The following is a 60,779-nucleotide window of genomic DNA, read 5'->3' on the forward strand; positions in this document are numbered from 1 at the left end:
CGGCCTACATCCTAGGATTCTAAAAGAGGTGGCTGCAGAGATAGTGGATGCATTGGTCGTGATCTTCCAAAATTCCTGAGGTTCTAGAACAGTCACAGCGGATTGGAAGGTAGCAAATGTAACCCGCTATTCCAGAAAGGAGGGAGAGAGAAAACAGGGAACGACAGGCCAGTTAGCCTGACATCAGTTGTTCGGAAAATGCTGGAATGCATTATTAAGGAAGAGGTATCAGGGCACTTAGAAAATCATAACATGATTAGGCAGAGTCAACATGGAAAATTGTGTTTAATAAATTTATTAGTGTTTTTTGAGGAGTATCTGGCAGGGTCAATAAAGGGGAACCAGTGGATGTAGTATATTTGGATTTCCAAAAGGCATTCGATAAGGTGCCACATAATAGGTTGTTATGCAAAGTAAGGGCTCATGTGGTTGGGGTAATGTATTGGCATGCATAGCGAATTGGTTAATGGACAGAAATCAGGAGCAGGGATAAATGGGTCATTTTCAGGTAGGCTGGCTGTAATTAGGAAGGTGCCGCAAGGATCAATGTTGGGGCCTCAGCTATTCACAATTTATATTAATGACTTAAATGAAGGGACCGAGTGTAATGTATCCAAGTTTGCTGGTGATACAAAGCTAGGTGGGACAGTAAGCTGTGAGGAGAACACAGAGTCTGTAAAAGGACGTAAAGTGGGCAATGAGGTTCAGATGGAGTATAATGTGGGGGAATGTGAGGTTATTCACTTTGGTAGGAAGAATAGAAAAACAGAATTTATTTTTTTAAATGGTGAGTAACTATTAATTGTTGGTGTTCAGAGAGATTTGGGTGTCCTCGTGCAAGAAACACAGAAAGCTAGCTCGCAGGTGCAGCAAGCAATGAGGAAGGCAAATGGCATGTTGGCCTTTATTGCAAGGGGGTTGGAGTATAAGAGTAAGGAAGTCTCGCTCCAATTGTACAGGGCCTTGGTGAGACCACACCTGGAGTACTGTACACAGTTTTGGTCTCCTTATCTAAGGAAGGATATACCTGCCTTGAAGGCGGTGCAACGAAGGTTCACTAGATTGATTCCTGGGATGAGCGGGCTGTCCTATGATGATAGATTGTGTAGAATGGGCCGATACTCTCTGGAGTTTAGAAGAATGAGAGGTGATCTCATTGAAACATACAAGATTCTGAGGGGGATTGACAGGGTAGATGCTGAGAGGTTGTTTCCCCTGGCTGGAGAGTCTAGAACTAGGGGCCATAGTCTCAGGATAAGGGGTCGGCCTTTTAAGACTGAGATGAGGAGGAATTTCTTCACTCAGAGGGTTGTGAATCTTTGGAATTCTCTGCCCCAGAGCGCTGTGAATGCTGAAACATTGAGTATATTCAAGGCTGAAACGGAAAGATTTTTGGACTCTAGTGGAATCAAGGGATATAGGGATCGGGCGGGAATGTGGAGTTCAGGTCAAAAACCAGCCATTATCTCATTAAATGGGGGAGCAGGCTCGAGGGGCCGAATGGCCTACTCCTGCTACTAATTCTTATGTTATTTTATGTTCTTACACTGCGGGGGAGAAATCAGAAAAGCTGGAAAAGTTAGTGCCAGGCGCTAACCTCTTCCAGCCTCTCTGAAATTCCCATTTTTTGCTCCAAGAGGGAAGTGGAGCGGTAAACCAAGCTCTGCACATCCGCCTTGGAGCGCAAGAGGAGGGAAGTTCATGACCCGGGGCGATGTGCTCAGCAGCCCCACCAGTGGCAAAGCGTGGCGCTGCCGCCTTGCAGGGGCTCTTCCCTGAATTAAAGGGAAGGGCCCCATGCTGCGAACTCGGCAGATTTTCTTAAACTTACCTGGACCACCGAGGTGGGGTGTCGCGCGATCAGCCTGGCACTCGAACAGAGAGCTGGGCTGACCGATCGCGGCATGGACCCCGCATCCGGAGGCGCAAAAAAGAAGTTATTAAAAATGTGACTTTTTTTCAGGGCGGCCGGCCACCTGCTCATGTCCCCTGCAGCAGTCACTGCCATCGCCTGGCGCTGCTGCAGGGGGCGAAGGGCAATTTTTGTGCCGGGGCGATGCGTCCAGAGATGATGTCACGATCTCCCGGCGCACGAGATCGGTGCGCAACCCGGTAGCACCGCTGCTAACCTCCCACGGAATTTGGCCACGGGAGGCGCAAAGGAGGGGAATTTCTCCCCCCCATGTATTTAAAACAAAGCTGATTTATTTTGCATTGATCCAGAATATTAATCTCCAGCCCAGTTAGAGGGTCATTAACTGTCAGAATGAACAGGGTTCAGTCCTGGATGTGATTAACAGCAGCAATAACAGCAGAATCCAACTTCGGCAGTAACGTGTGAACTCGCCGATGTTTCAGCAGGTGGGATGACTGAGTGTACCCCTTCCCACACACGGAGCAGGTGAACGGCCTCTCCCTAGTGTGAACTCGCTGGTGGCTCAGTCGGTGGGATGAATCCGTGAATCCCTTCCCACACACAGAGCAGGTGAACGGCCTCTCCCCAGTGTGAACTTGCTGGTGTCTCAGCAGCTGGGATGATGTAACAAATCCTTTCTCACACACGGAGCAGGTGAACAGTTTCTCCCCAGTGTGAGTGCGTTGGTGTGTCCACAGATCATTGATTCTTTTAAAGGTTTTCTCACAGTCAGAACATTTAAAAGGTCTCTTGTCAGTGTGAACTCGCTGGTGTGTCAGCAGGGTGGATGACTAAGCGAATCTCTTCCCACACACGGAGCAGATGAATGGCCTCTCCCCGGTGTGAGTGAGTTGGTGTCTCTGGAGGCTGGATGACTGAGTGAATCTCTTCCCACACACTGAACAGGTGAATGGCCTCTCCCCGGTGTGAACAGGCCGGTGTTTCAAAAGGTGGGTAAACAAGTGAATCTCTTCCCACACATGGAGCAGATGAATTGCCTCTCACCAGTGTGAACTCGCTGGTGTATCAACAGGTGGGATGAACGAGGGAAACTCTTCCCACACACAGAGCAGGTGAACGGCCTCTCCCCAGTGTGTACTCGCTGGTGCGTAGTGAGGTTGCATGAACAAGTGAATCCCTTCCCACACAATGAGCAGGTGAACGGCCTCTCCCCAGTGTGAACTCGCTTGTGTGTCAAAAGTTGGACTGAACGAGTGAATCCCTTCCCACACACAGAGCAGTAGAAGGGCAAATCCCCAGTGTGAATGTCCTCATGTGTCAAAAGGTGGGCTAAACGAGTGAATCCCTTCCCACACATAAAGCAGTTGAATGGTCTCTCCTTGATGTGAACTCGCTGGTGTTCAGCGAGTTGCAATGACTGGCTGAACCTCTCCCCACAGTGAGAGCAACTGAATGGACTCTCATGAGTGTGAAGGAGCTGGTGTTCAGCCAGACGGAATGACTGCCAGAACCTCTTCCCACAGTGAGTGCAACAGAACGGTCTCTCGTCAGTGTGAACTCGCTCGTGTTCAATCAGCTCCTCAGAGGTTTTAAAGCTGTTCCCACAGTCAGAGCATTTAAAAGGTCTCTCATTAGCGTGATCAAGTTGGTGTGCAGTGAGGTGGGACGAACAAGTGAATCCCTTCCCACACACGGAGCAGGTGAATGGCTTCTCCCTATTGCGAGCTTGCTGGCGTGTCAGCATGCTAGACAATTGAGTAAATCCCTTCCAACAGAAGGAGCAGGTGAACAGCTTCTTCCCAGTTTCCAGCTGAGATGGTTAATTGAATCCCTTCCCACAGTCCCATGGTTTCTCTATGGTGCGGGTGTCCTTGTCTCTTGCCAGGTTGGATGATCAGTTGAAGCCTCGTCCACACACAGAACATGTGTACGGTTTCTCCCCGCTGTGAACGGTGTGATGTTTTTTCAGGCTGTGTAACTGGTTAAAGCTCTTTCTACAGTCAGTGCACTGGAACACTTTCACTCGGGTGTGTGTGTCTCGGTGCTTTACCAGTCACACTGATGTTTGAAATCTTTTCCCACAGACAGAACAGACAAACATTTCTCCTTCCATATTCAAAGGCCGATGATATTCAGGTCCTGTCAACTCTGTCAGATCTTGATGTGATTTTTGGTTTGAGTTTGCTGTGTGTAAATGCTGCCCTTCTCACAGCCTGTAAAAGGAGTTTACAAAAGCCATCACTGTGAGTCCAGGATAGAAATTGACAAGATTCTCTCCTCCTGGTTCCTGGCCAAGGGGGGCCGTGCATACGCCCTGCTGTCCCCTGAGCCTCTCATTGAATGGCGGAGCAGGCTCGAGGGGCCGAATGGCCTACTCCTGCTCCTATCTTCTATGTTTCTATGTTTCAAGATGGCAGCCGTTACCCCGGCCTTTCACCGGGAGAAAGCCCCACAACGGCCGCCCCGCTCGGGGCAAACGCCCGGCCCGGAGGCTTTTGTTCGGGGCCTGAGGCCCACCCCAGGTATTTATAAAGCTCCCCCGCGCTCCGCCACCTCCTCCCCGCTCTGGAATCTTCTCTCCGTCTTCCACCGCCATCACCCGACTGGCGGCACTGCGCACGCGTGGGACCCGTCCCGCACCGAGCTCTCCCCGCGCCTGCGCACACCAGCCCCCGGCAGCATTGATAGGGCCTATTCTGGTGCACAGAGTGTTCTGGGTAACAACCACCGCCATTTTAGTTAAAGAATGTGGAGGAAAAGTGAGTGGAATAGCTGAGGTCAGAGATACCTTTGGAGGAGGGACGAGGAGGAGGCTGAGCGGTGTGGCACAGAGCTGGAGAATCTACTAAACAGAGTGGCTTGCTAAACAGAGTGGTAAGGAGAATTTGGTGAGAATGGGAATTGGATGCTGAGGGGGAAGGAGGTACTCAGAGGCCCGACCAGTCCCCATCCACCACCACCCTCCTCCGCCTGGCTGAACTTGTTCTCACATTGAACAACTTCTCCTTTGACTCCACTCATTTCCTCCAAATCAAAGGTGTTACTATGGGTACCCGCATGGGTCCTAGCTATGCCTGCCTTTTCATGGGATATGTGGAACAATCTTTGTTCCAGTCCTACTCAGGTCCCCTCCCTCACCTCTTTTTCCGATACATTGATGACTGTATCGGTGCCATTTCCTGCTCTCGCCCCGAACTAGACAATTTCATTCACTTTGCCTCCAATTTCCACCCTTCCCTCACCTTCACATGGTCCATCTCTGACTCTTCCCTTCCCTTCCTCGACTTCTCCGTCTCCATCTCCGGGGATAGTTTATCGACCAATATTCACTACAAACCCACTGACTCCCATAGCTACCTGGACTACACTTCCTCCCACCTCGCCTTCTGTAAGGACTCTATTCCATTCTCCCAGTTTCTCCGTCTCCACCGTATCTGCTCCGACAATGCCACCTTCCACACCAGTGATTCAGACATGTCTTCCTTTTTCCGCAACCGAGGATTCCCCTCTACCGTGGTTGACACTGCCCTCGACCGTATCAGTTCTATCTCCTGCACTTCTGCCCTCACCCCTGCCCCTCCCTCCCGGAACCACGATAGGGTTCCCCCTGTCCTCACCTTTCACCCCACCAGCCTCCACACTCAACGGATCATCGTCCGGCATTTCCGCTACCTCCAAAGTGATCCCACTACCAAACGTATCTTCCCCTCCCCTCCCCTTTTAGCATTCTGTAGGGACCACTCCCTCCGAGACACCCTAGTCCACTCCTCTATCACCCCAAACAGCCCTTCCCCTTCGCCTGGCACCTTCCCGTGCAAGCGCAGGAGAAGTAACACCTGCCCCTATACCTCCCCCCTTCCCACTGTCCAGGGCCCCAAACACCCCTTCCAGGTGAAACAGCGATTTACTTGTACTTCTCGCAATCTAGTATACTGTATTCGCTGCTCACGATGCGGTCTCCTCTACACTGGGGAGACCAAACGCAGATTGGGTGATCGCTTTGCGGAACACCTCCGTTCAGTCCGTAAGGGTGACCCCGAGCTTCCGATCGCCTGTCATTTTAATTCACCGCCACATTCCCACTCGGACCTCACCGTCCTTGGCCTCTTGTATTGTTCCACGGAAGCTCAACGTAAACTCGAGGAACAGCACCTCATCTTCCGATTAGGCACTTTACAGCCTTCCGGAGTCAATATCGAGTTCAACAATTTCAGATCATAACCTCGGCCCCTATTACTTTTTGACCTGTAATTTTTCCACTCCTTTCCACCCCCCCCCCCGCTTTCCTTTTGTTTCTCTCTCACACCTGGCAGCTATCTCTTGCCCTGCCAGTACACTTCACACCTAATCTCAGCCTATTACCATCTCGTCTGGCTTCTAATACCTTTTTTTGTCTCTTTTACTGCTTTTGTTTCTTTCACTTCTTTTGTCCGATCGCAGCCCTACCTTCGATCTATTTTCTTTTCTTTTCAGTTTTGAAGAAGGGTTTGACCCGAAACGTCAACTCAAATTTCTCTCCACGGATGTTGCCTGACCTGCTGAGTTTTTCCAGCATTTTCTGTTGTTACTCAGTAATTTAAACCAAGGAGCAACAGTAAATAATAAATAATCGCACCAGAGGACACAGAAAAAAGTGATGTTATAATCAATACACAGCAGAGCAAATTAACATAAGTATGTCGGTAAGTGCATCGATATCCCTTTGTGTGTTTAGTCTCTTTAGTGGTTAGTGTTAAGCTTGACTTAGTAAAGATTTATTAGTGCAGTAAATGTAAGTCAAAGGAAAACGAGGTAAGTGATTAAATTCTAACTGCTTTTACAGACGCTCATAACTGATAAATAGCGAAGTAATTAATCACAGTTCAAGAAGTAAACTACAGATAACAAAAAATAAATTCATTCATTAATAATGTCCCTGATGTCTTTTTCTGTGAGAACTGTAGAGATGTGAATGGAGGGAAACAAATCAGGCTCCAGCCAAAAAGAATGTTCCTTGAATGAACAATTCATGAGGCTGTTTTGTGACTCGTCTGTGTGAGGTTAAAAAACATGAAATGAAAGAAGATGCGTCCAGTGACACTTGTGTTGTTAATAGTGGTTTCGAACCCTAATCACTAACTCCTAAGCCTAACCTTCAATTGACTACCCCAACCACTGACCCCAACCACTAACCCCAATCCTAACCAATAACCACGAGCCCCAACCACTAACCCCAATCCTAACCAATAACCACGAGCCCCAACCACTAACCCCAATCCTAACCGATAACCACTAGCCCCAACCACTAACCCCAATCCTAACCAATAACCACTTGCCCCAACCACTAACCCCAATCCTAACCAATAACCACGAGCCCCAACCACTAACCCCAATCCTAACCAATAACCACGAGCCCCAACCACTAACCCCAATCCTAACCAATAACCACGAGCCCCAACCACTAACCCCAATCCTAACCAATAACCACTGGCCCCAACCACTAACCCCAATCCTAACCAATAACCACTGGCCCCAACCACTAACCCCAATCCGAACCAATAACCACTGGCCCCAACCACTAACCTCAATCCTAACCAATAACCACTGGCCCCAACCACAAACCCCAATCCTAACCAATAACCACTAACCCCACCACTAACACCAATCCTAACCAATAATCACTAGCCCCAACCACTAACCCCAATCCTAACCAATAACCACTAGCCCCAACCACTAACCCCAATCCTAACCAATAACCACGAGCCCCAACCACTAACCCCAATCCTAACCAATAACCACTGGCCCCAACCACTAACTCCAATCCTAACCAATAACCACGAGCCCCAACCACTAACCCCAATCCTAACCAATAACCACAAGCCCCAACCACTAACCCCAATCCTAACCAATAACCACGAGCCCCAACCACTAACCCCAATCCTAACCAATAACCACTGGCCCCAACCACTAACTCCAATCCTAACCAATAACCACGAGCCCCAACCACTAACCCCAATCCTAACCAATAATCACTAGCCCCAACCACTAACCCCAATCCTAACCAATAACCACTAGCCCCAACCACTAACCCCAATCCTAACCAATAATCACTAGCCCCAACCACTAACCCCAATCCTAACCAATAACCACAAGCCCCAACCACTAACCCCAATCCTAACCAATAACCACGAGCCCCAACCACTAACCCCAATCCTAACCAATAACCACTGGCCCCAACCACTAACTCCAATCCTAACCAATAACCACGAGCCCCAACCACTAACCCCAATCCTAACCAATAATCACTAGCCCCAACCACTAACCCCAATCCTAACCAATAACCACTAGCCCCAACCACTAACCCCAATCCTAACCAATAATCACTAGCCCCAACCACTAACCCCAATCCTAACCAATAACCACTAACCCCAACCACTAACCCCAATCCTAACCAATAACCACTAGCCCCAACCACTAACCCCAATCCTAACCAATAACCACCAGCCCGAACCAATAACCCCAATCCTAACCAATAACCATGAGCCCCAACCACTAACCCCAATCCTAACCAATAACCACGAGCCCCAACCACTAACCCCAATCATAACCAATAACCACTAGCCCCAAACAATAACCCCAATCCTAACCAATAACCAAAAGCCAAAAACACTAACCCCTAAGCCCACACCCTAACCCCAGCCCCTAACAACGGATCATTGACAGGGATCAATGGAGGAGCTAAAGACCAGATAATGGAAATATTTTAAATAATTATCTCGATGAAAGAAATAGTGCAAGGTATGTTAGTAACAAGATATTAAATCAACTAGAGCATCAAGCTCAGAAATTACGATTACAAAGATCAGAACCTTTCAAAGATTATCACGTGCAGTACGTGTGGAGGAGATTTACTAAATCGTATCCACAAAGGGTAATACAGATACAGATGATAACAGATTTCAAAACTTATGCAAGATAGTTCTATAAAGCTATGGTTCAAAGAAATTGTAGCTGAGTTAACAAATAAACTGTAGTTTAACTTAAAACATTAAAGGAAACTTAATAATTTAATTTACATTTCATTACCTGTGGAGATAATGCACTCCAGTCCCTGGGGTGTGCAGATGAGTTTACTCTTTTGATGCACACTTAAACAAAAAATAATGTAACTTAAAAAACCATTAAATGAAACTTAACAAATTAAATTAAAATTGTGTTGGCCGGGGTGATGATGCACTCCAGTCCCCGCAGTGCCCACCAGTCTTGGAAGGCCTCAAGCATGCCGGCAGACACCGTGTGCTCCATCTCTAGGGCCACCAGAAGAGAGGCAAGCAGTCAGGCTGAACGACCCCCTTGACCGCCCGCTGCCTGGACCAGTTGATGGCAGATGAGTGTAAGTGAGACACTACAGTTCATTCTATGACACCCATGTTAGATCCGTGATTCTGAGAGTATGATGTTTTCCAATAACTACACGGATGCTGTAACTTAACAATCAACAGGTGTTTACTGGAGTAGGGTAGTCTCAAGACTGGGGGTACAGAGGCATGCTCAAGGCTTATATACAGGTGTGGCCACTGCCGGTACTACAGTATACAGGAGCTGTAAAAGTAGTTCTCTCTTAAAGGTACATACACTACAATTCCTCCCCTTTTAGATTAGCAGTACCCATAATATTCAAATAACAATTAACACTTTAACATGCACATTAAACAACAATAGTCCATTTATAGATTCAGTCTTTGGGGCGGCTTCCTGATCCTTTCGGGATAGCGCCTTTCCTGAGGTTCTTGTTCTTGGTGCGGAGGTGATTCTGGCCCCTTTTCGTCGGTTAGTTCATCAGTTTCCACTGCTACTGGTTCTGAGGTAGATGCTACCGGTATGTCGGGTTCATCCCCAGGTATGCGAGACATGGGGTTGACTCGTTCCGGTGACGCTAAGATCTGATCGGCGTGGCGTCTCACAATGTTCTCCCCGACATACACTGTGTACATTAATGGCCCCTGCCTTGTGCACATCGTTCCGGGTTGTCATTTCTCTGTTCGGTAGTCACGGGCCAAGACTGGTTGTCCTACATTGAAGCTCCTTGTCGGCTTCTCATTGATGTGCTGGAATTGTTTATCCTCAACATTTCTTCGCACATTTGGTCTGAGCAAATCCAGACGAGATCTCAACCTTCGGTTAAAGAACATCATGGCCGGGGTCTGGTTGGTAACTGCATGTGTCGCATTTCTGTAGGCTAATAGGAAATTGTCCACCTTATGCTGTAGTGGAATTTCATCGTCGCACATGGCCTTTATCGCCTTTTTAAAGGTTTGTACGAACCTCTCAGCCAATCCATTTGTGGCTGGATGATACGGGGCGGATGTGTGATGCCTCACCCCATTCCTTCTCATAAATTTCCGAAACTCTTCGGACACAAACTGTGGTCCATTATCAGAGCAAATCTGCTCTGGCAAGCCGTTCCTGGCAAATATGGTCCGTAGGACTGCAATCGTTTTCTCTGTAGTGGTTGAGGACATTTTTATCACCTCAGGCCATTTCGAGTGAGCATCCACTGCTATTAAGAACATTGAGTCCATGAATGGAACAGCAAAATCAATATGCACCTGTTGCCATGGAGAGGAGAGCCACGCCCATGGGTGTAGAGGGGCATGTGGTGGTGCATTTTGGACCTTCTGGCATCCTGAACAGCTCTTGGTTAGGTCCTCGATTTGTTGATCGATCCCCGGCCACCACACATAAGCCCTAGCAAGGCTTTTCATTTTCACCCCTCCCAGATGACCTTCATGAAGCTCATTTAGCACTCTCTCCCTTAACTTGGGTGGAATCACCACTCTGGATCCACACATCACTGTCCCCTGGCATACTGACAGCTGTTCTCTTCTGGATGAGAATGCTGGCAACAGTGAGTCTCCATGTGTTGGCCATCCCCTCACCGTCAAATCATATACCCGAGACAGCGTCGAATCATTGCGGGTCTCCTTCTCTATATCCGTGTTAGTTACTGGCAATCGTTCAATTATTGACGAATAAAATATCTCGATAGGGTCCACTGCTGGTGCTTCCTCCACAGTAGGCAGTGGCAGGCGTGATAGCCCATCAGCGTTTCCATGCTGTTTCGTGCCTTTATATTCTATTTCATATTGGTTCGCCCCTAGAAAAAGGGACCATCTTTGTAACCGTTGTGCAGTCATCACCGGAACACCCTTCTTTGGATTAAAGATGGAGACAAGTGGTTGGTGGTCAGTCAGCAAGGTGAACTTCTGCCCATGCAGATAGTGGTTGAATTTTTTTACTCCCCATACTAGGCTGAGGGCCTCCCTGTCAATCTGGGCATAGTTGCGCTTGGCTGAGGTTAGTGACCGAGACGCAAAGGCTACTGGCCTCTCCAACCCATCTGGGAATTTGTGCGACAGCACCGCTCCAATACCATAGGGTGATGCATCACATGCCAAACGAATTGGTAGTGCTGGGTTGAAATGGGCCAACACCTCTTTTGATGTGATCAATTCTTTGCACTTCTGGAAAGCTCGTTTACATTCGTCATTCCACTTCCATGGTACCCCTGTTTGCAGTAGGGTGTTCAGTGGGTATAATACTGTGGACAAATTTGGTAAGAACTTATGGTAGTACTTCACCAGCCCGAGGAACGACCTCAGTTGTGACACATTTTCCGGTGCTGGAGCCTTGACTACTGCCTTAATCTTTTCAGGGGACTTATGTAACCCCTCTTCATCGATAACGTGGCCACAATATGAGATCCGCTTCTGGAAAAACTCGCACTTGTGGCGATTAGTTCGTAGCCCATATTCCTTTAATCTAGTGAGCACCTTCTCGAAGTTGGCGAGGTGATCACTGTCATTTTCACCCGTGGCCAGGATGTCGTCCAAATAACACTGGGTCCCTGGAATCCCTTGCAGGACTTGATCCATCGCCCTTTGCCAAATAGCCGGAGCTGATGCTACCCCGAACACCAGCCGGTTGTATTGGTAGAGACCTTTATGAGTGTTGATCATGAAGTATTGTTTCGAGGCTTCTTCTACCTCCATTTGCAAGTACGCCTGGGCTAGATCAATTTTGGTGAAGCGTTTACCTCCAGATAGCGAGGCGAAAATATCCTCAATTCGTGGAAGTGGATATTGTACCGTGTGAAGGACTGGGTTCACTGTCACCTTAAAATCCCCACAGATGCGGACCTTCTTTGGTTCCCCAGGCGTATTACTCAACGACCTCTTCATTACAGAAACGATGGGTGTAGCCCACTCGCTCCAGTCTACTTTGGACAGTACTCCTGAACGTTCCAACCCTTCCAGCTCTGCTTCGACGGCTGGTCGGATCGCATAAGGCACTGGTCTGGCCTTAAGAAACTTTGGGCTTGCATTTTCCTCTATTTTAATCGTTGCTGTTATGCCTTTTAGTGTTCCGAGTCCCTCCTGGAACACTTCTTTTGAGTCAGTTAGCATTTTTGACAGTCGTCCAGGTGTGACGTCATCATCCTTTTTGGCCTCAACCTTCAGTGCCTGTATGGAATGCCAATCTAATTGTATCTTCTGGATCCATTCACATCCTAGCAGTGGTGGTCCTCCATCTGGCAATACATATAGGTCCATTTTAGGTATTTCCTGGCCTTTGTATATCACTTTCACCCTTATTTTTCCTTTGGGGTAGACCTTTTGCCCCGTGTCCGTCTTCAAGACAATCTCTGTAGCTTTCAAGGGTATATGTGAAAATAGCCGCTTGTAGTCCCTTTGGTTTATGACTGTTAGGGCTGATCCTGTGTCCAATTCCATTTTCACTTGGACTCCGCCTATCTTGAGTGTAACCCAGATAGTCTGGTGATCCTCCATTTTGGTTACCTTATGTAGTTTCAGACAACCCAGCTCCTTGCTTCCGGAGTCCGTATCACTTTTCTGTTCGTCTGAACTACTGTCCATCACCTTATGTACCTTTTTGTACTTCTCCTGTGGAGATTTCTTGCTGTTGGTTTTCTTCCCAGACCTGCAGACTCTTGCTATGTGTCCTGCTTTTCCACACTGTCTGCACACTTGGTCCTTGAACCAACAATCCTTCTGGTCATGTGTTGTTCTGCCGCAGCGATAACACTTCCCTGTTCCATATGACATTTCATTGGTGCCATATTCTTGCGGTCTCCGTTGTATCTCTGCAGCGCCCCTTGCGGCTGCTTCGTGTGATACTGCCATGCTGAAAGCCTTGTCCAGCTTAAGATCCTTTTCTGATGGAAGCCGTTTCTGGGTTCCTTCACTTTGAAGCCCACACACAAACTTGTCCCTTAACGTATCTGCTAGTCCCACTCCAAACTGGCAGTGTTTCGATAGCTTGCGCAGTTCCGTTAAGTACTCAGCATTACTTTTGTCTTTATGCTGGTTCCTTTTGTGGAACTTAAATCTTTCTGCTATCAGCAGCGGTGTGGGGTTTAAGTGGTCCTGTAGGATTTCTACTATGCTTTCGAAATTCTTATTCACAGGCTTCTCTGGGGTTATTAGGTTTCTCAGTAAGCCATAAGTTTTTGCACCCATAGAATTTAACAAAACCAGCGCTTTCCTAGCATCTGGCACTTCATTCGCCCTGCAGTACACCTCAATACCTTCCACATATGTCGCCCAATCTTCGACTTCATTGTCGAACGTAGAGATACTGCCACTCTTCGGCATCCCTGGGTGTGATTTAACTGTCAAAAACGACGTCTCCCACGCTCTCCCTTCTTCTCCGCTGGCACAAAATGGCATCTCCCGCGTTTTCCTTTCTTCCCGTGCTCGCCCTTCTTCTCCGCTGCGGCTTCTAAAAATGGCGTATCCTGCGCTCTTCCTTCTTCTCCGCGGCTCAATGGCGTCTCCCGTGCTCTCCCTTCTTCTCCCCGTGGACACTGTTCAGCCCTTGAGCCCTGGATGTGCTCTGCGCGTTTTTTTTTCCGTGCGCCTTTCCCGTTTCCGCCGCTCGGTCCTGAACCCGGCTGCTGCTTTACCCTCTCACTCTCTGTTTTGTTTTTCCTTGACGCCGCTCGGTTTTCAACCCCCGGCTGCGCCCTGTGCGCTTCACCCTCTCTCTTACCCCGTCGACGCTGCTCGGCTTTTTCTCTGCCATCGGTCGGCTCCAGCCGCCGCTGTCTGGGAAGGGTCTGCACTGTACCTGTTGTCAGTCTGTTGCTGATCGTCGTGGCTGGGGAACCAAGCCCGGCCCGCAACAGCCTCCCCTGCGATGTTCACTCTCTGCCGGACGACTGGGCGGTTGCTTGTGGTCGACGCCCGCGCTTCTGGCCTCGACTTTCTTCCACCGCCCTCCTCGAATCCTCGAAGGGAAATGCAGAGTTGCAGGTAGATTCGAATCGACACTCGTCACCACTGTTAGATCCGTGATTGTGAGAGTATGATGTTTTCCAATAACCACACGGATGCTGTAACTTAACAATCAACAGGTGTTTACTGGAGTAGGGTAGTCTCAAGACTGGGGGTACAGAGGCATGCTCAAGGCTTATATACAGGTGTGGTCACTGCCGGTACTACAGTATACAGGAGCTGTAAAAGTAGTTCTCTCTTAAAGGTACATACAGTACAACCCACAAATTGTGAGCTCAAATGGAGCAAGCTTGGGGTTTGATGTGGTAGAAGGCGAACGAAATGAGAACGGAAATAATCGAGAGTAAGAAAAGACCCAAAAATTAAACAGTCTGGAACAGAACATCAATTCGTCTTCTCTTATCATGGAACAATCAAATATTTGACACAATGTGTGTTTGAAACAAAGCTTATTTATTCACTGAAATAACAACAGAAAATGCTGGAAATACTCAGCAGGCCAGGCAGCATCCGTGGAGAGAGAAACAGAGTTAACGTTTCAGGTCTGGAACCCTTCATCAGAACTGGAAAAAGCTGGAGATGTAACAGATATTACTAAGATAATATATCCTGGGTGGATCTGAAACATGAAGGGTGGAAGTTCAATTGGAATCCACGTGGAATAAGTCAGAACTGGAGACAGTTGCTGAGGAAAGAAATGTGGCTGTGAAACCGAGCCTTGGGAAATGTTGCAAATGGGGATGGCAAAATCATACAGCATGAAAAATGGGAGCAGAGGTTAAAGTTTGAAATTGTTGAACTCACTTTTGAGTCCAGAAGGCTGTAAAGTGCCTAATTGAAAGATGAGGTGCTGTTGCTCGAGCTTTATTTATTCACTATTTATACAGAATATTAATCTCCAGCACAGATACAGGGGTTATTAAGGTCAGCAGAAACAAACCATAACTACTAGAATGAATATGGTTCAGTCCTCAATCCGATCACAGTAAATCATGTTCCATTCACTAATCTGGTCTTTCAATGGGGGCTTTTACCCAGCACTCCCCGCGGTGGAGCACGTGCCGCACCCAGACTACAAGAGCCCAGTGCGCAGGCACGGGAGGGGCCGGGTTATTGAGCATGCGCAGTGCGTTACTGGTGATGTGTAAGAAGTCACACAACACCAGGTTATAGTCCAACAGCTTTATTTGAAATCACAAGCTTTCGGAGCGCTGCTCCTTCGTCAGGTGAAGTCACCTGTCGAAGGAACAGCGCTCCGAAAGCTTGTGATTTCAAATAAAGCTGTTGGACTATAACCTGGTGTTGTGTGACTTCTTACATTTGTCCACCCCAGTCCAACACCAGCATCTCCACATCATTACTGGAGATGGACGGAGAGGAGCTGAAGCCGGGAGCGCGATGGTGCAGCGGATAAGAATCGCGACAGAGGGGAGTAATGGACCAGTAGGTGGGTGGGGAGGCTTCATAAACAACTCGTGCAGGAGGCAAGCCCCGAATAATAACCTGAAGATCCCGTGTTTGCAGTTGTGGGGATTTCTTCCCCTTACAGGCCCAGGTTAACGGCAGCCATCTTTGTAAAAGAGGGCGGAAAGTTTCAGTGCGACATCACCCTATGCCTGAGACAAAGAGTCTTGTGTCAAATAAGGGGAATAAAGGCCCACAGCCTCCCCTGGCCCCGGGCCCTGAACAAGAGACTGGAGAAACTCGCTGCCCTGTGGATCAGACAACCAGCCGGCGCTAGTCCCGCCCCTCGGGCTCCCCGATTGGTTGGAGGGCCCGCCGCTGGCTCGCTCCTCCAGCCCCGCCCCGCTCGCTCCCTATTGGTCAGAAGCTCCCGTCAATCAGGCCGTGAGCCCGGGTCACGTGTCCCCGAGGAGATCACGCGCTCCGTCCAACTGACGCCGCTTGGTCCGGGGCCTCGCGGACTCTCAGGTTTTTCTATTTCTCTTTATTCTCTCCCGATCCACCCCTCCCCCACCCACCCCGCGCGATTCACCACCCAATCGGAGTGGAGAAAACTCACTTTCTGTCACCGATCGCGACTCTGTAACCGACACCAAGGCCTGTCCCCGGAATGCCCCGCGCCGACTCCGTCTGACAGGATCCGAGTGCGCAGTCGCAGCTCCGAGTGGGGGAGGGGGGTTGGTGTCCTCTGGGCATGCGCGGTTATTACCTTTGGTGACCGGGAGGGGTCGCTGTGCCGGACTCGGCCCAAACCGCCGCACCGTGTGCGCATGCGCAGACTATCGCCTGTCAATCAACCATCAGCTAGAAGAGGTCGCTGGTGAGACCAGTGAAGAAAGACTTGCATTTATATAGCACCTTTCACCACCACCGGATGACCCAAAGTGCTTTACAGTCAATGAAGTACTTTTTGAAGTGCAGTCTCTGTTGTAATGTAAACACAGAAACATAGGAGAAGGAGTAGGCCATTCGGCCCCTGGAGCCTGCTTCGCCATTCAATGAGATCATGGCTGATCATCCAAACTCTGTACCTGTCCCTGCTTTCTCCCCATATCCCTTGATCCCTTTAGCCTTAAGAAATATATCCAACTCCTTCTTGAATATATTTAATGAATTGGCCTCTACAGCCTTCTGTGGTAAAGAATTCCACAGGTTCACCACTCTCTGGATGAAGAAATTCCTCCTCATTTCTGTCCTAAATGGCTTACCCCTTATCTTTAGACTGTGACCCCTGGTTCTGGTGTAGGAACCGTGGAAGTCAATAAGCGCACAGCAAGCTCCCACAAACAGCAATGTGATAATGACCGGATAATCTATCTTTCTGTTATGTTGATTGAGGGATAAACATTGGCTAGGACACCGGGGATAATTCCCCTGCTCTTTCCCACATTACAACAGTGACTACACTCCAAAAGTACATCATTGGCTGTAAAGCACTTCAAGACATCTGCTGGTCATGAAAGGCACGATATAAATGCAAGCCTGTCTGTCTCGAAATAGTGCCATGGGATCTTTAATATCCACCTGAGAGAGCAGACAGGGCCTCAGTTTAACGTCTCATCCAAAAAAACGACACCTCTGACAGTGCCGCACTCCCTCAGCACTGCCGTACTCCCTCAGCACTGCACTGGAGTGTCAGCCTGGGTTTTTCTGCTCAAGTCTCTGGAGTGGGACTTGAACCCACAACTTTTTGACTTAGAGGTGAGAGTGCTACTAACTGAGCCACTGGCTGACACTGAAGAACAAGCAGTTCTGACGAAAGGTCATTGACCTGAAACATTAACTCTGTTTCTGTCTCCACAGATGCTGCCTGACCTGTTGAGTATTTCCAGCAGTTTCTGTTTTTATTAAAGAAACGAGGGAGTGATTGCTGACAGGAAGAATGTTGGGTCGTCCTGCGCATGCGCACCTCCCTGGCGGCTGAGGCAAAACACCGACTTGCCCCTACCTGAGCCGTGCACACGTACCAGATGTTGCAGCTTCGCATGCGCGCCCGATGTTCCAACCGCGGGGTTTTGTGCGCTGAGCATGCGCGTTGCGGACCGATCGGGACGGGTGATTGTGGAGCAGGAGGGAGAGCGTGGGGGCCATGAGGCGCATGCGCGGGACTCAGCGTCAACAGAGCGCTTTCTGGAGCGCCGGGGCTTGTGGGTATTGCAGCCGCCATTACTGCTGATCCTTTCAACCAACCTGTGCAGCAGCTGGGGCCTGAAAATCAGCTTCACTGCCCCTAGGTTCGGAAAGGGGAAAATTAAACAACAGTTTGCCTCTGATCCTTTTCTGAACTCAATTTACAGGGTTATAGAAGTGGAGCAGTTACAGGTGGGAAGCTCGGACCAAACATCACGTCTAGATCCGACAGAGTTGCTGGATTCATCAGGACTTGAATATCATCGGCCTTTGCACATGGAAGGAGAAAGCAGCGATCGCAGCAATGACAAACCGCACATGTGTTCGGTGTGTGGACGCGGATTCAGCCAATTGCCTGACCTGGTGAGACACATGCACCGTCACACCGGGGAGAAACCGGGTAAAGGTGGGGACGGTGGGAAGGGATTCAGTTCCCCGTCTGCATTGGAAGTTCAACATTGCAGTCACACCAGGGACAGTCCGTTCACCTGCTCCGTGTGTGGAAAGGGATTTGTTTGTTCATCCCACCTGCAAACACACCAGCGTGTTCGCACTGGGGAGAGACCATTTCAGTGTTCTGACTGTGGGAAAAGCTTTAAAAGCCCCGGGCATCTGAAGGAACACCAGCGAGCTCACACTGATGAGAGACCATTTCAATGTTCTGACTGTGGGCAGAGCTTTAAAAGCTCTGGGGATCTGAAGAAACACCAGCTTGTTCACACTGATGTGAGACCCTTTAACTGTCCTGACTGTGGGAAGAGTTTTAAAGCCCCCGGGAGCTCAAGCAGCACCAGCGCGTTCACACTGGGGAGAGGGCGTTCACCTGCTCCGATTGCGGGAAGGGATTCACTCAGACAACCAACCTGCAGAGACACCAGCGCCTCCACACTGGGGAGAGGCCATTCACCTGCTCCATGTGTGGGAAGGGATTCAGTGAGTCATCCAACCTGCAGACACACCAGCTTGTTCACACTGACGAGCGATCCTTTAAATGTTCAGACTGTGGGAAGAGCTTTAAAAGCCCCCAGGAGCTGAAGGGACACTGGCTCCTACACACTGGGGAGAGACCGTTCACCTGCTCCGTGTGTGGGAAGGGATTCGCTCGGACCTCCAACCTCCTTTCACACCAGCTTGTTCACACTGATGAGAGGCGGTTTAACTGTCCTGACTGTGGGAAATGTTTTAAAAGCCCTGGGAATCTGAAGGGACACCAGCTTGTTCACACTGCAGAAAGGCTGTTCACCTGCTCCGTGTGTGGGAAGGGATTCTTGCAGTCATCCACCCTGCTGAGACACCAGCTTGTTCACACTGATGAGAGACCGTTTAACTGTTCTGACTGTGGGAAGAGTTTTAAAAGCCCCCGGGAGCTCAAGCAACACCAGCGAGTTCACACTGGGGAGAGTAAGTTCACCTGCTCCATGTGTGGGAAGGGATTCACTGTGTCATCCAAACTGCTGGTACATCAGCGAGTTCACACTGGAGAGAACCCCTTTAAATGTTCTGACTGTGGGAAGAGCTTTAAAAGCTCTGGGGAGCTGAAGGGACACTAGCATTTTCACACTGATGAGAGACCATTTAACTGTTCTGAGTGTGGGAAGAGCATTAAAAGCCCCGGGGAGCTGAAGAGACACCAGCGAGTTCACACTGGGGAAAGGCCATTCATCTGCTCCATGTGTGGGAAGGGATTCACTCAGTCATCCACCCTCCTGTCATACTGACGAGAGACCCTTTAAATGTTCAATTTCAATTTCAATTTTATTGGTCACATTACTAAATACAAGAAGTGTAATCTAGTCAGTGAAATGCTTTTTTCTTGATGAGCCGAGATCACCAAGCAGCAAGAACACTTAGCTGCCTGGTACGCACGGAGCTCGCAAGGACGGCAGCCATCTTCATCGGCGCCATCACAAAAAACACATACCGACATATACACGCATACATACTTTAAATATAAATAAAGCAGACATAAAATAAATAAAAGACATAAAAAGACAGCACATAAAATGAACAAGCAATAATGTAAAAAAAGTAATTTCTACAGTAATTACATTCATATTCCTACCCAGGCTTCTAGAATAATCTTTGGTTACAGGGTGGCCGCACTGGGAGAGCATCGTGAGGAACTCGCAACTTATAATTAAATAAATTTAATTAATTAATTAATTAATTAATTAATAAAATTAAATAAATAAAGTGCCCCCTCAGTCTTTCTCGATGTTTCCATCTTGGTCTCTCTCGATGTTTCCCCTCTTTCTCTCCCACTCGATGTTTCCTCTGTCTTTCTCAATGTTTCCCCTCGGTTTCTTCCACACACCTGGCCTGCACATTACCCCTGGCTGTCCAACTTGGCGTCCTGGTAACCGGGTTCCGCTCCAGCTCTCATCCTTCAAACTGTCACTCCAGCTCTCGACCTTCAAACTGTCTCTCCAGCTCTCGACCTTCAAACTGTCACTCCAGCTCTCGACCTTCAAACTGTCTCTCCAGCTCTCGACCTTCAAACTGTCTCTCCAGCTCTCGACCTTCAAACTGTCACTCCAGCTCTCGACCTTCAAACTGTCTCTCCAGCTCTCGTCCTTCAAACTATCACTCCAGCTCTCGACCTTCAAACGATCACTCCAGCTCTCATCCTGCAAACTGTCTCTCCAGCTCTCGACCTTCAAACTGTCACTCCAGCTCTCAACCTTCAAACTGTCTCTCCAGCTCTCGACCTTCAAACTGTCTCTCCAGCTCTCGTCCTTCAAACTGTCTCTCCAGCTCTCATCCTTCAAACTGTCTCTCCAGCTCTCGACCTTCAAACTGACTGTGGGAAGAGCTTTAAAAGCTCGAAGAACCTTAAGGGACACCAGCGTGTTCAAACTGATCATAGAATCTAACAGCACAGAAGGAGGTGATTCGGCCATCGTGTCTGTGCCGGCACTTTGAAAGAGCTGTCCAATTTAGTCCCAAACCCCAGCTTTATCCCCAGAACTCTGTAAACTAGTCCTCTTCAAGGACATGTCCAATTACTGTTTGAAAGTTCCTGTGGAACCTGATTCCAGCATCCTTTCAGATGGTGCATTCCAGATCTTAACAACCCTCTGTGTGAAAACAATTCTCCTCATTCCCCTCTAGTTCTTTTAGCAACTATTTTAAATCTGTGACCTTTGGTTACCGACCCACTTGCCAGAGTGAACAGTTTCTCCCTACTTGCTCGATCAAAACCCCTCATCATTTTGAATACCTCTATTAGGTCTCCTCTTAACCTTCTCTGTTCTAAGGAGGACAATCTCAGCTTCTCCAATCTCTCCACATAACTGAAGTCCCTCATGCCTGGTACCATCCTGGTCAACCTCCTCTGTACCCTCTCCAAGGCCTTGACATCCTTCCTGTAAGATCGGGTAATTTCAGTGGACCACACTAATCTGAGGTCAACACACTAAAATCAAAGATTGCGAGTCCGGTGGTAAATTTTAAATAGTCGATTTATTGCATCACTTGATTTACACTGTTTGACTTCCTTCATCCGACTAACAAGCATGTTCAAAATGGCTGGTTTTTATACAGCAGCAGATGTACCCACCCCCTTTATTACCATTGGCTCAGCAGCATGCATGCAGAGCCATGGTTGGTTCAACTACATCACACTGATTGGATCTCTGGTACATCAATCATTCCTTTGTTCTCTGTTTAAGCAGAATCATCACTTTCAGTGTGAAGCTTAGATCAGCACTTTCATTGTTCTCAGTTTTTAAGCTAAATCAGCACTTACATTGTTCACAGTTTAAGCTAAATCAGCACTTTCAGTCATTAGTTTAATCATATTAAAATCTATGTTATTAATATATATATATATATATATATATATTCCCTAACACTCCCCCCTTTGATTCTTTCAAATAATTGAATCATAAAAATAAAGAGTCAGATTAAAAATATAATCAATCATTGCTGTGTTTTGCCACTGTCCGGATCAGTGGCTTTTGCACAAATTTACATCAACCAGGATTTTACGTGGCCACAGTAAAAGCCTGGTTTTAATAAGCTAATTGATTTCATGATCTTAAATTAATTAGTGCATCTTAAAAAGTGGGAGGAGCTCCCCTCAGCTTATGGCTTTGGCTTTAAAAAATACATTCAGGTAAAAAAAGGTAGAAAAATTATAAAAAGTAGAAAAGGTACAAACCGATCTAGCAGCTAAATATAACATGCCCCTTTAAGATGTACAAATGGTCTGCGGCGACCTGCAAGGCGTCTTGCCCGCGGGGCAGCAGCCGCCTGGTGGCAAGCACATTTAATCAACAGAAACACACAATTTGATCCCCATCCTATTGTACAAGGCCTCCCTCTTATCTTTCTGAGGAATGTTTTGTCAAGATTCTTCAAGGGCATTTTATGGCTTCGTGGCTCCTTGTTATCTAGCAGGTGCTATCCTCCCTGTTTCCTTGCATTTCACCATTCCCTTATCATTTCTATTTGTCTTTTGATGCTTGATATTCGACCTTGCTGGCATTTATGCTATCTTTTTCCGCTTGCCTGTTGTCAGTCCCTGGTCTAAGAATTAAAACCCATCTTTGAATCTAACAGCTATTTCTTACAATTCCCTTCTTTGAGAAGGAAATATCCTTATTGACTTCTCACAATCGGCTCTTGACTAATCTAGCTAGCTCTTATTGCTCTCTCAACTTGGGCGTTAGTTAGTAGGGTGTCTTGAAGATTTCTCCCTTCCTTACAGTCCATTCCTTTGAGGGGGAGGAGCAACCTCTGACCCCTTACTCAAATTCAATTCACTGTTCCGGTGTTCCAATTCTGCCCCGCCTGGGATATCCTCTGTTTCTTCTATCTTTCCTGATGTTACCCCGCCTGGGGTCTCCTCTACATTGCTTCGGATCTTCTCTTTCGGTGTGCTCAATTAATTTGTTAGTGCTTGTCAGTCATGGGCATGAGTACCCAATTGGCTTATGTATCAAAGTCTTACTACACACGTTGCATATATAAAATACACTATCATTACAAGTTGGATAGCTACCAGAGCATGTGAAATAATATGAACCTAAGGGTGTGCTGATGTCTTAAGCCCAATATCCCACCAATGTGAGTTGTCCCCTATGCTGTCAATTTCAATATCTATTCTCGAGTTGTCTTGCTCCAAAACATAAAAATGCTTTAGGGAGGAGTTCAGTCGCATCATGAGCTCACTGAAACCCACAAACAACAGGGGAATGTCATATCCAAGTATCCGAATTGTGCCACATAATTGTGTAGCTCATACTTAAAAATGTGTTGGTTGATGGGGCAGGTCCTGTTAGACCCGTAAAGCATGGTAATTGCAGTAGTAGTGACACAGGAGGCACCACTAAAATCACCTCATACTGGATTTCTACTGGTTTTTCCCACGCTCTGTTACCTACAAAACACAATTATTACAGTCACAGTTAAATTCAGTCTTACGATCATATCAAATACATTACAGTTCAACATCTAATCAACAAATCATGGATTTAAAAGATTCTCCAGATCTCTCTTTTACTCGTATCCATCTTGTGGATAATTCTTACTAAACATGATTTCTCCTTGGCCCTCAATTGTCCCAATCCAGATTCCATGTAACTCTCCACTTCAACTTCAATTTCAATCCCTCTAACAGGTACCAGTGTGTTTAACTCTATTCTGATTGTTTCATCAATTAGATAGTTTCTCGATGGAGTGTCAATGCTTTAAAAGTTGTCTCGCTCTCCTGAGCCACATTAACCATTTCATGTTTTGCTGTTGTCAAGTAACTGAGCATGTCTGAGACCCGTTCTTCAGTGTAAATTCACCATACATTCCTGGATGGTAATTACTTCATACGTAACAAATCACATTTGCACACTCACACCGGTATCTCAATATCATGCCACCCATGCCATCCGATACAAGCCTTTCTCGGGCTTTCAGGTATCTTATCGAAAGATTGTAGTCGTCTAATGGCTGAATACTTTTTCAAGGTCTTACTTGCTGCTATTTAAGCTTTGACCTGAGCTCTTGGCCCTCTGCCTGTAATCTGGCCATCACAGCCTGCTTGATTTCAAGCTGATTTTTATCAGTAACTAGCCCTACATTAATCTCTTCCATTTCTTTCTCCTGAAGTGCTCTTTCCTGTAGTTGTGCTTTCACTAATGCAGTTTTCACAGAATCACAGAATCACAGAAACCCCACAGTGCAGATAGAGGCCATTTCGGCCCATCGAGCCTGCACCGACACATATCCCACCCTATCCCTGTAACCCCACGTATTTAATCCCCCTAACACTAAGGGTCAATTTATCATAGCCAATCAACCTAACCCGCACATCTTTGGACTGTGGGAGGAAACCGGAGCACCCGGAGAAAACCCACGCAAACACAGGGAGAATGTGCAAACTCCACACAGACAGTCGCCCGAGGCCGGATTCGAACCCGGGTCTCTGGCGCTGTGAGGCAACAGTGCTAACCACTATGCCACCGTGCTGCCCTATATTAGGCTCTCTAAAAGCATAATCTGTTGCTTAAAGTTATTCTCAAGGTTCAACTTTTCTTTTTCCACGGTCTCTATTGTTGCCTGACTTTTCTCAATGTTTTCCGAAAACTGCTTTAACCTGTCAACTTTTTCAAGTAAAGCATCTTCCTACTCAGCTAGAAGGGAGGCAAGAGAATTTTCATTCTGCTTTGACTTCATCAATTTATTCTCCAAGTCTGAAACCAGTTCTTCCTTGGTCTGGCAATCTACCTGGAGATTTAGTAAGTGGTCGTTCAAATTATTTTCTTCTTGTTTCAGATCATCGAGTTCAGACTGATTTTTTTTTTTCAGTTTTGTTTCTGCTCTTTTAAACTGCCTGAGAGCATTTTGCAAGTTCTCATTCAGTAGTGTAATTCTCCTGTTTCAATCTTACACTCTCAACCACTTTCCTTTAATTACATGTGGGATATGTGCATTCCGTCCTTCACTACCCCAATATTCTGTATTCGGTGCACCTCTCGTCCTTGGGCTTGGGGTGCCATTACGGTATTACCAATACCAACCCTAGGAGCCCATTCAGTAGTGCCTTGGGCTTGGGGTGCCATTACGGTATTACCAATACCAACCCTAGGAGCCCATTCAGTAGTGAGTTTTCTTAGAACACCACGTAGGTAAAGTCATATCGGTTAAATCTAGCACTACCAGTACAAGTTCATGTTGCACATTATCATGCAAGTAGTTTACAAGATAACTTCCATTTATCAAATCATAATTTTCCTTCTATCACTGTGGGGAAATATTAACTTAAAATTAAGAAACTTAAATTGAATAATGTCCCATATCTTTAAATTTCATACTAAAGTTGTTGCTTGGTGAACTTAAACAGCTGTCAGTGGAAAGGGTTAACTCCTTTGCAGGTTTTTAAGAAGGTGGAGCAAAACATTATCAGGCGTAATTGCGTCACTTCACGTAAATTTAAAAAAAACTTTCCTGATCGAAAAAGACAGTTGTGTTTTCACACTTTAACTAAACATGAACAGAACAGATAAAACAAAACAAAATAGGTGTTCTTGCAGAAAACAGTAAATTACGTCATATTTCTTATTGTCCTTTCTTCAGATGTCTTTCCAAAATACTGTAAAAACATTGAATATAACCGGAGAAAAATTAGTTTTTTCACATTTAAACAAATCAAACTGCTTTAGAAGATTTCACCATAGCAACCGCATCTCCAAGGTTAAATCTTAGACTGAAACTTAATGTAACATTGTACAGTTTGTACAGTTTGCACTGCAAGTACAAAAATCTATCGCAATCTTTTGTTAAACAAACTTTTTGTTGCTCTTCTCAGTTTTTACACACCAGCTTAACTTAAATTATTTCAAAGGTATTTTTTTCAATTCTTGGGGCACAATCTTATTTGCATATTCTTAAAACTTCCAAAATCCAAGACAAGACAAAAGATTTAAACACTTTTAACACAGAGAACTGGGTGGAGCTAAAACACACATAACAGAATCTTTCTTTTAAAGAACATCTAATCAGACAAAAGAAATACTGTAACTTCTTAAACATTCAGTCATTTTTCAAGGTTCCTTTCACTCAGCAAATCTTGTGTTTTATTTGTCTCAGCACAGATGTTAATAAATTCCATGTCAGTAAAACTTTAAGTTTCCCTTTTTTTTCCTCCTTTTCCATCGGCGTCTCAGCATTTCCTGGCTTTCCAAATCCCTGTTTCTTTCCTTCCTTTGCTGAGTTTTCAGATTGGTTAGCCTGCAAATTAGATCTTTTTCCTTCTTTATCTCTCCTGTGTTCAGCCCCGAGTGTTCCAACCAGTTAGTTTTAAATCGCCCGTCGTACTCTAACACTTCCTCCGTCCCTTTCTGTTGACAGGCTATGATCTTTCCCCAATCTGTTTTTGCAGGGCTAAACACTTGGAACCACTGTTGGATCGCATCCCATCCGGCATCTAATTCTTGCTCATCATTTCCCAGGCCAGTCTTTACTTTGCTGTGTAACTTATTTCCCTCTCTCCTGGGTATCATTACAATCAGAATTTGGACTCCGTCCCACGGGTGGAGTTGATACTTCGCCCTTTCTTCCCCATCTTCTTTCTTCTCATACTCCTTTTCTACTCTTTTCCTTTTCTGTCTCAACGGGGCCAAATGGGGTCCTGTTTCCTCTTCTTCACTTTCACTGACATTACTAGAGGATCCCGAGTCAGTCTCTTGACCTGCTCCTTGTCTTTGTCTCCCACGACCTTCCTCCTTTATTTCATTTAGATCTGGGTAACCCTTCCAGGTCCCGACACATTTTCCCTTTTCTTCAACTACCGGGACTATCGGTTGTTTATCCAATTGTTTTTTTACAGTCCTGAACTTCATCTTTAAGTTTTTTAACTTCCACTTCTGACTTTTCAAGCTCATTTGTTTTCTTTTTCAATTGTTCATAAATCGCATCTTTCTGCTTTTTTGCATTGGTCAAGTCATGATCGTGTTGGGAGTTTGTCTTAATCTCATTTCACCGTCGGACCTGACTCATAACTGCTATGGACCATCTGATCTGTCTTTTATCTTTCATACGGGTCGTTTTTCCCCAGACGCTTTTTATGTCATCCAAAGACCATTGTCCGGAGGAGGTACCGTACTTTTGTTCAATTTCGGAATAGGTTTCAGGTAAGTCAAACTGTAATTCTATATAGTCTTTCAACTGCTGGAGGATTTCGTGCACCGAGATTTCAGGTGGAGCCCACCCTCGCTTAATAGTCGTAGGTTTATCGAGTGGTGCCATAATATCGATTACTTTACTTGGGGGTCTCAAGTCATAGGCTTTTCAGCCGAGTCAGTAAGTTAGAGCTCTATTTGGGACCTCGAGCCATCTTACCACCCAGAGGGTTCGCTGCCTGGGAGGTTTGCGGAGTCGCGTGGAGGGGAGATGACTAGACTACCAACCGAGGACTTTTATAACGAGGAGTCCTTACCTCCAATATAGGTCTGGTGTCTTAGATTCAGTCTCTTCCTTCAGCAACCCTGCCGACTACGCCAAATTGTAAGATCGGGTAATTTCAGTGGACCACACTAATCTGAGGTCAACACACTAAAATCAAAGATTGCGAGTCCGGTGGTAAGTTTTAAATAGTCGATTTATTGCATCACTTGATTTACACTGTTTGACTTCCTTCATCCAACTAACAAGCATGTTCAAAATGGCTGGTTTTTACATAGAAACATAGAAGATAGGAGCAGGAGTAGGCCATTCAGCCCTTTGAGCCTGCTCCGCCATTCAATGAGATCATGGCTGATCATCCAAATTCAGTACCCTGTCCCTGCCTTCTCCCCATATCCCTTGATCCCTTTAGCCTCAAGAAATATATCCAACTCTTTCTTGAATATATTTAATGAACTGGCCTCCACCGCCCTCTGTGGCAGAGAATTCCACAGGTTCACCACTCTCTGGGTGAAGAAATTCCTCCTCATTTCAGTCCTAAATGGCTTACCCCTTATCCTTAGACTGTGACCCCTGGTTCTGGACTCCCCGGCCATCAGAAACATCCTTTCTGCATCTAGTCTGTCCAGACCTGACAGAATTTTTTAGGTTTCGATGAGATCCCCTCTCAATCTTCTAAACTCCAGTGAGTATAAGCCCAATTGACACAATCTCTCCTCGTACGTCATTCCTGCCATCCCAGGTATCAGCCTGGTGAATCTTCGCTGCACTCCCTCAGGTAAGGTGACTAAAACTGCACACAATACTCAAGGTGCGGTCTCACCAAGGCCCTGTACAACTGCAGCAAGACATCCTTGTTCTTGTACTCGAACCCTCTTGCTACGAAGGCCAACATACCATTTGCCTTCTTAACCGCCTGCTACACCTGCATGCTTACCTTCAGCGACTGGTGCACAAGAACACCCAGGTCTCTTTGCACTTCCCCTTTTCCCAATCTATTGCCATTCAAATAATAATCTGCCTTCCTGTTTTTGCCACCAAAGTGGATAACCTCACATTTATCCACATTATAGTGCATTTGCCATGTTCCTGCCCAATCACCCAATCTGTCCAAATCATACTGGAGTTTCATGACATCCTCCTCACAGCATACCCTCCCACCCAGCTTTGTGTCGTCTGCAAATTTGGAGATATTACATCCAATTCCCTCGTCCAGATCATTAATATATATTGTGAACAGCTGGGGTCCTAGGACTGATCCTTGCTGTACCCCACTAGTCACTGCCTGCCACTCGGAAAATGACCCGTTTATTCCAACTCTTTGCTTTCTGTCCGCCAACCAGTTCTCTATCCAAGTCAATACCTTGCCCCCAATCCCATGTGCCTTAATTTTGCACGCTAACCTCTTATGCGGGACCTTATCGAAAGCCTTCTGGAAGTCCAAATACACCACATCCACTGGTTCTCCCTTATTTATTTTACCAGTTACATCCTCAAAAAATTCCAGTGAATTAGTCAAGCATGATTTACCTTTTGTAAATCCATGTTGACTTTGTCCGATCCTGTCACTGCTTTCCAAGTGCTCTGCTATTACATCTTTTATAATGGACTCTAGCATTTTCCCCCACTACCGATGTCAGGCTTACCGCTCTATAATTCCCCGCTTTTTCTCTGCCACCTTTTTTGAATAGTGGGGTAACATTAGCTACCCTCCAATCCATGGGTACTGTTCCAGAGTCTATCGAATTCTGGAAGATGACCAGCAATGCATCTACTATTTCTAGGGCCAATTCCTTAAGTACCATGGGATGTAGATTATCAGGCCCTGGGGATTTATCGGCCTTCAGTCCTGATGTAAGAAAAAGGAGACTTACCATCAAGTAACTTTAAAGTAAGCTTTAAGTAACTTATAAACACACTATATACACAAGAGAGGTCTTTACCATGCCTCTGGTAGAAGCCTCTTACAATACTGAACAGACCAGTATTTATACCAGTCCAACAGGAAGTGACATATGACAGGAAGTGAGGTATGTACACAGTTCATAGTTCATAGTTCATAGTTCACAGGAAGTGATGACATAACTTCCCGGAAGTTATCATTTTTATCACATTCTTCCCTCCTGCAGGATTAGGAGGCTGTGGTCTACCTTTTGGTCCGCAGCCGCCGAACAAGGAAGAGTCGCACCCGTTTAGATTCCCGTCGTAGAGGGTCGCTGGTCCGCTTACATGCGGTTGGCCATTGGTCAGAGTCTGTGTGGCCTGGATTGCCCTGTGAAGGGTCGGGGAGATCATGGCTTCGAGTACGAGCCCCAATAGGTTCAAAGTCGGACTGCCTCTGTTCAGAGGGAGGTGCAGAGCTGGTCTGTGGCGGATCAGTACTTTCATGCGCGGTACTGGGTGGGTCGCAACCTTGAGCACGGGGTTCTACCGGCACCAAGCTAGTTGGTGTCCGATCAGGATCCTGGAGAGGGGTACCCGATAGGTCCCAAGAGTTTCCTGGTGAAATGCCATCACCCGATGTCCCACTAGGTCCTGGTGGGCAGGGAGCCAGATCCCGTAATGATACGGTAGATTCTCGGCCGTCAGAATATCGTATGTTTGCATAGGTGGGGTTGGCATCGGTTAGTTCGACCTCGTCTACAAGAGGGTCATTTTTAGACGTCCGAACGTATCTTCGGAGTAATACAGGTCCAGGAGTAGTTAGCCATGACGGGAGTGATGTCCCATGAGATGAGCGACGCTGGAATCCAAAGAACCGCTCATGAGGTGTAGTATTTGTGGCTGTAGAAAGCAGGGACCGTATAGAGTGCAATGCATCCGGAAGCACTGTTTCCCATTGCTGGTCTGGTAGGCCCTGAGATCTTAAAGCGAGACATACGGAATTCCAGATGATACCGTTATACCTCTCTACCTGCCCATTTCCGATGGGATGGTATGGTGTTGTTTTGCTTGTAGCAATTCCCCGTTCTGAGAGGTAGTCCTTGAGTTCCCTTGACATAAAGGATGGACCCCGATCTGAGTGAATATAAGCCGGCATGCCACAGAGAGAAAATACCTGCTCAAGGCAGCAGATTACTGTGGACGCCAGCATATTGGAGCAGGGGAAGGCAAACGGAAAACGTGAATATTCGTCGATCATGGTGAGCAAATATGTGTTCCGAGTTGAAGAGGGCACTGGGCCCTTAAAATTGATGCTAAGTCGTTGCATCGGTTGGGTTGCATGTATGAGTATACCATCTGAGGGGTGGAAGAACTGAGGTTTTAATTCCGCACAAAGCCGGCATTCTGAGCATATTTTCTTTACATCTCCAGTGGAAAAAGGGAGATTCCGTGATCGTACGAAATGTAGCATGCGCGTAACGCCAGGATGACACAAACCATTGTGGACATCCATGAGAGTGGAGGATGACATAGTGGAGCAGAATGCCCGTGTGAGGGTGTCCGGGGCCACATTCTCCTTGCCAGGCCGATAGAGAATGTTATAACCAAAAGAGGCCAGTTCCATCCTCCAAAGTTGTATTTTATTATTCTTAATTTTGGTTCGTTTTCGATTATCGAGCATGAAGGCGACTGATCGTTGGTCCGTGATCAATGTAAAGTGCTGGCGAGCTAGAAAATGGTTCCACTTCCGTACTGCCTCTATGATGGCTGTGGCTTCTTTCTCAACCGGAGGATAATGTAGCTCGGCACCTTGTAAGGTCCTGGACATAAATGCTACAGGACGACCTTCCTGATTCAGAGTAGCCGAGATCGCCACCTCCGAGGCATCACATTCAACCACGAAAGGGAGATTCTCATCAATGGAGTGAAGAGCCGCTTTCTCCAACTGTTTTTTGAGAAGGTTAAAGGCTGCAACAGCCGCTGTTCCCAGTGGAAATGATCTAGCATGCAGCAAGGGTTGGATTTTGTCCGAAAAATGAGGAATCCATTTAGCATAGTATGCAAACAGACCGAGAGCCCGACGTAAAGAAGCCGGATTCTTAGGTGACGGGAGCTCTTGGAGCGGGCGAAGTCTTTCTGGGTCTGGCTTAATGATACCATTGCCTACGCAGTAGCCAAGGATGTTGATGGTCGGTTGCGACTCAACAGATTTGGATTCATTCAGGGTCAAATTACGGCGATGGAGGGCATCCCGAAATTTTTGGAGGTCGGAGTCGTGTTCCTGTTGATCGTGACCTGCAATGGTAATGTTATCAAGATAGGGAAAAGTGTCCCTTAGGTTTTCCTGCTTAACCAGGCCATCCATTGCCCGTTGAAAGACAGCCACTCCATTAGTAACCCCGAATGGGAGGCGACGAAATTGGTACAGCCGTCCATTAGCCTCAAAGGCTGTGTACTGCTTATCTGAGACCTTCAAGGGTAACTGATGATAGGCACTTTTTAAATCGTAAGTTGAGAACACTTTGTATTCGGCCAGTTTATTAACCATATCATCAATGCGTGGCAATGGGTAGGCGTCCAAGTCGGTATATTGATTGATGGTTTGCGAATAATCGATGCATAGTCGCTGTTTGTGAGGTTTTAGAGGGTTCTTGACAATGACGACTTGAGCCCGCCAGGGCGACGAACATGGTTCAATGATATCCTCTGCTAGAAGTCGAGAGATTTCAGCCGCAATAAAAGATTGGTCTTCCTGATTAAAGCGCCGCGATTTCGTTATTATCGGTTGGCATTGAGGTGGAATACTGGCAAATAATGAGGGTTCATCAAATGAAGCTGCTGATAATGCACAAAATGGTAATTTAGACGGTATATTAGAAATAGTAAGTCCGGGTTTGGATCCACCAAACTCAATGGTGAGTTTCTTATGCTGTTTTTGGAAGTCCAGCCCTAAGAGGAGATCACTACATAAGTCCTTGAGCACCGAAAGTCGGGTGGAGGGATACATACGACCATGAAGTGTCATATCAACAACACAAAAGCCGGAGATTCTGGTATTAAGTGATGACTGGGCCATCGCAATTGCCTGGTCCGATGGGAAGACATGTAGTTTCAATTTCGCAACAATCTGTTCCTTAATGAAACTATCAGTACTTCCTGAGTCAATTAAGGCATCTAAGGTATGCCCTTTAATTGAAATTTTTGTGGCTGCATGAGACAGGTTCTGTGGGCAAGCAGCTGTAATTGGTGTCATTGCACAGAGAGTGGCTAAAACTCTCGGTGTGCTTCTTCGGGAGAGAGCTCGAGAGGAAGCTTGATAGGTCCTAGCTGGAGCATCTTGATAGGCCCTAATTGGGGCAGTTCGGTAGGCCTTAGCTGGATTGGCCCTCGTAGAGGCCCTTGATAGGCAAACTTTAGCAAAGTGTCCTTTTTTCCCGCAATAACTGCAGATTGCATTGCGAGCAGGGCAGGTTTTTCTAGGGTGAAAAGCATCTCCACAAAAGAAGCATTCCTTCCTAGATTGCCAAGAGGCTGCTAAAGTGGGGTCGTCCTCCTCTTCTTCATCAGAATTATCAGAATTAGATTCCCCCATGATAGGGTTCACCTGAGACCGCTTGAATTGTCTGGTTGCAGCTACAGCAGCAGATCGAGATCTGGGCAGCTGATAGAGGTCTGCATTTCTCTTTGCCAAATCCAGTGAACAAGCTAGGTCAAAAGCTTTTTGTAGCTCAAGTGTTTTACTTTCTAGTAGACGCTGGCGTATAAATGGAGAGGCAATCCCGCAGATGAAAGCATCACGAATCATTTCTTGGCGGTACAGCTCAGCTGAGGCTGCCTGAAAGTTACAATCTACGCTGAGCCTGCGAAGTTCTTGCAGGAATTCGTCAATTGATTCCCCTGGCCCTTGTCGGGCTGTGGCCAGTAGATGTCTAGCATAGACCTCATTTGGGGTCTTCGCATACAGTTTCTTAAGTGCCCGAATCGCCTCTTCATAATTATCCCAGTCATCAACATATTCGAACACTTTTGGGGTCACATAATTGACAAGTATCTTCAATTTAGCAGGAGCATCCGCTTTACATTCATCCAGAAAATTCTCAAAAGTACGATACCAATGCTTCCATACCCTGCCAGCTGCTGGTGTATTCGGGTCCAAGTCCAGACGAATAGGTCTAAGGGTTTTCTCCATGATGGGTGGTTCCCTGGATCCTTAACTTCCGAGTTTGTCTGAAGGTCTAGTATTTGTCAGTGTAAATATTAAGTTACTTAAATTGATGTAAGAAAAAGGAGACTTACCATCAAGTAACTTTAAAGTAAGCTTTAAGTAACTTATAAACACACTATATACACAAGAGAGGTCTTTACCATGCCTCTGGTAGAAGCCTCTTACAATACTGAACAGACCAGTATTTATACCAGTCCAACAGGAAGTGACATATGACAGGAAGTGAGGTATGTACACAGTTCATAGTTCATAGTTCATAGTTCACAGGAAGTGATGACATAACTTCCCGGAAGTTATCATTTTTATCACTAGTCCCATCAATTTTCCTAACACCACTTCCCTACAAATACTGATTTCTTTCAGTTCCACCTTTCATCAGACCCTATGTTCCGCGGTATTTCTGGGAGGTTATTTGTGTCCTCCTTTGTGAAGACAGAACCAAAATATGTATTTAGTTGGTCAGCCATTTCTTTGCTCCCCATTATAAATTCCCCCGATTCTGACTGCAAGGGACCTACGCTTGGCTTCACCAATCTTTTTCTCTTTACATATCTATAAAAGCTTTTACAGTCAGTTTTTATGTTCCCTGCAAGCTTAATCTCATATTCTATTTTCCCTTTCTTAATTAATCCCTTTGTCCTCCTTTGTTGAATCCTAAACTGCTCCCAATCCTCAGGATTATTGCTTTTTCTGGCCAATTTGTATGTCCTCTCCTTGGATCTTATGCTATCCCTAATTTCCCTTGTTAGCCATGGTTGAGTCACCTTTTTTGTTTTATTTTTATGCCAAACTGGGATGAACAACTTCTGTAGTTCATCCATTCGGTCTTTGAATGTTTGCCATTGCCTATCCACCGTCAACCCTTTGAGTGCCATTCCCCAATCAATCCTACCCAACTCACTCCTCAGACCATCGTAGTTTCCTTTATTTAAATTGAGGACCCTAGTTTCTGAGTCAACTATTTCATTCTGCATCTTAATGAAGAATTCGATCATATTATGATCGCTCCGACCCAAGGGGCCTCGTACAACAAGATTACTAATTAATCCTTTCTCATTACATAATACCCAGTCTAAGATGGCCTGATCCCTGGTTGGTTCCTCGACATATTGGTCCAGGAAACCATCCTGTAAACAGTCCAGGAATTCCTCCTCCACAGTATTGTTACTAATTTGGTTAGCCCAATCTATATGTAGATTAAAGTCACCCATGATGACTGCTGTGCCCTTATTGCACGGTTCTTTAATTTCAATTTTAATGCCATCCCCAACCTCCGCCTTACTGTTTGGAGGTCTATATACCACTCCCACTAATGTTTTTTCCCCTTAGTATTTCTCAATTCTACCCATACAGATTCCACCTCATCAGAGCTAATATCCTTCATTACAATTGTGTTAATCCCTTCTTTAACCAGTAATGCTACCCCTCCTCCCTTTCCTTTTTGCCTATCTTTCCTGAATATCGAATACCCCTGGATGTTGAGTTCCCAGTCTTGGCCGTCCTTGAGCCATGTTTCTGTAATCCCAACCAAATCATATTCGTTTACCTCTATTTGCGCAGCCAATTCATCCACCTTATTACAAATGCTCCTCGCATTAAGACACAAAGCCTTCAGGCTTGTTTTTTTAATGCTCTTAGACCTTTTAGAATTGTTATTTACTGTGGCCATGTTTGATTTAAACTGTTGATTTCTCTGACTGCCACTTTTGTTTTTCTCCTTCCTATCTTTTGCTTTTATCCTTGTTTCCCTTTCCTCTGTCTCCCTGCTCAGGTTCCCAACCCCCTTCCATTTTAGTTTAAACCCTCCCCCACAGCACTAGCAAACACTCCCCCTAGGACATCAGTTCCAGCCCTGCCCAGGTGCAGACCGTCCGGTTTGAACTGGTCCCACCTCCCCCAGAACCGGTTCCAATGTCCCAGGAACTTGAATCCCTCCCCCTGGCACCATTCCTCTAGCCACGTATTCATCTGAAGTATCCTTCTATTTCTACTCTGACTAGCACATGGCACTGGTAGCAATCCTGAGATTACTACCTTTGAGGTCCTGTTTTTTAATTTACCTCCTAACTCCCTATATTCCGCTTTTAGGACCTCATCCCGCTTTTTACCTATATCGTTGGTGCCTATATGCACCATGACAACTGGCTGTTCACCCTCCCCTTCCAAGATGTTCTGCAGCCGCTCGGAGACATCCTTGACCCTTGCACCAGGGAGGCAACACACCATCCTGGAGTCTCATTTGCAGCCGCAGAAACGCCTATCTATTCCCCTTACAATTGAATCCCCTATTACTATAGCTCTACCATTCTTTTTCCTCCCATTCTGTGCAGCAGAGCCACCCCTGGTGCCAGGAAGTTGGCTGCTGCTGCCTTCCTCTGATAAGCCATCCCCCCCCAACAGTACTCAAAGTGGTATATCTGTTGGAGATACAGCAGAAGATGTACCCACCCCCTTTATTACCATTGGCTCAGCAGCATGCATGCAGAGCCATGGTTGGTTCAACTACATCACAGTGATTGGATCTCTCGTACATCAATCATTCCTTTGTTCTCTGTTTAAGCAGAATCATCACCTTCAGTGTTAAGCTTAGATCAGCACTTTCATTGTTCTCAGTTTTTAAGCTAAATCAGCACTTTCATTGTTCACAGTTTAAGCTAAATCAGCACTTTCAGTCATTAGTTTAATCCTATTAAAATCTATGTTATTAAAATATATATTCTTCTGCTATCTCCACCCTAGCTTCCCTCAGCAATCTAGGATGCATCGCATCTGGACCGGGTGACTTGTTAACTTTGAGTGATGACAACCTATTTAGCACCTCCTTTCTATCCATTTTTATCCAATTTCTCTACTCCCCCCTCCTCTACTGCGACATTAACTTCATCCTCTTCTTTTGTGAAGACTAGTGGGGTACCGCAAGGATCGGTCCTAGGACCCCAGCTGTTCACAATATATATTAATGATCTGGATGAGGGAATTGGATGTAATATCTCCAAATTTGCAGACGACACAAAGCTGGGCGGGAGGGTAAGCTGCGAGGAGGATGTCGGGAAAATCCAGTACGATTTGGAAAGGTTGGGTGATTGGGCAGAAACATGGCAAATGCACTATAATGTGGATAAATGTGATTGGGAGAAGGGGAAGTGCAAAGAGACCTGGGTGTCCTTGTGCACCAGTCGCTGAAGGTAAGCATGCAGGTGCAGCAGGCGGTTAAGAAGGCAAATGGTATGTTGGCCTTCGTAGCAAGAGGGTTCAAGTACAGGAACAAGGATGTCTTGCTAGGGCCAGTTGTACAGGGCCTTGGTGAGACCGCACCTTGAGTATTGTGTGCAGTTTTGGTCACCATACCTGAGGAAGGACGTTCTTGCCATGGAGGGAGTGCAGCAAAGATTCACCAGGCTGATACCTGGGATGGCAGGAATGACGTATGAGGAGAGATTGTGTCGATTGGGCTTATACTCACTGGAGTTTAGAAGATTGAGAGGGGATCTCATTGAGACCTATAAAATTCTGTCAGGTCTGGTCGGACTCGATGCAGGAAGGATGTTTCTGATGGCTGGGGAGTCCAGAACCAGGGGTCATAGTCTAAGGATAAGGGGTAAGCCATTTAGGACTGAAATGAGGAGGAATTTCTTCACCCAGAGAGTGGTGAACCTGTGGAATTCTCTGCCACAGAGGGCGGTGGAGGCCAGTTCATTAAATATATTCAAGAAAGAGTTGGATATGTTTCTTGAGGTTGAAGGGATCAAAGGATATGGGGAAAAGGCGGGGACAGGGTACTGAGTTTGGATGATCCGCCATGATCACATTGAATGGCAGAGCAGGCTCGAAGGGCCGAATGGCCTACTCCTGCTCCTATCTTCTATGTTTCTATGTAAGACAGATGCTAAGTACTCATTCAGTACCTCAGCCACGCCCTCTGCCTCCGTATGATGAGCTCCTATTTGGTCCCTAATCAGCCCCACCATTCCTTTAACTATCCTTTTACTTTTCATACATTTATAGAAGATTTTTGGGTTCTCTTTTATGTTACCTGCTAATCTTTTCTCATATTGTCTGTAATGAAATCTGTTTGTCTTGATCCTGTATTCGTTTTGCACTCATGTATATTACCCTCCCCCACTGTGTATAGTTCCACTTCCTCTTTCCCGACTAACCTGGGAGGTTCCAGGTCTTGGCTCTTGGCTCCGCCCCTGACTTCTCTTACATAAAGATCCCAGGATCTGTATGACTCATTCCTGTGAACCAGTCGGCATGTTGAGATGTTAGCTCTGATCTTAGTGATTAAAAGCCAACTTGTTTAAGTCTATAACTTCTAGTTTTGTGGTTATTGAAGGCCCATCAATTTTAATCACTAAAGAATACTGGGATGGATCGACTCCTAAAACCAGAGCGTCTGGACTTGTCTCCACATTCTGCTGAAGCATCAAGTCAATTTGGACACTGGCTCAAATGCTTCGAACTCTTCGCGGGGGCCTCATCCGCTAGCGAGGTAGATAAACTGAGTCTACTGACTACTCGCGTAAGTCATCAGATTTATTCGTTCATCCGGGACGCCACCTCTTACATGGAGGCCATCACTATCCTGAAGGCCCAATACCAGAGGCCGGTAAACAAAGTGTACGCCAGACATCTGCTGGCTACACGCAGGCAGCGACCAGAGGAATTAATGGACGATTTCTTACAGGGCCTAAAGGACCTGGTCTGGGACTGTAACTGTAAGGCTGTGACGGCCAACGCGTACTCTGACGAATTGGACCGCGATTCCTTCATCACGGGCCTCAAATCAAATTACATCTGGCAGAGACTGCTGGAGAAGGAAGTCCTGGACTTAAAAAAGGCAGTGGCCACTGCGCGATCGCTGGACGTGGCCCAGAGAAACTCTGACTCTTATTCTTCCGGCCATGCGGCCCTCACAGCCTCGTGCGCGCCGAGAGGGCCGCCATCTTGGAATCAGCCATCTTCCCCATCCAGGTCTCAGACCAGCTCTACGCCGCCGGAGTCCCCACACAGAATTTCACCCAGGAGTCCTACTACAGCGGCAATGTCGCGAGGCCCGAAATGCTAATTCTGCGGCCAGGCCAAGCACCCCAGGCAACGATGCCCAGCGAAGGACGCTACATGCTTCAAATGTAAGAAAAAGGGGCATTTTAGCAAAGTCTGCAGGGGGAATCTGATTTCCAACTCCGTCACCGCCTCGTGCGTGCTGTGCGGGCTGCCATCTTGGGATCCGCCATCTTTTCCCGACTCAACGGCCGCCCAGGGCCCAACAGTGGCTTCGATCACGGTGGATCAATCCAGGCCACACCTGTTGACAAAATCCATGATGGACATACAGGTAAACGGGAATTTAACGAAATGTTTAATTGACTGTGGGAGTACCGAGAGTTCTATCCACCCTAGCCTGGTACGGCGGCACTCATTAACGGTAACCCCTACACGGAGCAGAATTGCTATGGCTGCTAAGCCCCACACTTCGGACATTTTGGGCTACTGTGTGGTAACACTGACTGTAAAAGGCACGGACTACAAGGATTTTAAACTCCTCATGATGCCAGAACTCTGTGTTAATGTAATCTTGGGCCTGGACTTCCAGTGCCACCACGAAAGTGTCACGCTAGCATATGGCGGGTCCCAGCCGCCACTCACAGTCTGTGGCCTATCAACCTTAAAAATCAGCCCGCCCTCTTTATTCGCTAATCTTGCTCCGAACTGTAGGCCCATAGTGACCAAAAGTAGACGGTACAGTCTGGAAGACAGACACTTTATCAAGGCGGAAGTGGACAGACTCCTGCGGGAAGGCATTATTGAATGCAGTACCAACCCGTGGCGTGCCCAAGTAGTCATAGTTAAAAATAGCGAAAAGAAACGGATGGTAATTGACTACAGCCAGACTGTTAATATTTATACCCAGCTGGACGCCTACCCTTTACCCCGCATATCAGAAATGGTCAACCAGATTGCGCAATACCGAGTCTTCTCGACTATCGACCTCAAATCCGCGTATCACCAGCTCCCCATTAGAACGGAGGACCGCCCATACACCGCCTTCGAGGCGAACGGGCGCCTCTACCATTTTCTCAGAGTGCCCTTCGGGGTAACAAATGGGGTCTCGGTCTTCCAACGTGAGATGGACCGCATGTTTGATGAGAATAAACTACAAGCTACCTACCCCTATCTGGACAATTTCACTATCTGCGGGCACAACCAGCAAGACCACGATCTAAATCTTGCGAGATTTTTAAAAACTGCCCTAAAGCTGAATCTAACCTACAACGAAGACAAATGTGTCTTCAACACAACCCGTCTCTGTATCCTCGGCTGTGTGGTGGAAGATGGGGTAATTGGACCGGACCCTGACCGATTACGCCCCCTAAAGGAACTGCCCCTGCCACACAATCCCAAAGCTTTAAAAAGATGCCTGGGATTTTTTTCATATTATGCCCAATGGGTGCCCAATTACTCTGATAAGGCCCGACCCCTCATTAAGTCGACGTCCTTCCCACTATCAGCTGAAGCTCGGGAGGCTTTCACCAGTATTAAACAGGACATTGAAAGGGCTGCAGTGTGTGCAGTGGACGAATGCATTCCCTTTCAAGTCGAAAGCGATGCGTCAGATTTTGCCTTAGCTGCGACCCTCAATCAGGCTGGGAGACCTGTGGCCTTCTTCTCCCAAACCCTTCAGGGACCTGAAATCAGGCACTCTTCTGTCGAGAAGGAGGCACAGGCTATAGTGGAGGCAGTGCGGCACTGGAGACACTATCTAGCCGGCAAACGTTTCACCCTGCTCACCGACCAGCGGTCGGTGGCTTTCATGTTTAATAACAAACAAAGGGGGAAAATCAAGAATGACAAAATACTCAGGTGGAGGATCGAACTATCCATGTTCGACTATGATATTATGTACAGGCCGGGAGCCCTTAATGAACCCCCAGACACCCTATCGCGGAGAATGTGTGCCAGCATTCATACGGACAAATTACAGGGTCTCCACAACGACCTCTGTCACCCAGGGGTCACCCGACTATACCATTTTATAAAGTCCCGCAATCTGCCCCACTCCATCGAGGAGGTCAGGGCAATGACCAGAGCCTGCTGCATCTGTGCGGAATGCAAGCCTCGTTTTTACAGGCCTGACCGTGCACACCTTATCAAAGCCACACGGCCATTTGATCGCCTAAGCCTGGACTTCAAGGGACCCCTTCCCTCTGCCGACCGTAACGTATACTTCCTCAATATCATTGATGAATATTCCCGCTTCCCCTTCGCCATTCCCTGCCCAGACATGACCACTGCCACGGTCATCAAGTGTCTCTGTAATCTATTCTGCATGTTTGGCATGCCGGACTACATACACAGCGATAGGGGGACGTCATTCATGAGTGACGAGCTGCACCAGTTCTTGCTCTCGAAGGGGATAGCCACTAGCAGAACCACTAGCTACAACCCCCGGGGTAATGGGCAAGTGGAAAGGGAGAATGCTACTGTTGTGTATGTACCTTTAAGAGAATAACTGGTCTCAGACTGCAGTGCCGGCAGTGACCACCCCTGTATAAAAGGCGCTAGTGAGCCTCTGTTGTTTTCAGTTTCACTATTGACTTCCATCAGTAAAGACTTGTTTTGTTCAACTCCTGCTGTCCGTGTCTCAATCATTCACGGACATAATACTGGCGACGAGCAGATATGAACTTACCTACAGTCTACACCACCTCCTGGGATCCATTCCTACAGCGAAGTGAGCAGAGGTCGAGGCCAGAAAGAAAAGAAAGTAAGAGGCAGTAGAAACGGGCGTCGACCGTGGGCATCTGCCCCTGTGTTAGCGGAGTTGAAGATTGCTGGAGAAGCTGTCGAAAGCGGGGCCTGGTTCCTGTCGACGGTGCTTCAGCTAATCGGGCTGGTGGCAGGTAGTACACTGATCCTTCCTGGGCTGCGGCGGTCGCGAACTCGAGCGGGTGGCTTGCAACGGGGCCGAGCAGCGTTGTCGGGAAGAAGAGAGAGAGAGGGTGGAGCACACAGGGTGCGGCCGGTGCTACGAAGCCGGGCTGCGTATAGACCCGAGAAGAGGGAGGCAAGAGTCCCACAGGGTTGTTCCACGATGGGAAAATAATAAAAAAAGAAGTATTAAACATGCAAGAAACTGCGAGGAGCTGCAGGTTGCAACGGGAATCGCAGAAAGCAGCACTAGCAACAGCGGGGAAGAAGGCAAAGCGCGGGAGGTGCCATCTTAATCAGCGGGGAAGAAGGCAAAGCGCGGGAGGCACCATTTTGTTAAATCGGGGAAGAAGGCAAAGCACTGGAGGCGCCATTTTAGATTTGCAAGATGCCGAAGACTGGCTGTATCACTGCTTTTGATAATACAATAGAGGACTGGACAACGTATGTGGAAAGAGCCGAGGTATATTTCGTGGCAAACGAAATAGCTGATGAGAAAAAGGCATCGGTATTGCTAAACTTAATGGGCACTAGAACGTACGGCCTATTGCGGGACCTGATTACTCCAGCCAAACCGAAGGCGAAGAGTTTTAACGAAATTGTTGCTGTCCTACAGGAACACCTAAACCCTGCACCACTGTTGATAGCAGAAAGATTTAAATTCCACAGGAGAACTCAGCATAAAGATGAGAGCAATGCTGAGTACCCTACGGAACTACGCAAGCTATCAAAGCACTGCCAGTTCGGAGAAGGACTGGCAGATACCCTACGGGACAAATTTGTCTGTGGACTCCTGAGTGAAGGAACACAGAAGAAGTTACTATCAGAGAAAGAGCTGACGCTAGCTAAGGCTTTCAGCATGGCAGTATCGTATGAAGCAGCAGCCAGGGGAGCTGCAGAAATTCAACAAAAGCCACAGGAATACGGCACCCACGAAATGACACAGGGATTTGCAAAGTGTTATCGCTGCGGCAGAACTAACCATGACCAGAAGGACTGCTGGTCCAAAGACAAAATATGCAGGCAATGCGGAAAGATGGGACACATTGCATGAGTTTGCAGGTCTGGGAAGAAGACCAGCGACAACAAAAAGGCTACTAAGGGACCGTACAAGAAAGTACAAAAGATGACGGACAGTAGTTCCGAAGACCAGATGAGCGATAGTGAATCCGGGAACAGGAGACTAAGCTGTCTCAAACTTCACAATGTAATCACAAAAGAGGATCACCGAACCATTTGGGTCACCCTCACGATAGCAGGGTCCCAAGTTAAAATGGAATTGGATACAGGATCAGCGCTAACTGTCATGAATCGACGAGACTACGAGCGGCTATTCTCACACATACCCTTGAGAGAGACATCCATTGTCTTGACGACGTATACGGGGCAAAAAGTATACCCCAGAGGAAAAATAAGGGTGCCTGTCGAATACAACGGCAAGAAAATACGGAAATTGTATCTCTACATACTGCCAAATGGTGGACCACCGTTATTGGGACCTGAATGGATCAGGAAGATAAACTTAGATTGGCACTCCATTCATGCAATGACGGTGGACGGTAAAAAAGATGAAGACGTCACTCCTGGACGATTGTCAACAATCTTAGCTAACGCCAAAGAGGTATTTCAACAAGAACTGGGCACGCTTAAAGGTGTAACCGCCTCGATAAAAATTGAAGAGAATGCAGTTCCCAAGTTTTTCAAAGCAAGACCGGTACCATATGCAATTCGCCCAGCCGTCGAGGCAGAGCTGGAGAATCTGGAGAAGGCAGGCGTGTTGTCTAAGGTCGACTGGAGCGAGTGGGCGACACCCATCGTTCCTGTCATGAAGGAAACGTTAAGCAATAAGTCCGGGGAGCCAAGGAAGATTCGCATCTGTGGGGATTTCAAGGTGACGGTGAACCCAGTCCTTCACACAGTACAATATCCTCTTCCAAGGATTGAAGACATCTTTGCCTCACTGACTGGAGGGAAGCGTCTTACAAAAATTGACCTAGCACAAGCATATTTGCAGATGGAGGTGGAAGAGTCCTCTAGGAAGTATCTCACGATAAACACTCACAAAGGTCTTTACCAGTATCATCGATTGGTATTCGGAGTAGCATCGGCTCCGGCGATAAGGCAAAGAGCGATGGAACAAATCCTGCAAGGGATTCCGGGGACTCAGTGTTACTTGGACGACATCCTTGTGACAGGTGAAGATGACAGTGAACAACTTAACAACCTAGAACAGGTGTTCACTAGACTAAGGGAACATGGGCTACGAGCCAACCGCCCCAAGTGCGAGTTTTTTAAGAAACAGATATCGTATTGTGGCCACGTGATTGATGAAGAGGGGTTACATAAGTCCCCTGACAAAATTGAAGCGGTTGTTAAGGCCCCAGCACCTGAAAATGTGTCGCAACTGAGGTCATTACTCGGATTGGTGAATTGCTTCCATAAGTTTTTGCCGAATTTGTCGACAATTCTGCACCCACTGAACGCCCTGCTATGAACGGGGGTAGCATGGAAATGGAGCGATGATTGTAAGCGGGCCTTTCAGAAGAGTAAGGACCTAATCACTTCAAGGGAAGTATTGGCTCACTACAATCCAGCACTGCCGATAAGACTGGCGTGTGATGCGTCTCCCTACGGCATTGGGGCGGTACTGTCACATAAATTCCTTGATGGTTTAGAGAGGCCGATAGCTTTTGCGTCACGCTCGTTAACTTCTGCCGAGCATAACTACGCCCAGATTGACAGAGAGGCCCTCAGCCTAGTGTGGGGGGTGAAGAAGTTCAATCAGTACCTGCACGGTCAAAAATTTACTCTACTAACCGATCATCAACCTCTTGTCTCCATTTTCAACCCTCAGAAGGGCGTACCAATAATGACAGCACAACGGCTGCAGAGGTGGTCCCTTTTCCTAGGGGCACACCAATATGACATCGAGTACAAAGGAACTAAACAGCATGGGAATGCTGATGGATTGTCACGCCTACCGTTGCTAACGGTGGAAGAAGAAGACCTTGCAGTGGATCCAATGGAGTTATTCCACTCGTCCATAGTCGAATGTCTCCCTGTGATGAATGCAAACATAGAAAAGGAAACACGGAATGACCCGACACTATCACGGGTCTATGATTTAAGGGTGAAGGGATGGCCAGCACATGGCGAACCACTGCTGCCAGCATTCTCGCCGAGAAGAGAACAGCTGTCAGTGTGCAGAGGAACCTTGATGTATGGATCCAGAGTAGTAATTCCACCTAAGTTGATGGATAGAGTTCTCAATGAGCTTCATGAGGGTCATCTGGGTGGGGTAAAAATGAAGAACTTAGCCAGAGCGTTTGTGTGGTGGCCGGGAATTGATAGAGAAATCGAAGAGATGACCAAGAGCTGTGCAGGATGCCTGAAGGTCCAAAACGCCCCACCACAAGCTCCTCTGCATCCATGGGAGTGGCCCTCATCTCCATGGCAAAGGGTGCACATTGATTTTGCTGGTCCCTTCATGGACTCGATGTTTTTAATTGTGGTGGATGCACATTCAAAGTGGCCAGAGGTAATAAAAATGTCCTCAACCACCACGGAAAAAACTATCACAGTTTTACGAACCATATTCGCCAGGAATGGGCTGCCTGAACAGATTTGCTCTGACAATGGACCACAGTTTGTGCCTGAAGAGCTCCGGAGGTTTTTAAAGAACAATGGTGTTAAGCATTACACATCTGCCCCATATCATCCAGCCACTAATGGATTGGCCGAGAGGTTTGTCCAAACATTCAAGAAAGCTATCAAGGCAATGTGTAATGAAGATATACCCCTACAACACAAGGTGGACAACTTCTTGTTTGCCTACCGGAATGCGACACATGCGGTTACCAACCAAACTCCAGCCATGATGTTCTTCAATCGAAGACTACGATGCCGCTTGGATTTGTTTAAGCCATACGTCCGAAGAGATGTGGAGAACAGGCAGTTTCAGAATATGAATGAAAGGTCGACCAGGAGTTTTAAGATAGGTCAACCAGTTTTGGCCCGGGACTACCGCACTGAGAAATGGCAGCCAGGAACGATTTGTACACGGCAAGGACCTCTAATGTATACCGTGGACGTTGGAGAGAGCATTGTAAGACGCCATGCTGACCAGATTCTAGAGTCACTGGAAAACGTCAACTCCACACCACGATCTGATACACCTGACGATGAAACCGAAGTACCAATTGTATCTACCGCAGAATCGATGATATTGGAAGCAGACGAACCAAACAACGGCATTGATCCCTACTCAACCTTGCCAGAAGAACCTGATATCCCAAAGAGGCGTTATCCAGATAGAATCAGGAAGCCTCCTCAAAGACTGAACTTATAATTGCTTAACTTCAACCAATGTATCTAGCAACCGTAATTGTAATTGTAATTAGTTATTATTTAGTTGTTAAATGAATGTTATGTACTGTTTATCTAAAAGGGGAGGAATTGTTGTGTATGTACCTTTAAGGGAATAACTGGTCTCAGACTGCAGTACCGGTAGTGACCACCCCTGTATAAAAGGCCCTAGCAGGCTTCTGTGGTTTCAGTTTCCAGGTTGTCTCCATTCAGTAAAGACTTGTTATAATCAACTCCTGCAGTCCATGTCTCAATTACACACGGACATAATACCCCACTCCCTGCTTTTCCTCAAGTGTCTCATCCTTAAAATTCTCATCCTTGTTTTCAAATCCCTCCATGGCCTCGCCCCTCCCTATCCCTGTAATTTCTTTCAGCCCCTACAAACTTCCGAGATATCTGCGCTTCTCTAATTCTGGCCTCTTGAGCATCCCCGATTTTAATCGCTCCAGCATTGGTGGCCGTGCCTTCAGTTGCCTGGGCCCTAAGCTCTGGAATTCCTTCCATAAACCTCTCCATCTCTCTCCTTTAAGATGCTCCTTAAAACCTACCTCTTTGACCAAGATTTTGGTCATCTGCCCGAATATCTTACGTGGCTTGGTGTCAAATTTTGTTTTATAACGATCCTGTGAAGAGCTTTGGGACGTTTTACTACATTAAAGGCACTTTATAAATACAAGTGGTTGTTGTTGTTTCCTGAAACTAATAACAAATTCCCCAGAGGGGAAAAACTTGTCCTTTTACTCCCAAATATTAGAAAGTTTGTTCTACAGAAGCACGTGGTTTATCTGTTTTTAGCAATGAATTTAAAAAGTCTATATTAAAACCAGAGCCAGTGTGTTGTGAGACAAAGAGCCTTGTGTCCAATAAAGGGAATAAAGGCCCACAGCCTCCCCTGGCCCCGGGCCCCGAACAAGGGACTGGAGAAACTCGCTGCCCTGTGGTTCAGACAATCAACCGGCGCTAGTCCCGCCCTTCGGGCTCCCCCATTGGTTGGAGGACCCGCCGCCGGCTCGCTCCTCCAGCCCCGCCCCGCTCGCTCCCTATAGGTCGGAAGCTCCCGTCAATCAGGCCGTGGGAGGGGTCACGTGTCGCTGAGGAAGTCTGACTCACTCCGTGAGGCTGAATCCGCTCCGTTCGCTTCCCGGGACCCTCGGACTCCCAGGTTTGTGTTTACCGTCATTTATTTCCCCGTCTCTCTCCGCTCCTCCGTCCAGCTGAGAAAACTCGCTTTCCGCCGGTAATTCCGATTCTTCAACCGTTAACGACCGTTACCCAGAGTGTCGCCCCTGAGCATGCGCACTAGCAGCTCGTCCTGTGACTCTGCTTCCCCCGAGCATGTGCACTCACAGCTGGCTCTGGGACTCCGCTACCCTGAGCATGCGCACTAGCAGCTGGTCCTGGGACTCCGCTGCCCCCTGAGCATGTGCGTTCTAAACCCCAACAAGAGCGGCGCATGCGGACTTTGAGGTGCCCAGAGAGGAATCTGTCATTTGCCTTTGATCAATAACCCTCATGGTCTTGAGGACCTCCATCAGGCTGGCCCTCATTCTTCGCTGCTTCAGTGCAAAAAAACCCCCCAAACTTCTCCAATCTCTGTTACTAACTGCTCTTTGGAACAGAGGAGACTGAGGGAGACTTGATTGAGGCGTATAAAATTATGAGGGGCCTGGATAGAGTGGGTAGGAAGGACATATTTTCCTTAGCAGCGAGGTCAATAACCAGGGGCCATAGATTTAAAGTAATTGGCAGAAGGATTACAGGGGAGTTGAGAACTTTTTTCACTCAGCGCATGGTGGGGGTCTGGAACTTTCTGCCTGAAAGGGTGGTAGAGGCAGAAACCCTCATCTCAGTTAAAAAGTACCTGGATATGCACATGAAGTGCTGTAACCTGCAGGGCTACGGACCAAGAGCTGGAAAGTGAGATTAGGCTGGAAAGCTGTTTTTCGGCCGGCTCAGGCACGATGGGCCGAATGGCCTCCTGTGTCCTAAATTTCTGTCATTCTATGATAACCCCTCCATTGCTAGACAGTCTGGGTCAAAATGGAGTGAAAAAGAGAAACAAAGAACTTAGAAAAGAAAGACTTGCATTTATATAGCGCCTTTCACGACCATCGGACGTCCCAAAGCGTTTTACAGCCAATGAAGTGGAGTCACTGTTGTAATGTTGGAAAACCGGCAGCCAATTTGCGCTCAGCAACATCCCACAAACAGCAATTCCAAAATTCTATAGATTATGGAACAGTTCCTGCAGATTGGAGGGTGGCAAATGTAACCCCACTATTAGCCTCACATCAGTAGTAGGGAAAATGCGAGACTTGATTATAAAGGATGTGATAACAGGACACTTAGAAATATCAGTGGGATTAGACAGAGTCAACCTGGATTTATGAAAGGGAAATCAAGTTTGACAAACCTACTGGAGTTTTTTGAGGATGTAACTGGTAGAATAGATAAGGGAGAACCAGTAGATGTGGTGTATTTGGATTTTCAGAAGGCCTTTGATTAAAGTCCCACATAAGACGTTGGTGTGCAAAATGAAAGCTCATGGGATTGGGGGTAATATACTGGCATGGATTGAAAATTGGTTAACAGACAGGAAACAGAGAGTAGGAATAAATGGGTCTTTTTCGGGGTGGCAGGCGGTGACTAGTGGGGTACCGCAGGGATCAGTGCTTGGGCCCCAGCTATTCACAATATATATCAATGATTTGGATGAGGGAACCAAATGTAATATTTCCAAGTTTGCTGACGACACGAAACTAGGTGGGATTGTGAGTTGTGAGGAGGATGCAAAGAGGGTTCAAGGCAATTTAGACAAGTTGAGTGAGTGGGCAAATACATGGCAGATGCAGTATAACGTGGATAAATGTGAAGTTATCCACTTCGGTAGAAAAAACAGAAAGGCAGAGTATTATTTAAATGGTGTTAGATTGGGAAATGTTGATGTACAAAGGGACCTGGGTGTCCTTGTACACCAATCACTGAAAGCAAACATGCAGGTGCAGCAAGCAGTTAGGAAGGCAAATGGTATGTTGGCCTTCATTGCAAGAGGAACAAGGATGTCTTACTACAGTTATACAGGGCCTTGGTGAGACCACACCTGGAGTACTGTGTGCAGTTTTGGTCTCCTTACCTAAGAAAGGATGTACTTGCCATAGAGGGAGTGCAGCGAAGGTTCACCAGACTGATTCCTGGGATGGCAGGACTGTCGTATGAGGAGAGATTGGGTCGACGAGGCCTGTATTCACTAGAGTTTAGAAGAATGAGAGAGGATCTCACTGAAACGTATAAAATTCTGACAGGGCTAGACAGACTGGATGCAGGGAGGATGTTTCCCCTGGCTGGGGGTTTAGAACAAGGGGTCACAGTCTCAGGATACGGGGTAGGGCATTTAGGACTGAGATGAGGAGAAATTTCTTCACTCAGAGGGTGGTGAACCTGTGGAATTCTCTACCACAGCAGGCTGTGGAGGCCAAGTCACTGAATATATTTAAGAAGGAGATAGATAGATTCCTAGACACAAAAGGCATCAAGGGGTACGGGGAGAGAGCGGGAATATGATCTTGAGATAGAGGATCAGCCATGATCGCATTGAATGGCGGAGCAGGCTCGAAGGGCCGAACGGCCTACTCCTGCTCCTATTTTTCTATGTTTCTATGCAATGTAATAATGACTAGATAATCTGTTTTTTTTTTAGTGATGTTGATATTGGCCAGGACACCGGGGATAATTCCCCTAATCTTCTTTGAAGTAGTGCCCTGGGATCATTTACGTCCACCCGAGAGAGCAGAGGAGGCCTCTGTTTAACGCCTCATCTGAAAGACGGCACCTCTGACAGTGCAGCAGTCCCTCAGCACTGCACTGGAGTGTCAGCCTGGATTTTTGGGCTCAAGTCTCTGGAGTGGGACTTGAACCCACAACCTCTGACTCAGAGATGAGGGTGCATTTATTCACCGCCCTTCATGACCCCAGGATGCCCAAAGGGCTTCACGGCCAATTCATTGATTTTGAATTGCTGTCACTGTTGTAATGTAGGGAAAGGCGCCAGCCAATTTATACTCGGGGACCCTCCGTTATTCCTTCCCCTGGCTTCCCTCAGAATCCTTGGCTAGAAACCATCATGTCCCTGGGATTTGTTCCCCCTCCGTTTGAGGAACGTCTTCAGTCCCGTATCTTGTAGCTTTTAAAAGCTCTTTAGAATAATTTGTCCGTGACCACACTGTTGTGGAGTATTTTAAACCAACACTCGACACAAGGTTTTAGATTGATAGTCAAGTTGTCTTTATTGCACCGGTGGGGAAACAGTCTGCTCTGTCTTAGCCAGACCTTTCCAAATTGGTACAGCAAACACTACGGGCTAGAAATTCAGTAGGCTTTGCGCCCACTTTTCGCCCAAAGAGGGCTTTTGCGCCACTTGCTGAGATTGCGCCGATATTCAGCGCTGCGGTAATGGCGGCATTAGCCAGTAGCGCAGCGCCGCCATCGATGACGTCATCGGTGTGCGCAGTGCCCCGCTACCGGCCCGACCGCCGTATTTAGTTGCGGCCGCCTCTTCCGCAGCGGCCGCAAACAGCGATCTGAAAACGGGGCCGTCCTGCAGCCTTAGTGGGGCGAGTTAAGGCGGAGGTGCGGCCGGCCGCTTTTTCGGCGGCCGCCTGCCCGCACCTCCTTCCCCGGCCTCCTCCACCCACCCCCCCGCGGCATTGCCGGCTGTTTTCCGGGAGCCCGGCACTTCTCCGTGGTGCCGGGCTCATTTGCCGGCACTAGCGAGCGGCGATCTCGCTGTTGCAGGCACCTCCCCCTTAAGAGAGGGAGGAAGGCCTGCAGTACCGCAGCCTGCCGCTCCGCAGCGGGTGGCGCTGCAGCACCTAGCGCGCCGAAATTCAGTTTCAGCGCCCCAAGCGGGGGCGGCCACACCCTTGAATAGCGGCCGGCTTCGACTTGGGGCGCTGAAACTGAATTTCCGGCGGGTGCAAGTGGCTCCGCGCGCAGCGGTAACTTCTGGGCGCAAGCGAGCTGGCGGGCCCAAACTGAATTTATAGGCCTACATTTTTATACATTACAATACACATCAAAATTCATTCCTGCCACCCGATTGGACCTTGGCCCGCATGCATCTTCACTGATTGGTTGCCTATGCTGTTGTGGGAGACTACAGTCTCCCGCGTAAAGAAATAGGCAACACAGCGAGCTACAAGAAATAGGTCTTTACTCCAACTCTCACAATACAGTACTGAATTCGTAAAGCCCGCAAGCCTGTGATGACTCACGGATTGGTCACCTGCTGGAACCTGATTGGTTTTCCTTCTCTCAGCAGCAGGCAAGTCTGAACATGCCTTATTCCTCTCAGCTTGCAACTGTCTTGCGGGGGGAGGGGAATACAGCAGTTAAAAGGGGATTATACAGGTTTATCTACATACACACAGTGTTTCCCCAATGTGGCAACGCCACATACGCCCCCCCAGAATCCTCGTTAACTGTAAAAGTCAGTCTCTGCGGAGGTTTGACCAAACGGCCGTAGCGGCTGTAGTAGCCATCTGGCGTGTGAGGAGGGCTGTCTGGGAGGTCGGCCGATTGGTTCGTCGGCTGGTCTGGTGGCTGGTCTGCCGGTGGGCTGGCTGGACGGGCTGCCGGCGAAGGTGGGGCGGCGGCCGGGAAGTAAGGTTCTGGCGTGTCTTGGTCCTCTTGTGGGGCCGCCGCCAACGCGGGAGGTCTGCCCCGCCGTGGGGGAAGAGCCGGACGAAACGGGAAGCTGAGGTCCAGGTGCGCCGGTTTGAGGCGGTCTACTGAAATAAGGCCCGGCTTCCCGCCGACGTTGATAAGAAAAGCTTTGTCCCCCGTCTCCAATACTGAGAAGGGGCCGGTGTATGGTGCCTGCAGCGGGCCTCTGTGCGCGTCCCGGCGCACGAAGACAAACTCCGCATGTCGTAAGTCCCGAGGCACGTAGGACGGCTGCGGGCCGTGTTGCGAAGTGGGCACTGGACGGAATTGCTGGGCCGCGTCCTGGTGCAGGGAAAGCTGTCTGGCGGCCGACCATGGCTCCGTTGTCAAGGGGAGGAAGTCGCCTGGTACTCTGAGCGGTTGGCTGTAGACCATCTCGGCCGCGGAGGCGCGGAGGTCCTCTTTGGGCGCGGTGCGCAATCCCAGGAGGACCCAGGGTAGTTTGTCAATCCAGCTGGTGTCGGCCAGGCTGGCACGGAGGGAGGCTTTCAAGGAACGATGAAAGCGCTCGCAGAGCCCGTTGGCCTGCGGGTGGTAGGCTGTTGTCCTGTGCAACTTGGTGCCGAGGCCGGCGGTGATGGCATTCCACAAGTGGGAGGTGAACTGGGGGCCTCTGTCCGAGGATATGTCGGCCGGCACGCCGAACCGGGCCACCCATGTCGAGACGAATGCTCGCGCGACGTCGGTCGTGGTGGTGGAGGCGAGGGGAACTGCCTCGGGCCATCTGGTGGTGTGGTCGATGATTGTGAGCAGGTGTGTGAAACCGTGCGACGGCGGCAAGGGGCCTACCAGATCGACGTGGACGTGGTCGAAACGCCTCTCGGGCACCGGGAAACACTCCAATGGCGCCTTGGTGTGCTGCTGGACCTTAGCGCGCTGACACACCACGCATGTGTTGGTCCAGTCTCTCACTTCCTTGTGGAGTCCAGGCCAGACGAACTTGGCGGACATGAGTTTCTGAGACGCACGCATCCCTGGATGTGAGAGGCCGTGGATGATGTTGAAAACTCGCTTGCGCCAGGCGGATGGGACGACCGGCCTAGGCGAGGGGACTGAGACATCGCACAGAAGGGTTTTGCCGGCTGCGTGGAAGTGGCTGTCGGCCAGAGTGAGGCTGGTGGTTGACGTCCTGAGGGCCTGGATCTCCGCGTTGGTGGCCTGGTCTTTCGCCATGCTGGCGTAGTCGACGCCCAGGTGCACTGCGTGGAGCGAGGGTCTTGAGAGGCAGTCGGCCACCAAATTGTCCTTGCAGGCAACATGGCGGATGTCCGTGGTGAACTCCGAGATGAAGTTGAGTTGGCGCTGTTGGCGCGCGGACCAGGGTTCGGTTACTTTGGCCATGGCGAAAGTGAGCGGCTTGTGGTCCACGAATGCGGTGAACGGCCGGCCTTCCAGGAGGAAACGGAAGTGCCGGATTGCCAGGAACAGGGCCAGGAGCTCTCTGTCGAACGTGCTGTAGGCCTGCTCGTTCTTGCGCAGCTGTCGGCTGAAAAATGCCAGTGGCTGCCACGCGCCTTCGACCCACTGTTGCTGGACAGCGCCAACTGCGTAATCCGAGGCGTCGTGGTGAGGGCGGTCTTGGTGCCCGGGATGGGGTGGGCAGTAGTGTGGCGTTGGCCAAGGCGCTTTTGGTCTGGTGGAAGGCTGTCGCCATCTCGCTGGACCAGGTGAGTTGCTCTTTGCCCGTTTTGCCCCTGGTGGCTTCGTAGAGGGGGCGCATGAGTGAGGCGGCCTTGGGCACGAACCGGTGATAGAAATTGACCATCCCCAAAAATTCCTGCAGCGCCTTGACCGAGGTGGGCTGGGGAAAGTCCGCCACCGCCTGCACCTTGGAAGGTAGGGGAATGGCTCCCCTTGGCGAGATTCTGTGGCCGAGAAAGTCAATTTGGGCTGCTCCGAACTGGCATTTGGCCAGGTTGACGATTCGCCCGTGTTGGCTGAGGCGCTGGAAAAGAGAGCGCAAATGCGCGATGTGCTCGGCCTTGCTGGTGCTGGCCACGAGGATATCGTCCAGATAGACGAACAGGAAGCTCAGGTCCCGTAGGACGGAATCCATGAGCCGTTGGAAGGCCTGTGCGGCATTCTTGAGCCCGAAGGGCATGCGCAGGAACTCGAACAGCCCGAAGTGGGTGATGACCGCTGTCTTCTGGACGTCTGCGTGGTGGACGGGGACCTGATGGTAGCCGCGAATCAGGTCGACCTTGGAAAAGACGGACTTTCCTGCTAGGTGTGCCGAAAAGTCTTGGATGTGTGGAATGGGGTATCTATCGGGTGTGGTGGCATCGTTGAGCCGTCTGTAGTCGCCGCAGGGGCGCCAGCCACCGCCCGGCTTGGGCACAATGTGGAGGGGGGACGACCAGGGGCTGTTCGAGCGGCGGATGATACCATTTCTCCATCGTGGTGAATTCTTCCTTGGCCACCGCCATCTTGGCTGGGTCCAGGCGTCTGGCTCGGGCGAACACTGGTGGTCCCGTAGTGGCGATGTGGTGCTCGACACCATGCTTGGCTGCCGTGGCTGAGAAGGTCGGTTGTGTGAGCCTCGGGAAATCTGCGAGTAGGCGGGCGTAATCATCATCCGCCGGGGCAGAGCAGGACCCGACGAGGGCCGGGCTGTTGCTCTGCTGGCAGGCCAGTGAAGCGAAAGTTGCTGCGTCGATCAGGCGCCTGTCGCGGACGTCGACCAGGAGTCCGTGGGCGCAAAGAAAATCGGCGCCCAGCAAGGGATGTGCCACCGAGACCGTCACGAAATCCCACGTAAATCGCTGGCCGTTGAAACAAACCTCGGCCCGTCGCTTTCCAAAAATAGCGATGGCTGCGCCATTTGCCGCCACGAGGGGTGGGCCGCTGCAGCCTGTCTGGATGTCGAGCTGGGAGGCAGGAATTATGCTGCATTGGGCTCCGGTGTCGCAAAGGAATCTGCGCCCTGAAAGGGAGTCGGTTATGTACAGCGGTTTACCTGCGGTGCCGATGGCCATCGTGGCGGCGGGGGTGCAGTTGAGCGGGCCTAGACGGCGGCGCGGGGCTGGCGCGTTGGGCTGGGCGGCCATCTTGGTTTGATCAAAAGAGCAGGGTGCTCTGCAGCGTTGGGCCTTGTGGCCAAAACGCGCGTGGTAGTAGCATAGTTCTGCGGCCTGGCATGGCGGCGCGCGCTCGGTGGTGTCGGGGGGCCTCGCGGCTGCACAGCCGAGTTGGGCAACGGTGAAGACTTTGTCCGCGGCGGCTGCCAGTTGTACGCAGTCCGTGATTGGGGACCCCGCGAGGGCAGTCTGTACCTGCTGAGGAAGCAGGCTGAGGAAAAGGGCCCGAAACAAGAAGCACTGCGGTTCAGAGCCCAGGAGCGCAAGCATCCGGCTCATCAACTGGGTCGGGGTAGAGTCGCCGAGGCCTGGTAGTGAAAGAAGCCTACGGGCCCTCTCCTCTCTGGACAGGCCGTAAGCCTGCAGCAAGCGGCCCTTAATGGTTGAGTACTTGCCGGTCTGCGGTGGGTTCCCCAGCAGGTCAAGAACTTCGGCGGCGGTGGAGCTTGCTAGTGCTGAGACTACGTGGAGGTACCTTTCTTCATCATCTTGAACCCTGCGAAGGGTGAATTGGGCCTCCGTGTGCGTGAACCAAGCTGGTGCTTGGTGTTCCCAGAAGGTGGGGAGCTTCAAGGACGCGGCGCCGGCCGACATCGGGCTGCTGCTGGTTGCCGTCGGGTCGTTGCTGGCCTCTGTAGGACTACGTGAGTCGGGGGCTTCAGCCGCCGACATTCGGGGTCACCAGTGTGGGAGACTACAGTCTCTCGCGTAAAGAAATAGGCAACACAGCGAGCTACAAGAAATAGGTCTTTACTCCAACTCTCACAGTACAGTACTGAATTCGTAAAGCCCTCGAGCCTGTGATGACTCACGGATTGGTCACCTGCTGGAACCTGATTGGTTTTCCTTCTCTCAGCGGCAGGCAAATCTGAACATGCCTTATTCCTCTCAGCTTGCAACTGTCTTTCCGGGGGGAGGGGAATACAGCAGTTAAAAGGGGATTATACAGGTTTATCTACATACACACAGTGTTTCCTCAATGTGGCAACGCCACACTGCGTTACTTTAAAGTACCGCCTTTATTATCGGCCGTTATCCCACAAGCTGTTGTTGCACCCATGACCTTTGTTTATGCTAGATGGGTCTCATCAACATTGTACTTCTGACTCATTGTCCTCCTTTCCTGCCTCTCTCGGCCTCTTTCATTGTTTTACTTTCCTGCCAGAACAGAACTTACTTTCCTGCCAGAACAGAACTTACATCCTCTCGGCCTCTTATGGTTTCCACATCCGACTATGTTATCAACTTAGAAAAAGCTTACTACTGCAAAAGGCCCATTAGATTATTGTCTTTATTACACCATTCAGTGAAACTGCCAGCGATGTCAGTTTAACTCTTTCCTCACTGCAATCCCCCCTTTTGGTACTTGGCCCTTGCCCAAGTTAAACCACATGTATAAGCATCGCTGTGCCTCCTGCCCCATGTGGTGATCAGGCGCTGGTTCGGGAGGTCCTGCATTAACATCATGTTTAGAGCAAACTTGTGTTTGCCGTCTCACTTTAGATCTTTGTTTGGTCCGTTTCTTTTTACAATCGGTGCATGCTGCTATTCCCCATCCTATAGCCATGACTAACTGTACTATCTATCTATTTATCTATCTATCTATCTATATAAATAAAAGGATATATCTGTCTGTCTGTCTGTCTGTCTGTCTGTCTGTCTGTCCTTCGGTGTGTCTGTCTGGCTATACACTCTCTAAGGTTATAGAGCGTACCTACACGTGTGCTACATCAAAAGAAAGCTTACGATTCCGGAACGGTCGTAAGCGTATTTACATTTCGGCGAGACAAAAATTGCGCCCGCGGTATCCAAAAAACGTTCAAAATTCCGCTCATTAGCATCTCATTATCCGCTCATTAGCGATAGAGTGACATTAAGGTCGACCAATCGTACGGTCGAGCGATCCGACGGTCGACCAATCGCTGCGTGGCCGGGGCGGGTTCCTGGCGCGTGCGGGCGGGCCCTCCTAGAGTCGAGTGACGGGACGATTGACCAATCCTACGCTTCGGTGACCTGACGGTCGACCAATCGGTGTGTGTGGGCGGGCCTTATCGTTCTGAACCGAGGTGAGTCGCCGCCATCTTGATTCCAAACTTTTCATTTCTTTTTCCCGCTTTCTGCGTGTTTCTTTTCAAATCTACATTTCCACCAAAAAAAAAGATGCTTTTAAAACACAAATTGTTTTTAAAAAACTTAATTCATTTGTAAATCTTTTTTCTAACCTCTATAATTTTCCTACCTTTCACCGTTTTTCCAGGCAGGCCTCGAAGCCTGGGCGTCTGTTGCCCAGCCACGCCCGAGCTACGCACCGACCATCCCGCTGGGCCCGATTCTGAACCAGCGGCCAGCCGTCTTGGTAAAGGCTGGCTGGGCTCACTGCAAGCTCCTCGCGCTCGCGCTGCACGGCGCACGCGCACCTCCACACAGAGCGCGGCCAGAGGGAAGCGAGCAGGTTGGGGGGGGGCGGGGCTCGGGAGGGGAGGGGGAGCGGAGAGGGTTACCCCGGCAACCGGGCTCGCCAGCCGCAATCGGCCGTCTCAAGCCGCTCAGGCCCGGTCCCGGAGATCGGGAGGCGGAGAGGGGAGGAGGGTTACCAAGGCAACCGGGCCCGGCCAGACGCAATCGGCCGCCTCAGGCCCGGCATCGGGAGGGCGGGGCTCGGGCTGACCGGGGCGCTGCGCTTGGCATGTCAGTGCGTGGGGTGGCACGGAGCTCAGCGGAGCCATCGCCGGCAGAGGGGAGAGGGTCTGCTGGCTCCCCCCTCCCTTTCTCCCCACCTCCTTCCCCCACCTCCCCCCCCTCTCGCTCCCCTCCCCTACCCCCCTCTCCCCCTCCCCTCCCTCTCATCTCCCCCCTCTCCCCTCCCCCTCTCCCCTCCCTCCCCTCCCCCTCCCCCTCCCTGCACCACCCTCTCCCCTCCCCCCACCCCCCTCCCTCTTCTCCCCTCCCCTTCTCCCCTCCCCCCTCTCCCCCTCCCCCTCCTCCCTCTCCCCCTCCCCTTCCCTTCCCCTCTCCCTCCTCCCTCTCCCCCTCCCCTTCCCTTCCCCCCCTCCCCCTCGCCCCCTCCCCCCTCCGCTCCCCCTCCCCCCTCCCCTCCCCCCCCACTTCCTCCTCTCCCCCTTCCCTTCCCCTCCCCCCTTCCCCTTTCCCCACCCTTTCCCCCCCTTCCCCCCAGCCGCTCTCTCTCTTCCCCCCCAGTCGCTCTCTCTCTTCCCCCCCCAGTCACTCTCTCTCTTCCCCCCCAGTCGCTCTCTCTCTTCCCCCCCAGGCGCTCTCTCTCTTCCCCCTCAGTTGCTCTCCCACTTCCCCCCGAGTCGCCCGCTCTCTCTTCCCCCCCAGTCGCTCTCTCTTCCCTCCCAGTCGCTCTTTCTCTTCCCCCCGCCAGTCGCTCTCTCTCTTCCCCCCCAGTCGCTCTCTCTCTTTCCCCCCAGTCGCTCTCTCTCTTCCCCCCAGTCGCTCTTTCTCTTCCCCCCAGTCGCTCTCTCTCTTCCCCCCCAGTTGCTCTCTCTCTTCCCCCCCAGTCGCTCTCTCTCTTCCCCCCCCCACAGTCGCTCTCTCTCTTCCCCCCCAGTCGCTCTCTCTCTTCCCCCCCAGTCGCTCTCTCTCTTCCCCCCCAGTCGCTCTCTCTCTTCCCCCCCAGTCGCTCTCTCTCTTCCCCCCCAGTCGCTCTCTCTCTTCCCCCCCAGTCGCTCTCTCTCTTCCCCCCAGTCGCTCTCTCTCTTCCCCCCAGTCGCTCTCTCTTCCCGCCAGGTCGCTCTCTCTCTTCCCCCCCAGTCGCTCTCTCTCTTCACCCCCGGTCGCTCTCTCTCTTCCCCCCCAGTCGCTCTCTCTCTTCCCCCCCAGTCGCTCACTCTCTTCCCCCCCAGTCGCTCTCTCTCTTCCCCCCCAGTCGCTCTCTCTCTTCCCCCCCAGTCGCCCGCGCTCTTCCCCCCCCAGTCGCCCGCGCTCTTCCCCCCCAGTCGCCCGCGCTCTTCCCCCCCCAGTCGCCCGTGCTCTTCCCCCCCACCCCAGTCGCCCGCTCTCTTCCCCCCCCAGTCGCCCGCTCTCTTCCCCCCCCAGTCGCCCGCTCTCTTCCCCCCCAGTCGCCCGCTCTCTTCCCCCCCCAGTCGCCCGCTCTCTTCCCCCCCAGTCGCCCGCTCTCTTTCCCCCCCAGTCGCCCGCTCTCTTCCCCCCCAGTCGCCCGCTCTCTTCCCCCCCAGTCGCCCGCTCTCTTCCCCCCCAGTCGCCCGCTCTCTTCCCCCCCAGTCGCCCGCTCTCTTCCCCCCCAGTCGCCCGCTCTCTTCCCCCCCAGTCGTCCGCTCTCTTCCACCCCAGTCGCCCGCTCTCTTCCCCCCAAGTCGCCCGCTCTCTTCCCCCCCAGTCGCCCGCTCTCTTCCCCCCCAGTCGCTCTCTCTCTTCCCCCCCAGTCGCTCTCTCTCTTCCCCCCCAGTCGCTCTCTCTCTTCCCCCCCAGTCGCTCTCTCTCTTCCCCCCAGTCGCTCTCTCTCTTCCCCCCCAGTCGCTCTCTCTCTTCCCCCCCAGTCGCTCTCTCTCTTCCCCCCCAGTCGCTCTCTCTCCTCCCCCCCAGTCGCTCTCTCTCCTCCCCCCCAGCCGCTCTCTCTCTTCCCCCCCAGTCGCTCTCTCACTTCCCCCCAGTCGCTCTCTCTCTTCCCCTCCTGTCGCCCGCGCTCTTCCCCCCCAGTCGCCCGCGCTCTTCCCTTCCAGTCGGCTGCGCTTTCCCCCCCCCCCGCAGTCGCCCGCTCTCTTCCCCCCCCAGTCGCCCGCTCTCTTCCCCCCCCAGTCGCCCGCTCTCTCCCCCCCCCAGTCGCCCGCTCTCTTCCCCCCCCCAGTCGCCCGCTCTCTTTCCCCCCCCAGTCGCCCGCTCTCTTCCCCCCAGTCGCCCGCTCTCTTCCCCCCCAGTCGCCCGCTCTCTTCCCCCCCAGTCGCCCGCTCTCTTCCCCCCCCCAGTCATAGAGTCATAGAGTCATAGAGTAATACAGCACGGAGAGAGGCCCTTCGGCCCATCGTGTCCGCGCCGGCCATCAAGCCCTGTCTAATCTAATCCCATATTCCAGCATTTGGCCCGTAGCCTTGTATGCTATGGCATTTCAAGTGCACATCCAAATGCTTCTTAAATGTTGTGAGGGTTTCTGCCTCCACAACCCTTTCAGGCAGTGAGTTCCAGACTCCAACCACCCTCTGGGTGAAAATGTTCTTTCTCAAATCCCCTCTAAACCTCCCGCCCTTTACCTTGAATCTATGCCCCCTAGTTATTGACCCCTCTACTAAGGGAAAAAGCTCCTCAGCATCCATCCTATCTATGCCCCTCATAATTTTGTACACCTCAATCATGTCCCCCCTCAGCCTCCTCTGCTCCAAGGAAAACAAACCCAATCTGCCCAGTCTCTCTTCATAGCTGAAGCGCTCCAGCCCTGGTAACATCCTGGTGAACCTCCTCTGCACCCTCTCCAATGCGATCACAGCGACCAGAACTGCACACAGTATTCCAGCTGTGGCCTAACCAGTGTTTTATACAGCTCCATCATAACCTCCTTGCTCTTATATTCAATGCCTCGGCTAATGAAGGCAAGTATCCCATATGCCTTTTTTACCACCTTATCCACCTGTTCCGCCGCCTTCAGGGATCGGTGTACTTGCACACCCAGATCCCTCTGACCCTCCGTCTTGCCTAGGGTCTTTCCATTCATTGTGTATTCCTTTGCCTTGTTAGTCCCCCCAAAGTGCATCACCTCGCACTTTTCCGGGTTAAATTCCATTTGCCACTGTTCCGCCCATCTGACCAACCCATCTATATCGTCCTGCAGACTGAGGCTACCCTCCTCGCTATTTACCACCCTACCAATTTTTGTATCATCCGCGAACTTACTGATCATACCCTTTACATTCATATCCAAGTCATTAATGTAGACCACAAACAGCAAGGGACCCAGCACCGATCCCTGTGGTACCCCACTGGCCACAGGCTTCCAGTCACAAAAACAACCTTCGACCATCACCCTCTGCCTTCTGCCACTAAGCCAGTTTTGTATCCAATGTGCCAAGGCACCCTGGATTCCATGGGCTCTTACCTTCTTGACCAGTCTCCTGTGCGGGACTTTATCGAAGGCCTTACTGAAATCCATGTATACCACATCCACTGCGTTACCCTCATCCACACACCTAGTCACCCCCTCAAAAAATTCAATCAAATTAGTCAGACACGATCTTCCCTTGACAAAGCCATGTTGACTATCCCTGATTAATCCTTGCCTCTCCAAGTGGAGACAAATTTTGTCCCTCAGGATTTTTTCCAATAATTTTCCTACCACTGATGTTAGGCTCACTGGCCTGTAGTTCCCCGGTTTTTCCCTACTACCCTTCTTGAATAATGGTACTACATTAGCGGTTCTCCAGTCCTCTGGCACATCC

The 60,779-nt window shown here is 49.2% G+C and overlaps 2 pseudogenes; one reads left to right on the forward strand and one right to left on the reverse strand.

Moving 5' to 3' along the window:
• Nucleotides 1-2,277: 2,277 nt before the first annotated feature.
• Nucleotides 2,278-3,620, reverse strand: LOC147119146 (uncharacterized; annotated as a pseudogene).
• Nucleotides 3,621-15,607: 11,987 nt separating this feature from the next.
• LOC147119147 (uncharacterized) lies at nt 15,608-19,484 on the forward strand (annotated as a pseudogene).
• The last annotated feature ends 41,295 nt before the right edge of the window (nt 19,485-60,779 follow it).

This window comes from Somniosus microcephalus, chromosome 4, assembly GCF_052327205.1.
Source record: "Somniosus microcephalus isolate GS21.2 chromosome 4, FLI_Smic_1.0, whole genome shotgun sequence".
NCBI lineage: Eukaryota > Metazoa > Chordata > Chondrichthyes > Squaliformes > Somniosidae > Somniosus > Somniosus microcephalus.